The sequence below is a fragment of the Girardinichthys multiradiatus genome, chromosome X (genome assembly GCF_021462225.1).
Source record: "Girardinichthys multiradiatus isolate DD_20200921_A chromosome X, DD_fGirMul_XY1, whole genome shotgun sequence".
Lineage (NCBI taxonomy): Eukaryota > Metazoa > Chordata > Actinopteri > Cyprinodontiformes > Goodeidae > Girardinichthys > Girardinichthys multiradiatus.
In genome coordinates, this window is record NC_061817.1 from 22214552 (window position 1) to 22286640 (window position 72089).

Consider the following 72089-nt stretch of genomic DNA (forward strand, 5'->3'; position numbering starts at 1 on the left):
GCAAAGTTGGGGCTTACTAAGTAATTAACCCACAGACAAAGAAAGTGTCCTCTAAGACCAAGCACCAACAACAAAATAGCACTTTCAGCAAAAGCACATGCACACAGAGAGGTGCAGCACTTTATAATGGGTGTGCAAGATTCCCCAATATATATTTATATGTAGCATTAACTTACTGATACAACTGCTTTCTGAAACCATACCCAAGGGAGCACTGGGGAACAGACTCCCTACTAATTTAAACCATTTGGCAGTAAAAACAAATATGCTCTATGCACATGTGCTGAGAAAGGTGCAGTTTTGTCCACTGATACAATAAAATATTAAAATGGAGATAAAACTGGAAAGAATGGAAAGAAAATGTTACTGTTCTTCTTTTGAAACAGACATTACAGAGCATGTGTACAAGCTTTTACCTGAATAAGATTAAGAAATCAAAATTGGACAAGACTTTTGTCCAAAAAATCTCCTGTGAAGTGACCATTATCCTGAAAGGTTTGAAATAAGCTCATCCAAAACTGTGCACTTTGCTTGTGGAGGGTAGCCCAAAAGCCTTCTATACACTGGTTGGCTGTACTTCTTTCATAAATTAAACTTTTCTCCCCTGCAAAACTGTCTATGTGGGTCAATCAATTTGATTATGCATCCTTGCACCCTGAGGTGCAATGTTAAACGTGTACCAGTAGGAAAACACTGACTGTAAATAACATAAAGCTATCTACTGTATTATGGAGACATGCAATGATGGAAGAAAGAACTAAAGCATAGCCTTTCAGTAAATGGACCATCCTCTATTTATAAAAGGAAGGATTCGATTGATTATCATTTAGGTATAATAACTCCTATAATCTCCTCCCGATTCCCCTATCTCCTCAGACCTCCACTCCACCACCAGTCGGACGCCAAGGGGAAAATACATCTCTAATTTTAATCCTAAGATATTCATTCAAGCTCATGTCATTCTTAGCGTTCGTGTCTTCCTCCGGGGTCCAAGCGCCAAATAAATAAATATCTGCAAATAAACTTCTCTAATGTGTTTTCTCATTGTGAGTCTTTACAGGATGGACATTTCAGCAATCACAACTGTTAAACTCCTCAATTCATTGGGTGTGAGGCACATTTATTCCTGCAACGATGTAAACTCACAAACAAAGTATCAGGTAGCCGTAGTCGTTCTGTTTCAGACACTAAAATAACTCTTGTTTTACTCACCCTCTGCTTTCCCATTAATAAAATGGCATCTTCAGAGACCCCTTGGCCACTTAAAAACTCACTTAAATCGGACGTTACCAAGAACGTTTTTTTTCTTCCTGCACAACTCACATCTCAGGCAATGAAGCTGGTTGCACCCAGTTGCTTCCAGGTGCCCATCTGTATTAAAGTCCGAATTCTGAACTGTTTTTCACTGGTCCAAATACTTTTCTGTAAACCTTTTTGCAGGAATATTTAACCACAAATATTTAAATGAAAACTGTAGGAAGAGTCCTGTTGTCTACCAAAGGTATTTTTTCTTTAAACTGATTTCGTTGCTGGAGTTGTTTTCATAACTGCTTGTATTAATGGTCCTCAGGTCTTCTGGCTCAGATCTACTCTGCATACCCGGAACCAGAACCAAACATGGAGAAGCAGCTTTTAGTTCGTATGCTCCACTAATCTGGAATAGACTCCCAGAAAACTGTAAATGCACTGAAACCCTAAGTTGCTTTAAATCAAGATTAAATTTTTATTTGTTTAGAGTGGCCTTTGAATGTGTTATCTAAACATTATTAGTTAAGTTTTCAGTCCAACTTTCCTTTCATTTTCTTATCAATCATTTTATACCTTTTAATTTAATTTATTTTTATTATCATCTTTTTAATTATTCATTGTTTATGATCTCTTTAATTATTTTATTACCTTTATGCCACTGCGATGTACTTTTCCTATTATGTCTCATTTTCTTTTTTTTCATGTACAGCACTTTGAATTGTTTTGCTACTGAAATGTGCTACATAAATAAACTTGCCTTGCCTAATGAACCAAAACAAATAGACCTAGAATAATTAGCTGCCTCATATTTCGGTGAAATCATCTGAAGTGCCAGACCAGAGTAACATAATAAAGACCTAAAATGTCTTTTACTAAGTTGGATCCTCTCTCGGTTGTATTGTGAGTTTCTGCTGAGCTACAGCAGAAAAGACATGTCCTGTCATAAGACTTGACTCTGCGTCTATTACTGTTTTTTCCAGGCGTGGTGGAACTGGTAAACCACCCACTGAGTAACATGTTCGATTTCAACATTGGAGCTTCACATAGACCTCAGTTAGACATGAGTCAATGTTCCTGCATTCAGCCCACAGACAGAATTAACCTCATAATCCCCACCTCACAGTACTGGGTGAAGAAGTACACTTTTGTTTTTTTCATCTTTTATTATACTTGTTCTACAGATAACCAACATGTCTCCTGAAAGCAGAGATCTCACAGATTCCAACAATATATTATGTCACAATCCACCCAGAAATGTACTCAAGCAGCAGCAACGAAAGACCAGATTTATCACTTGCATTTAAAAAATCATAATTATAACATAATGATTTTTCAAATAGACTTTGTAATTTCTGAGAAAAACTCAATTAGACTTGGGGGTGTTATTTTGAGCATAAACTTCACAAAAACCCCTTGGAGCCTAAGAGATTAAGAGGTTTAACAGCAGGATGCTCCTTTAAGTAAAATATATATCATGATCCCTAAAGTTTGTTCACTGTAGTACCCAGAAGGTCAAGATTTTAAGCCCTCTGTCAGACACACTGCAAACTGCTCCAGGGGGAATCCGAAACAGATGCCAGGGCCACCTCAGCTGACTCCTCTTGATGTTGAAGAGTAGTGGCTCTACTGTGAGCTCCTCTTGGATGGCCAAAATCCTCACCTTATCTCTAAGGGAGTACCCGGTCACCCTGCAGAGAAAGTGTATTTCATTCGCTTGTATCTGGGATCTTGTTCTATGGGTTATGACCCACGGCTCTTGCCCAGATGTGAGGGTAGGAACGCAGACCCTACCCTGAGCCTTTCGGCTCAGCTCTCTCTTCACCACAACTGACCACCAGCAGCACCTGCATTACTGCGGTAGCCACACCAATCTGTCTGTCGATCTGCTGCTACATTCTCCCCTTACTCGTGAACAACACCCCTAGATACTTGAACACCTCCACTTCAGACAGGAACTCCCCTCCAAGTCGAAGAGGGCAAGTCACCCTTTTCCAGCAGAGAACCATAGCCTCAGACTGCTGGAGGGCCATTATATCAGGGTTGGTGCCAGTCACAGAAAAATTTAGCCCAGTAAAGCAGCTGACCCAAAATATTTTCCTGCATGGATCCTCAAGGTGTTTTCACATAAATTTTTAACTTGTCCCTCACACAACTTACAGTTGAACCTGCTTTAAATTCACCAGAATTATTTCTGTCCTGAAGACTCAGAGACTTCTCTGAATGACTACAGAGCATCACACCAGTCATAATGAAGTTATTAGGGTTTGTGGTGCTGGCCTATAGCCAGAAGAATATATCTGTGTCACTGGACCCCCTTCAGTCAGCATATTGCTCAAACAGGACTACAGAAGATGGAAATTCTTCAGCCTAAAAAACAATTAGTGTTATGTTCTTTGTCAACTACAGTTCAAGTTTTAACATGATTCCTTCCTCAAAAAACTCACCAACAAAGAGGATGGACGTAATCACACTCTCTGCAAATTGTTGTACGTTCTGCCTGGCAGATGACATCTTGTGAGGATGGGATGCAAGATATCAAACACAGTGGCGACCCACACTGGTACCCCTCAAGGCTGTGCCCTCAGCCACGATGAGAAGCTGAATATTCATTTCTAACCAGTAATAAGTTTAGCATCTACTGCAGCATTTCTGTACCTTTGAAGTTAAAACACCACATTTGCACTTGTAGCACAGAGATAGCAGGATGTCCGTAAGGCAGATGAGAAACTGATCTAAATTTTTTATTTGACATGACATGACAACATTTGTAAAGTAGTGTAGCTTAACGGTGTGCCTGTTGTGGTACAGTTAGATAACATTGCATGTCACTGTTTTTATGCTTTTAGTTGTTGACTAATACAAATCCCAAATTTGGTCTGGAGGTCTAGTGGTTGTACTATTTTTCTGCTATTCTACATGAAATATCTCAAATTTAATAACAGAGTTGTAATATTTCATTTATAGTTTACAGAGTAAATTGAATCTGCCTGGAAAAAGGATTTGAATAACTAAAGCGGAACAATTACACAGAAAACTTTGTATTTTGCCTTTTTTTCGTTTTGATTTTGTTCTTGTCCCTGTTTTGCCTGTCGACTCTTAGTAAATACCATAGATTAGGACCTTGATCACACCAAAATAACTAAGCAGCTAAGTGGTAGATGTTGTTTATTGCAGTCACATAATCACATGAGACAAATACAAAACAAAAATATATTAATTCATTAGTTATTAGAGGACCTAACAAATTTAGCAAAAAACGCAACATCTCGTAGCAGATGACTCCATTTTGCACTCAAAAAAAGTTGACCAAAACTGCAAATGCAAGCAATGGCGAATGTGAGAAATAAGCAGCACCTATCATAAACTATGATGTCTCAATATCATACTTTAGTCTATCAGACAACCCAATAACTCAAAATAATCACTGTTACTGATCCGCGCAGGGACTCCTTGCTAATTACTACATCCACAAAATACATGGTGTAAATGGTAGCTTTACAGCTTGGCTGTATGTATATAAACTTTGTGTGAATGGAAAGGCAATTGTGAGTGGCCTACATTTTTTTGCTGTTCATCTTCATTTTATGCAAGTTGTGTCTTACCTTTTTCTTCTTAAGAGTAATAAAAAAAGGGTAAAGCATGACAACAAAGAGAATGAATCTGTCTATCTACAGGTCCTTCTCAAAAAATTAGCATATTGTGATAAAGTTCATTATTTTCTATAATGTAATGATGAAAATTTAACATTCATATATTTTAGATTCATTGCACACTAACTGAAATATTTCAGGTCTTTTATTGTCTTAATACGGATGATTTTGGCATACAGCTCATGAAAACCCAAAATTCCTATCTCACAAAATTAGCATATTTCATCCGACCAATAAAAGAAGAGTGTTTTTAATACAAACAACGTCAACCTTCAAATAATCATGTACAGTTATGCACTCAATACTTGGTCGGGAATCCTTTTGCAGAAATTACTGCTTCAATGCGGCGTGGCATGGAGGCAATCAGCCTGTGGCACTGCTGAGGTCTTATGGAGGCCCAGGATGCTTCGATAGCGGCCTTTAGCTCATCCAGAGTGTTGGGTCTTGAGTCTCTCAACGTTCTCTTCACAATATCCCACAGATTCTCTATGGGGTTCAGGTCAGGAGAGTTGGCAGGCCAATTGAGCACAGTGATACCATGGTCAGTAAACCATTTACCAGTGGTTTTGGCACTGTGAGCAGGTGCCAGGTCGTGCTGAAAAAGGAAATCTTCATCTCCATAAAGCTTTTCAGCAGATGGAAGCATGAAGTGCTCCAAAATCTCCTGATAGCTAGCTGCATTGACCCTGCCCTTGATAAAACACAGTGGACCAACACCAGCAGCTGACACGACACCCAGACCATCACTGACTGTGGGTACTTGACACTGGACTTCTGGCATTTTGGCATTTCCTTCTCCCCAGTCTTCCTCCAGACTCTGGCACATTGATTTCCGAATGACATGCAGAATTTGCTTTCATCCGAAAAAAGTACTTTGGACCACTGAGCAACAGTCCAGTGCTGCTTCTCTGTAGCCCAGGTCTGGGGAATGCGGCACCTGTAGCCCATTTCCTGCACACGCCTGTGCACGGTGGCTTTGGATGTTTCTACTCCAGACTCAGTCCACTGCTTCCGCAGGTCCCCCAAGGTCTGGAATCGGCCCTTCTCCACAATCTTCCTCAGGGTCCGGTCACCTCTTCTCGTTGTGCAGCATTTTCTGCCACACTTTTTCCTTCCCACAGACTTCCCACTGAGGTGCCTTGATACAGCACTCTGGGAACAGCCTATTCGTTCAGAAATTTCTTTCTGTGTCTTACCCTCTTGCTTGAGGGTGTCAATAGTGGCCTTCTGGACAACAGTCAGGTCGGCAGTCTTACCCATGATTGGGGTTTTGAGTGATGAACCAGGCTGGGAGTTTTAAAGGCCTCAGGAATCTTTTGCAGGTGTTTAGAGTTAACTCGTTGATTCAGATGATTAGATTCATAGCTCGTTTAGAGACCCTTTTAATAATATGCTAATTTTGTGAGATAGGAATTTTGGGTTTTCATGAGCTGTATGCCAAAATCATCCGTATTAAGACAATAAAAGACCTGAAATATTTCAGTTAGTGTGCAATGAATCTAAAATATATGAATGTTAAATTTTCATCATGACATTATAGAAAATAATGAACTTTATCACAATATGCTAATTTTTTGAGAAGGACCTGTATGTGTGTTTCAAAATTAACTATAACGTTTACTGATATTCAGGTGTCTGTGAATTTCTGTTTCCTAAAATACAAAAAAATGGAACTTAGCAAATAAATGCTAGAATTTGCTCAAGGTTATAATTAAAACTTTAGTTTTGAGAAGACATGACATGAGCAGAATTTAGAGAAGTGTTTTTTTTTTAGCTAAATCTGGGATATTTTGTACTGCAATATGTCTTGTGTACTATATAGTATGCCATATATTTCTGTAGTATCATCATCTGTGTAAGCCCAGAGTTACTGATGTTTTAAAAGGAGATGAAACTAGAGCTTGGTTAGTGGGAAAGTGACATTAAATGAAATTAGTTTATGGTCACAGTTAGGCAAGTCTGATGCTGTACAGTTTGAAAGATCTACAGCAGAGCAGCAGACAAGATCCAAAATGTGTCCTTTCCTGTGTGTTGGAAATTCAACATGTTGCTGCATTTCAAAACTATCCAACAAAGAAGAGAATTCCCGTGTCAGAGTGTTACCGAATTTGTCCATGTGAATATTGAAATCACCCACTAGAACAATACTTGGAGATAAGGTACGCAAAAATGTTAAAAGAGAAGAAAAGTCTTTTAAAAAATCCCTATTGGGTTTAGGTGGGCGATAGATGGTGGCTAAAATAATGGGTACTGATAGATGGATTTTTAGTACTACAGATTCAAAAGAGTTGTAGGTGGGGACATTGGAGACAGGAGACACAAGCCATTTGTCCCTGTAGAACATTGCGACACCGCCACCCCGTCCTTCAGAGCGTGGTTGACCGGTATGATGGTACCCATCTGGGGCAGCCTTGTTGAGATGTGTAAAATCATTTTCCTTCTGCCAGGTTTCTGTCAGGCACAAGAAGTCAAACTGTTTGTCCTCCAAAAGCTTGTATACAAAAAAGTCTTTTTTGGTGAGGGAGCAGATGTTTAACAACCCAACGGAGATGCTGATGGTCCTGAGATGTTCGGCTGGCCTGGCAGAGATGTGACACTGTAGGAGACGTATTCCTTATGTTAGGCAACATTTAAGCAAACATTTAATAGAATATCACATTTAACCACTATGAACACATTTTTAAATCAATTTGACTTGAAAACAACCTATTACATGATTTGCCTTTTGCACATTTTTTTTTAACCAGATGACAAAAAATTGTCAGTGGCAAAATCATAATAGTGCAATTATGATCTCTTCCTATCTCAGGTAAAAGATAAGTCCCAGGGCAAAGGTCTCAAGAACACACCATTAAGAATTGCAATACCACAGTTTTCTCAGTGAACAATAAATATAATGTATGTAATGTAATATTTCTTTATCCAAGTAGCAGCGTCTCAGAAAACTTTAATTCTTTAAAGCAGATCTATGGCTATTCCTTCTTACCGCAGTCATTTCAGTTCCTACTTCCATCTTCTGTTGACCCTGCAAAAAAAATACTCCTGGTAAAGCCTTCTAAATAAACATTACAGCTAAGGAGCCATATCATAGATCATAAGATATATTACTTCATTTTAAACCAATTTAGTAACATACTTGACCTAGTTGAGTTGGAAAGCCATCTATCCACTGATTTGGGTTTTGTTTCTGCTAGTGAAAAAACATTTTTGCTAACGCAAAATTGTGAAAAAAATCAGTTCAATGCTGAATGTCAGTGAAATATTTTATCTATAATAATAATAATTATAGTAATAGGTATAATAATCTGTAAAAACATTTATCAACACAAATAAAAGTTATTACAGCAAATACATGTTTTCACAGGACAGGACATTACCTTCAACTGATTGAGTTTGTTTTTGAATTTCAACCTTCGTCCCATTTTTGGAATCAACTTATCAATGTCTCCATCCTCAAGATCATAAAGAGTTTCTGAGTCAATACCTTCATCCGTAATCAAACGATGCATCATTAAACCTCAGTCTCTCAAATATAAATATTGAAATCTGCTTTATAAAGGTGTTAAAGGTTTTTGGTGCTGATATTCTCTCAAGTGATAAGAGGTGTGGCAGTAAGTGGCTTTATCGGAAAAACTCACATTAAGTGACTGAAATGTGAAATTGTTAAGCTCATGAATTTCCCATACAATATTAATAATAGTAACTGTTTGCCATTTTGTCCTCTGGGAGGCGCTACAGAGGCTTAAGAAGCAGAACAAGGCTGCTTTTTTTCAATAAGTCATCAGAACATTTAACATTAATGCAATGCAGGAGCAAGTCTTGACTTGATTACCTTAATAAACACCTTAATCATGGTCACCCTTTATCTGTGTGCTCTAAATGTGAACATTGTAATATATTTGGGAAACATTCAATAATTATTACAGGTTCTCTTTTACTGCAGTTTGTGAATCCATGTCTCTTTAAAGCTGTAAAAGTTGAAAACACTTTTAACTTCCTTGTCCTTTTGTTCTATGACAACAAATACAGAACTCATTCAAATTTAGACGCATAGGAACAGCAGCACATAATTTTTTATGCTAAATTTATACAAAATTGTGTATGAATCAATATTTCCATGCAGCTTAGGTCACATTATATTGTGTTTATAAATATAGCCGAGGATATATATCTGTGAAAGCAGGACATATAACTTGCCTCTATTGCTTTTTGTGCAGTGGCAGTCATACAGTATTCTACTTTACCTCTAAATATTTCGATCAATTCAGCCAGACCCCACTCCTTTAGTTTGTCACAAACAAAATCCTCCATGACCACGAGCAGAGACTGAAAGATAAACCATGTTTGAATCTGTCATTAGTGATGTAATTTTAAATGTGTATTGGTTCAATAAATACGTTTTTAGATTTTTGATTAAATTAGAATGCTCACCTTGCAATGAAGAAAATTATGGCAGAAATAGTTCAGTCAGCAGGAAGAGAAGAGAAAAAATGTCCAACACTAATGAGTCAACGAGCTCTTTGACAAAGGTAAAGTAGATTCAGACACTTGCATAGAAAATGGCAGAAAGTGAAACAAGGAAATAATGAACAGGAGGGTGTGGCATATGAGGACTCAGGGAGAGAGAACGGGAAAGGTGAAAAGAGGAGTGGCAGGATATCAAACATCAGGACACTTCTAATAAAATGTTAGCGTTTAACCAATTAAATCAGTTTGAGAAATTGCATATATTTTATTAGGGTTGATTAATGTCTTTTTTGTAAAAAAAAATATTTAAGTTTAAAAACTTAAAGATGCACCAATAAAAGTTAGATAGTTAAATTCTACCTAATTCTAACTATTAAGGTGATTTGCTCATCTCATTTACCCTTGAATGTTGAAACATAAGAACTGGTTTGTAATTAAGCCATAAAATGTAAGTGAAATAGTAATTAAGTTTTATTAATTTATGTAATATAGGCAATATTAAAACCTTCCCCTGACAACCAGAGCTAAGAGGAGCTATTGATTGGCAATGACTTTCTCAGAGTTAAGGTCGGTTCGCTACCAAGATTTTGCTGTTGCTAAACGATTTAAAACTAAATGACTGACTGAACCAGGATCTTCAGTTACATTCTAATGAAAATGTTTGATGATTTCTCACCAAAATAAAGTAGTTACTACAGAGATTTGACTTTCTGGGATTGTCCTTAAGAGGTTCAGGTGACATCTCAGCTATAGAAAATCCAAGAGACTATGTAGTCTGGCTTCCAGTTAACATTATTTGTTTTTTTTTATTTCATCACAAATATCTTGAAATTTGTTTATTTATAGTTTATGTTTTCAAGTTTTATTTATTTTATGTATTTATGTTCTCTAGTGTTTCTCACCTTTTTACTTGGACACGTTGCAGTTTGTTCTCTTCTCGTTCTCATCACCTTCATTAAATTGATATAGCTATCTTTTTAATTTCTTCATATGCTTATTAATAATGTTTTTTATAAGCCAGTATAAAAACTTCTCTATGACAAGCAAAGTGACCACATGAAAATCAAGCAACTTAAAAAAATTAGAGGCAGTGGTAATAAGACGACTAAAAAAATTAAAGATGCTCTAAAAAGGAAAACACCTTTTAGTTTTGTCTCAATAAATGCTTTGAGACAAGCATGAAGAGAAACCACTACCGTCTCTGTTTGGCACGCTACGGGAACCATTCCCATACGTTATATCTGTATCCTGTTGGGACTTGTCTAGATTAATAATGATGAACTACTTCAACCTGCATTATCATCAGTCTTTCTGAATACTTTAAATAAAAACAAAACTATGAATAGTAAATTAAAAACTCATTAAGTAAATATCAAATGGAAAATGTTAAGCAAATTTCATCACAGAAGATGAGACCACAAAGATTTAAATAAAGACTGAAGGAAGAGTACTGTGGTGTGCCAAAGTGGTTTTTCTTTTGAAGTGATTTCACTGCTGGGGCTGTTTCATAACTGCTTGTAAGAACAACAAAGTTAGTTAGTTAGATCCTTGTCATTCAGACATTTCTGTTATACCTTCAAAGTGCAAGACCACAGCAACATCATACAGACCCAAAATGTCTTCTATTATGTTGGATCCTTATCTTGTGTTGTGAGTTTTGGATAAGCTGCAGCAGAAAGGAAATTTCCTGCCATGAGTCTTGTCTCTACGGTGGGCCACTGTGTCTCTGCCTCTATTACTTGTTTTTTCAGTTGAAAGAGAAACTTAAAGCTAGAAAAGTTTCTGATCATAGTGCCATCTTTCAGAAGTGTGCTGGCTCCCCTGCATTGCTTTTGGTGAATTTCTTTTGTGACTTTAGGCTTTCTTGTTGGCCCTCCAAAAAGGCCAGATTCATGGAGTGAACAACTAATAGTTTACCTGTTGCCAGATTCTCCCACCTGAGCTGTGGATCTCTGCGACACCTCCAGAGTCACCGTGGGCCTCTTGGCTGCTCCTCTAGCCTGATATGTCAGTTTAGGTGGACAGCCATCTTGGTAGGTTTGTTGTTCAGCCTTACTCTCTATTTTTAAATCAGGGACTCAACAGTTTCCGGTGATTTATTCAAAGCATGAAATATTGTTTTCTAACCAAATTATTCTTTTACTTCTCCACAACATTATCCCTGACCTATCTGCTGTGTTCCTTGCTCTTTTTAATGTTTTTTTATTTATTTTTATTTTTATTAAAGTCATTAATATAACTCTGAGGCGTTAAAAGAACAGCTGTATTTGTACTAAGATTAAATTACACACAGGATGACTCAACCAATTAAGAAACCTTTGAAGGCAATTGGTTGCACGATATTTTTTATGGGGGTTTCAAAGTAAAGAGGGGTAAATACACATGTAATACCACACTTTTCAGTTCTATTTTTAAATAACCATGTATAATTTATCTTCCACCTCACAACTGTGATTTGTGTTGATGTATCACAAAGATCCCAATAATATTCTGAACATTAAAATTTGTATTTATAAAGTGACTAAATGTGAATACCGTTAAGGGGTATGAATATTTTAGTATTTCACAGTATTTGTTATGCTTTGCGTTTACTTAACAATGAAAAGGTCGGATGTTGAGTATTTGATTACTAAGCAGGATAGTTCAGGACGTACCTAACAGTAGGAGAAACAGACCCACGCTTTTCTCTCTAACACTTATTTGTTCCCTGCAGTGAACGTAATATTATATCATCATTTCAGCAAAAAAAGACGACCAAAAAGTCAATAACCTAATGTGTTATATATAACTTTATTTGTTGATGTATATTTTAGATCTCTAGGGTGGAAAGTATATTAACTACAAGTACAGTTCAGAATTTTACGAGGACACCACATCTAATAAAATTCAGAAAATTGCCAACACCAAGTTAAAAACACGATTTGACATGAACATTTACATTTATTCGATTATCTTATTAAGATAGATTACAGAATACCAAATCACGCAGATGTATCAGGTTTGCAATTGCACAAATAAAATGAAGAATTATTATAATATGAGTGATTTTCTATAGAAGTAAGGAAAATAAACTACTAACTTTACACATTCCTTTACATTTTGAATGTAAGCTCCAATTTCCGATAAAAAGGTACTCCCCTCTGTTGAAAATTTCCTTTGATTGCACCAAATATTCAAATATAAGTTTTCTCTATTAAATGCAAAGCTTTTGTAAAATCAACTTGTAGAAAAACATTAGATATTTCACCTACATTTGCATAAAATCAATAATATTTGCTAACATTTAATAACACAAAAAGGAAGAATACAAAAAATAACAAAGTCTTTTTAATATTTTTTTCTGTAATTCTGTCTACAGTACTGAGTAAACAAACCTTGGTTTGTATTCAACCAGACAGATTTGCTTTTTTACTTTCTCTTTCAAAATTTCTAATTAACAAAAAGCAAAATAGTTGTAAATAATATTCCAAAACAAAACCGATTTAAAATAGCTATAATCCAGAAACCAAGAAATAACACAGTAACAAACTAGGATTACATCATTTAATAGTTTTTTTTCTTCCTACTGATGTTTTTCATCTTAAAGGTCTATAGATGCAGCACGTTATGATGATGAATCCCTCCAACAAGTGCAGCTGTTGAACAGAAACCCACACATAGAACTGAAGGTTTGGTAGCAATAAGCAGCAAAAAAGCCATTTATAGATTATGTTCTTTACCTTAGAAATGTTTCCTGTTTTAGCTGCTTTCCTGCAGCTTATTGTAAAATTCATGGACCATCTTGAGCTCTGCTGAAACATCTAAGAACACAGTATTAATTAGGTTTTCCTGTGGAAAAACTATTTAAAATTTTACTATAAGAGCTTTAAGACACTTTACCTGGGATTGAGTGTTCATCAGTCTTGAGTGAGAGCTCAATAGATTCCTTCATGGTATTCTCCAGCCTATACAATACTTCTATCTGATTTGGAATAAAAACCTTTATCACTTGATTCAAAGTGAAACGTTTTTTCATGATAAACTGACACATGGGATTGTCGTCGTAGTTTGCTGGAACCTTCTTTCCAAGCAGCTTAGTGAAGCGTAGGAGTATTTTTACTAAGATATCAAGATTTGTACATAACTATATTATCTCTATCATATGAAGAATTTATCTCCACTGATCAACTGATTGTATAAGCATGGGATGATTCCTCAAGACAAGTAAGAAGTGAGAAGAAACAGAAACAAGAAACAGAAGGAGTTTTTCACAGCATTATATGGATCAATGTATGGATATGGTAGCAGAGTGCAGAGTACTGATTTAATAATAATAATTTATGTTTCACTTTTAGTATATTAAAAGTAACAAACCATCAAGTCACCCAGTTGTTTCTTCATGGCATCTTTAGCACTTTCAAACATGTTGTTCTTTGATCCATGAACATGTTTCTCTATAGTTTCCCTCATGTTCTGCAGTGTACCTTCTCCTGTAAATACTGCAGCTTCTGGAAAACAGAACAATGAAGTGTTAGGTGTTAAGAAACAATAATAAAGAATATTTATGTGGCAGTTTGATGATTTTAATTAATTATAATTTTCTTACTTTTATAGCAGTCTTGCATAGTTTCCTCAACTGTCTTTGTTAGACTCCTATAGATATTTTTTTTCTGCTTGCGAATACTTTTCGTTAGGTCTGTCTTAAGACGATCTTCCTATGAGAAATATAAAAACAATATGATACTTAAGAATGTAATTTCAAAACATGTCGGACTAGTTTTACTTCAACACTAATAAATGATCCTACGTCTACATCATTACCATAAAATGTTAGCCCATCAGAAGTTACACTTATATATTCATTTACCTATAAGATCTTTTGTTTAGAAATCTCAGTTTTAGCCATTATAAGTGCAGTTATTATGCAACCCCCAGTTGATCGTGGCAGATGGCCGCTCACACTGAGCCTGGTCCTGCTGGAGGTTTGTCCTGTTAAAAGGGAGTTTTTCCTCTCTACTTTCGCTACATGCATCTCAGTATGAGGGATTGCTGCAAAGTCAACGACAGTGAGTGTCCACTGTTGCTACATGGTCATCCAGGAGGAGTGACTGCTACAAATATCTGATTCGATGCAATCTGCTGGGTTTCCTTAGATAGAAAAACATTTTATCCAATTTGAATAAATAACTGAATCTGACTGCACTGTTCGATAGTTAGGATTAATTGGAATGTATGTACCTGACTTGAAATCTATATGATTCGGTTGAATTGACTTTGCCCATTTTAAAGTTACCCACCTTTCACACAATGCAACAGGAAACAGCACTCTCCAATTATTTTTACCTCTGCCTTCCTCCCTCCCTGTTGGATGGAGTAAGGTGGAGTCAGGTTTAGCCTAAACCGGCTCAGTTATGGTTGAGGTGCAAACACATCTTCCATTTCTGCAACCTGTATGACTCCTTTTGTTTTCCAATGGTTATAATCAGTCTGACAGAGAGAGGTACCCCCAATCCTTGCGGTTTTTGGTATAACAATGACCACCAGTGGGCTCTAGATGGACAAATTTTATCAGTTTATTATTTTACTTAGTACCCCTACACATAGCCCATTTTAAAATGTCCAAACTCTAACACTCAGTAGTTTATTCTAACCTCCCCAACAACCCTACACCATTCTAAACCCTTTGTGAAGTCCTTTGAGACGACGTGTTGTGAATTGGCGCTATATAAATAAAACTGAATTGAACTTCATTATTTTACAACATTCTACTTTCTCATTAATTACCTCTGACTTGAGAAAAACCAGCTGCAGTATAACATCTTTGTACGTCTGTTTCAGTCCTTCAGTGCCAAGTGAAAACATATTGATCACTCCATTGAATGGACCACATTGTCCTTCATTTCTGAAACAATTTAACATTTTAAAGTCATTCATGATGTCATTATTTAAAAATTTGAATACCCCTGGAAGTTGTTTTGCACTGTTCACTTTCTAGCAGGACAACACTGCTAAAATATACAGCCAGAGCAACACTGTGATGGTTTAGATCAAAGAATATTCATGTGTTAGAATGGTCCAGTCAAAGTCTAGAGCCAAATCCAACAAACAAATCTGTGTGAAGACTTGAAAACGAATGTTCACAGATGCTCTTCATCCAATCTAGCTGAGCTTGAGGTATTTGGCAGACAAACAGCTAAATATTCACTGGTTAGATGTGCAAAACTGATACATGAACTGCAACAGATTTACAACAGATTTTGTTTTCAATGGGGTGAATACAAATGAACACTAGACTTTTGGAATTTTATTAGTAAAAAAAGAATATCATGCTTTTTAAACACATGGATTATGTGTTCACAAAGCTCTTACGGAAAGGTTTTTCTGAATTCCTCGTCAATGCTGAGAGTCAGAGGGGAACTTAGTTCCATGTTGAGGTTCATTTCTTTCCCCCTTTTATATTTGCAAATGCCACCATTTTCTACAGCTTTTTTCAGTTGCCTATGAAAACCCCGACCGCTTTTTCTCTGTGGGAATCACATGAAAGAACAGGAATTAATATATTCTAATACAAAAAGCATTAAAAATAGAATACATTCACATACATTTTAGATGTACTTTCCTGCTACTACCTTAGGATACAGGGCGGTTTTCAAGATATTTTCACATGAGCTTTTGGATTTCTTAACTCCTTCTTGAAGGCGTTCTTCAAAAGCTGTTAGAATCTTCTGCATTTCATTTCTGACTGACTCAGTTTGACGGTGTAGATTTTCTTCAAGGGCTTCACACACTTTGCTATTTCTGCCATCCTAGGAAAACAATTTCAGCGGTCATTTTAAATAGTAAATAGACCGAACATATATAGAGCCACATTCACCCACAAATGCTCACACCTTCATTCACCGATACGCAGATTAGCAGGCAATTTGAGTTGAAGTGCCTTGCCCAGGGGAGCATTGACATGTGGCAGGAGGAAGCTAGAATCAAACCCACAACTTTCAGATTGCAAGACATCTACTCTTCCCACTGATCCGCAGTCATCCTTAGGCTATTTTCAGACATTCCCAAGGAATATATCATCATCCTGAGCATGTTTTCTGTGTCATTCTAGAATAGTGGAACAGATGGTGGTAGCTAATTGTTCTGTAATAATACAAAGCTAGTTTTTCCAATGGAAAAAATATATGATTTTCATTTTGGTTTGGATGTTTTGCTGCTTGATGGTTTTTTGCAATGTAACTTTTTCCCATTGTTGTGATCAGTAAGCATACCAACAACAGAGCTGACTGCAAGTGAGAGTGGATTGACATTTCAAAGGTTCAATGGTACTCAAATTGTGACCCCAAATTCCTACCTAGTCAGAGGGATTGTCTGTGTCGAACAGAAGCAAAGTATAGAGCAAGAGAGATGATGATGAATGATCATAATATGCAATGTAACATCTCTTTCAAATAAGATAAACAAGCTTGAAACGCTAATGAGCCCTATGGCTGAGGGGTGGGAAAAAAACACTATGTGGTTTATTTGAGAAGTGACGGCATGAGAATATCCCCAACTTCAACGTCCTTCTGACTGGCTTTCAGACTGAGTGGGCAGACAGAGATTTGTAGAGGAGCAGCAGAAGTAAAGGGGGTGGAATAGGAGTTCCTATCAACAGGTGGTGTAATACAGCACACGGTATTGTGAAATTATTGTGAAATTAGCAGCAAGATAAGACTGTTAGTAGTAGGTTCTTGTCGATATGATACAGAGGGAGTTGGTCAGTGTTATCTTGGCAACAGTATTAAATCAGCTCTTGCCTACTTTGAGAATGAGGTCATCAGCTCACTTGTAACTAAGCTGCTGACACAACATCCTATAGCTTTTGGATCAACAATAATCAACAATGCCAAACAAGATTTTAACCATGCCCTCTTTCTCTCTTCTACCTTTCCACAATTTCAACAGTTTGTGACCCAGAGAAAATCAAATGTCAGAATATTTCTTGCTGACAACTCGTGTGCCTGTCATGCTCTTGACAATGCTCATCATAATCTTTTTATAAACCCATTATTCTGAGTCAACCTGTGTCAAAAAGAACTGAGGAGGTGTTCACAGGATCTAGGAAAAAAGGAGATGGTTAAAAACACAAATGCACCCGTGAACCTCATGGAGATAAGATGAACATCATGACAGAGTGTGTGACTGACTATTTAATCTTCAGAGTAAATGGCACTTGTAAAACGCTGTAAAAACTTGTAAAAAAAAGTCTGTGGACAAAGTTATCGGCATCAGAAAGGTTAGGGGATTTAGTATATATATACCAGCTCCAATTCAAGATTAGAAACAACAATGAGACACACGGAACAAAGCTAGAAAGCAAGCTTTCTATCATTTTCTCTTGACATACTCAAATTAAAGTGACGTTCTTGAGTGTATTGGAGGTGGAAAAGAGAGTACAAAGATTAGTGGTTTGTACATATAAACGTGTTGGGGTTCAGTTGGACAATAGACAGAACTGCAAACTCAACACAGATGCTATCTAAGAGTGCATTTTCATCTGCAATCATCTGTTGGCAGCCAGTAACTTAAAACACTGAACAAGCTGATAAAGAATGTTTGCTCTAGAGCTTATTGTTCAAAGAAGAATGTTTCGTGAAGAATAAACCATAAACCCAGAGTATCTTGAAATTTACACAGTAATTTAATAACCAAGTTTCTTTAGTCAGAGGGTTCGTCAGATACATTGTAATACAGGCTTTTAAAGGAGGTGCTTAATACCAACATCCATAACCATCAACGATAACAGTTTGAAACATCATAGATGAGGAGCCACAACATTTGGTTTTCCTGTTGATTTAATACAGTTTTATTGTAAATGTTTCAACTTAATTGATTGTAATCCAATTCTGAAGAATAATTTCTATCTCAATCTTATACAGATCCTGTAGGGTCAGTGGTCACATTGGAAGAACACCTCCATTTTAAAGATATAATAACAATGTTGCTTTCCATAATATTCAACTAACTGACTTTAGCATGATTTCTCTGAATCCAAGTATAATTAAATAAAGGTTCTTTTTTTGATATGAATTATGGATTTCTTAAAAAAGTTGAAACATCTAAACATGATACAATCGTTTTAAATTCTTATTCTTACCTCATTTCTTAAGCTGGCCCCATGAATCAAAGAGAGGATGCCACAAGCTCCAGACACATAGTTTAACGTCTCTGAGTGACAGTCATTGAGATTTTGCAAAAATCCCTGAAGCCTGGGTATTTCTGTAAAAACATAATTAAGTCTATAATTATATTCCTACAATAATTTTCATAGGCTACAACATATTGACACAACCTACCAGTGTTTTCTGGACTGAGATGTCTCTTTGTGAAGAATTCTCTGGAGCTCACTGTGAACACTTTGAAACATTCATCACTGAAGTGTTTCTTGGCAAAATTAATAATATTTTGTTAATTCAGTCTGTTTCTAGTTGTAGACAAATGTTTTGCTACATATTCTGACAGTATTCAAAGCTCACCTTAATCTTGGTCAGTTTGTTTAATTCTTTGATCACACTTTCTTTGGCTTCCTTGTTTCTTGTAATTATCAAGGCCTGAGCATCAGCTTTGGAGCTAAAAGAAAAGATCAACTGGAGCTTAACTGACCTATGAGTCTGCATGCAATGAAATAGAACAAGAATGCAATGTAGATGGACCATCTTTGGCCCTTTGAGTTTTATTTAGCAATACACGTTTAGCATAGCAGTGAACTCACTGATCATCTATATCTTCAATATCATCAGACTTGGTGCAGATGAAGTGAATGTGCTGACATTCTCCACCGTTTCCAAGAAGACTGCTAACACTTTTCAGGATTTCCCATGATTCTCTTTCTGATGCCGCTCGGTTGATTTCAGTGACAACCCAGACTGCAGAACAGTCTCCAACGATCTGAAAAAAGTATTATATATGTATAGTTACACATAATTTATTTTTAATGTTTTTAAAAAAAACGTAAAAAATGTTGCAGGTTTAAATCAAAACCACAGTAATCAAGAATAAATTACCCCTTTCCACATTGTATCTCTGCTCTTGTTACGGTCTCCGTTTCCAGGAAGGTCCACAAGTGTGACATGCTGGAGAAGATTATTGTTTGGGACCTTGATAGTCACACACTTCACAAGCGGCCAATACCACCGCTTTACTGCTTTGTATTTGTCATCTTTTGTGCCATTTCTGGTGTACTTAACAATATCTGCAGATAGGTCTTTAGCCTGCAAAACATAATACTAATTATAATAATAGTAAGAATTTTACTTTTTTATGACAGCTGTAAGTGTCTAGAGAACGGCACATTGGGGTGGTTCTCTATCTATCTATCTATCTATCTATCTATCTATCTATCTATCTATCTATCTATCTATCTATCTATCTATCTATCTATCTATCTATCTATCTATCTATCTATCTATCTATCTATCTATCTATCTATCTATCTATCTATCTATCTATCTATCTATCTATCTATCTATCTATCTATCTATCTATCTATCTATCTATCTATCTATCTATCTATCTATCTATCTATCTATCTATCTATCTATCTATCTATCTATCTATCTATCTATCTATCTATCTATCTATCTATCTATCTATCTATCTATCTATCTATCTATCTATCTATCTATCTATCTATCTATCTATCTATCTATCTATCTATCTATCTATCTATCTATCTATCTATCTATCTATCTATCTATCTATCTATCTATCTATCTATCTATCTATCTATCTATCTATCTATCTATCTATCTATCTATCTATCCCCTGTGTTTCCTTGTTTGAAGTGATCCAAACGCCTTCAAAAGAAATGGGAATTTACTTATAATTACCCCATAAACCTAAATACAAATGTTTTATATTTGGTTCTGTTGCTATTGTTTCATAAGCTAACATGTCTTGAAAGGAGACCAGATAATTGCACCATAAACCTATGATGAACATGACAAATTAAACATAAACATCCTTATATTTTCACTCACATTATCAGAAAAAAACTTTAAATAATCTTTGTATCTTACTGATTTAAATGCCAAGGTTTTTTGTTTTGAATGAAGAAATTCTGGAATGGCTTTGAAGCACTTGGGCTCCATGAGTTGTTCACAGGATCTTTCTTTCCATTCTTCGTCGTACAGAGCTGACAGCTTATCAACGGCTTCATGATAGTCATCTTTATCATCATTATCGTTGTTATCCATTGCTTGATCTCCTTTTTCAATAGTACGAAACAGTGATCCCATCTCATCTTCCCATTCCTAAAAAAAATAAATAAAATAAGAGTTGTTTTTCAAGTGATGTCTAAAGTTGCATTTCTTAAATTTTTATCAGATTCGTATGACTATGTTTTTGGGTTACCTCTGGTGAAATGAATTCGACCACTGCCTCATATATCTCATTGTGCCTGTTAGCCTCAACTTTAATCATGACTGAAGTACAAGCTTCAATACTTCCAGAGGGCAAGAGCCCCTTCTCTTCAATGACAGCATTTATCAAAGACGTCTTCCCAGCTCCAGTTTTACCAAAGACACCAACCAACTCCTTCTTTTCTGTCTCCAGATTCCTGATTTTGGTCCTGATGAGAATTTAGTCATTGTTGATTAATTCAACTTTAACATATATGTTAAAGTTGTATTTAATTATTTGAACATCTGAGTTTGAAGAGCAGAAGTAGTTTAACAATAGATTTATTCCACTGAATATGTAAATGCCTTTAACTTCATTCACAGTTACAATACATTATCAATTATTTATAAGAACATGCAAACCTTACAATATTTAGAGAAATGCAAATCTAGATTTTTCGAGATCCATTTTCCAGTTAGGAATAAACCAAGAACAAAACTCTCAAATTCAAAATGTACTTACTTCAAGAACGTATTGAGATTTGTGTCATTTTGATTGTTTAGTATGGCAAGGATTTTGCCCATCTTGTTTTTCACGTCATTTAAAATCTTTGCTTCTGTTTCTAGAATTCAACAAATAAAAAAATATTTTCTACTATGGATCACATGACATACATGCTGTTAATTATAACACAAAAAACATTATGGTAGACAAAAATTCCTTTTGGCTAAAATTTGTCCTGGCTTTTTTCGATTATAAGTAGATTTAACTGAAAAACAACAAAATGTCATTATTTACAGAAAATACTTTTGAAATCTACGTTTGGATGCCAGTGGAATACAAATGTGTAAATATGTCTTTATATTCACCAGCTTGCTTTGAGCTGAATTTCAATATTAAATCTCAATGAGATTATGAATAAATATATTAAACTCAGTTTTAGCTAAGGCTTGTGCTTTCTGATATTTTTGCATAATTGTGTTATGATTTGGGTTTGTTTGGTTTTTTGGTTTCGGTTTTTTTTTAAATGTTTTTCACAGTTCAAGTTTTGAATCATGTTTCTGTTTGATTTTCTGGTCATGCTTTAGTCTTGTTCATGTTTTGTCAAGTTTGCTTTTTGGTTCTGGTCATGCTTTAGTTTTTGTTTGTTTGTCTTGAAGAGTCTCTGTTTTTTGCTCCAGCCACGTTTTGTTCTGTCTGTTAATTAACTTTATCCGGTTCACCTGCACCTAGTTAATCTGTCTTCTTGTTTCACCTGGTCACACTCCATATATACACACCTGTCCTGTTTATTCCTGGCGGAAACATTCTCAAATCATGTCTTGTTCTCAGATCATGCTCCTTTCTTGTTTTGTGGATCATGCCAATCCTGTCCTGCCTGTCCGTTTATTGTTTTGTTCTTGCCTCTTCTGAGAGTGAGTTTTTTGTTTTTTTTTATTAAATCTTTTTGCACTTACCGTAATGCTGCCTACTAGTCTGCATTCTGGGGTCCTATTTCGCAAGCCCTAACAAATTGATGTATTTTAGTTGTGCTTTTTAGGGATTTTTAGGCTCAGGGCTTTTGTCTAAACAAAAGCGATCTTTACGCTTTACATTTAACTGCATCTCTTGCTCTGTGGGTGACTGCCAGAGCATCTGGGGATTTGTAAATTGAGTCAGAATTTCAATCAAATGTGAAAATGCAGATGCATCAGAATGATCAATATCATGTATGAATTAAAATTTGATCCATCCTCCAACAGCCAGATAATAAACAGATAGAAAATGTTGAGGAAACGTTGGACTAAAATTTTAATATCCCAATAATAGTATTTATGTTGCCCCAATATTTATAAAAAAGAAATACCTGCAGAAGAATTTGTCTCACGCTGCTTTTTTACTGCTGGTGTTTCTTTACTAGACTCACACCTTGGGTCACGTCTTCGCTTTCCTGGTTTTAAAATATGAAAACAGGTAGTTTCCTGGGTTTCTCATTTGCTTTTACTTTATAAGAGAAATGCACATGAACAGGTTTAAACTAGGATTTTGTATTTCTCACCTGTATCACTTGTAGATGGCAAAACCTAAAGATGGACAAAAAAAGTTTAACCATATTTATAAATGTTTTTCCATTATAAAGTAAAAAAAATTGAATTTATTGCACTTGTGTTTTCATTATAACAAATAATTTTTTTAACCAGATGACAAAAGAAATGTTCGGCAAGATCATAATAATGCACTTATGATCGCATCCTATCTCAGGAAAATGTTCCAGGGTAAAGGAGTCAAAAACACACCATCAAGAATTGCATTACTACTGTTTTTATCAATAAACAATATTAAATGTAATATTTCTTCATCCAAGTAGCAGTGGAAATTTTAATTCCTTAAAGCAGATATCTATGAGTATTCTTTCTCACCTCAGTCATTTCATGTGCAACTTCCTCCTTCTGTTGAGCCTGCAAATAAAATATTCCTGGTAAAGCCGTCTAAATAAACGCTACAACTAAGGAGCCATATCATATATCATTGGATATATCACTTAATTTTAAACCTATGTAAGGATATGCTTGACATGTGTTGGAAAACCATCTATCTATTGATTTGGGTTTTGTTTCTTCTAGTGAAAAAACATATTTGCAAATGGAAAATAGGAAAAAAAAAACACAAATCAGTTCAACCCTGATTGTTAGTGGAATATTTAATTTATAATAATAATAATAGTAAAAGGTATAATAATCTGTAAACACATTTATCCACACCATAAATGTTTATAGACCAACACAAATAAAGTTATTACAGCAAATACATGTTTTCACAGCACAGGACATTACCTTCAACTGATTGAGTTTGTTTTTGAATTTCAACCTTGGTCCCATTATTGGAATCAACTTATCAATGTTTCCATCCTCAAGCAAATAAAAAGATTCTGAGTCAATGCGTTGACCTGTAATCAAATGATGCATCATTAAATCACTCATGCAGATATAGTGTTGAAATCTGTTTTATAAAAGGTGTTAGAAGTTTTTGGTTCTAAAATTCTCTCAGGTAAGAAGTGGTTGCAGTCCTAAGTGGCTTTATTGGAAAAGGTTTAACATTAAAATTAAACTGTGTGAAATTGTGAAGCTCCCAAATTTCCTATACAATAATATTAATAATATTAATAATAGTAAACCATTTTGTCCTCTGAGAGGCACTACAGAGGCTTAAGAAGTAGAACAAAGCTGCTTTTTTTCAACAATATATCAGAACATGCAATGCAGGAGCAAGTCTTGACTTGATTACCGTAATAAACACCTTAATCATGGTCACCTTTAACTTTGTGCTCTAAATGTGAACATTGGAATGCAATATATCTGGGAAACATTCAATAATTATCACTGGTTCTCTTTTACTTAAGTTTGTGAATCCATGTCTCTTTATAGCTGTCAATACAAAAAAATTGAAGCACTTTTAACTTCCTTGTCCTTTTGTTCTATGACAACAAATACAGAACTCATTCAAATTCACACGCATAGGAACAGCAGCACATAATTTTTATTGCTAAATTTATACAAAATTTTGTATGAATCAATATTTCCATGCAGCTTAGGTCACATTATAATCTGTTTATAAATATAGCCGAGGATATATATCTGTGAAAGCAGGACATATAACTTGCCTCTATTGCTTTTTTGTGCTGTGGCAGTCATACAGTATTCTAATTTACCTCTAAATATTTCGATCAACTCAGGTTCTTCAGGCAGCCACTTCTTTAGTTTGTCACGAACAAAATCATCCATGACCACGAGCAGAGACTGAAAGATAAACCATGTTTGAATGTGTCATTAGTGATGTCATTTTAAATGTGTATTGGTTCAATAAATAAGTTTTTAGATTTTTGATTAAATTAGAATGCTCACCTTGCAATGAAAAAAATTATGGCAGAAATAGTTCAGTCAGCAGGAAGAGAAGAGAAAAAATGTCCAACACTAATGAGTCAACGAGCTCTTTGACAAAGGTAAAGTAGATTCAGACACTTGCATAGAAAATGGCAGAAAGTGAAACAAGGAAATAATGAACAGGAGGGTGTGGCATATGAGGACTCAGGGAGAGAGAACGGGAAAGGTGAAAAGAGGAGTGGCAGGATATCAAACATCAGGACACTTCTAATAAAATGTTAGCGTTTAACCAATTAAATCAGTTTGAGAAAATGCATATATTTTATAATAGTTGATTAATCAGTATATTTTGTAAAAAAATAAAAATAAAACATAAAAAAAAAATGTAAGTTTAAAAACTTAAAGATGCACCAATAAAAGTTAGATAGTTAAATTCTACCTAATTCTAACTATTAAGGTGATTTGCTCATCTCATTTACCCTTGAATGTTGAAACCTAAGAACTCCGTTGTAATTAAGCCATAAAATGTAAGTGAAATAGTAATTAAGTTTTATTAATTTATGTCATATAGGCAATATTAAAACCTTCCCCTGACAACCAGAGCTAAGAGGAGCTATTGATTGGCAATGACTTTCTCAGAGTTAAGGTCGGTTCGCTACCAAGATTTTGCTGTTGCTAAACGATTTAAAACTAAAATACAAAAACATCTAGAACTACTGACTGAACCAGGATCTTCAGTTACGTTCTAATGAAAATGTTTGATGATTTCTCACCAAAATAAAGTAGTTGCATTTGATCATTATTGTATATTCAGAAACTAACATGTTTGATTAAAAATTAAATAATTTTGACAGCTGATTTCAGCTGATTAATCACCTCCAAAATTCCTTTTAATAGTCCAATGATCAACTATATAAGAAAAACTAATTTTTCTAAGAAGACAAGAGGTTTTAACTTTTAACATTTTTAACACTTTTAACAAAACTTTTAACATTTTAACACAAATAAAAGAGATTAAAGATACTGCAGAGGGCTTTATGAAATTCCTCATTTTAGATAAACAATCTAAAACAGATCAACAAATAGAACAGATCAATATAATATAAAATTATTATAGTTAATAAATTATTCTCGTTAGATCTGATTTTTCCTATTGCCAACAGAAATACTGTTACATTAGAGTCATTGTTGGCTGTTGGTGAAACAATTTAGAGCTGTTGTCTATTGGTAATTCAATGCTCGGAGCAGTATTTTTTGTCATTTAAAGCAGAAAACCTGCCTTTTAGACACAATATCCATTTAATCTGTTCAACATAAATTCAGTTATTTTCTAAATTATTTTCTTAATATTAAGATCTATTCTCTTCAGATGGGTGTGTTCCCTGCTGCTTTCATATCCGCCGTTCTTAAGCCCCAACTCAAGAGAAGTAACCTTGAGACCTCCATGCTTATTAATTAAAGTCCAATTTCTAACTTGCCTTTTTCAGGTAAAGCTTTAGAGAAGCTTGTTCTTTATCAATAAGAGTCTCATTTAAACTCTAACAGCATTCCAGAAAAATACTTTCCTGGATTCATATCCAATCATACTACAAGAAATGTGCTACTAAAAATTTACATGACCTCAGACATAATAGGGATCAAAATAAACATTTAGTATGTTTGTCTCAATAAATGCTTTGAGACCTGCATGAAGAGAAACCACTACCCTCTCTGTTTGGCACGCTATGGGAACCATTCAACAAAGCTATGAATAAACACACATGGAATTATGTAGTAGACAAAGTGTGAAATAACTCTAAACATTTTTATATTTTAGATTCTTCAAATAGTCTAAAATGGATTACTGCTTTGCTCTATTAGCATTCTCTCCATGAGCTTTATAAGGGGGTCACCTTCAAGAGTCTTGAAAAAACTTCCCAGAGGTTGATTGAGAGACGGCCATAGGTTAATATTTCAGTCATCACAGCAACGGGATCTACTTTAAGGACATTAAAATTTAATTCATATTTAAAGTTATGTTACAATTTTTTGTTTGCTACATAATTCAATATTTGGTTTGATGCATTCTGTGAGAATCTACGTACAATGTAAATTGTCATAACATAAAGAAAACCTTTAATTGAGAAGCTGTTTCTAAAACCTTTGACCGGTAGTATATTTGTAGTATATAGTATATTATGTTTAAATTTACATGGACATGCTGCTGTTCTTTCTCTTCTCATTCTCATCACCTTCATTTAATTGATGTAGCTATCTTTCTCATTTCTTCATCTGCTTATTATTAAGGTTAATTATAAGCCAGTATAAAATGTACTCTAAAAAGGAGTTTGAGTGACCACATGAACATCAAGCAGCTTTACAAAATTAGAGGCAGTGGTAATAAGACAACTAAAAAAACTAAAGATGCTCCAAAAAGGAAAACACCTTTTACTTTTGTCTCAATAAATGCTTTGAAACAAGCATGAAGAGAAACCACTACCGTCTCTGTTTGGCACGCTACGGGAACCATTCCCATACGTTATATCTGTATCCTGTTGGGACTTGTCTAGATTAATAATGATGAACTACTTCAACCTGCATTATCATCAGTCTTTCTGAATACTTTAAATAAAAACAAAACCATGAATAGTAAATGAAAAACTCATTAAGTAAATATCAAATGGAAAACGTTACGCAAATTTCATCGCAGAAGATGAGACCACAAAGATTTAAATAAAGACTGAAGGAAGAGTACTGTGGTGTGCCAAAGTGGTTTTTCTTTTGAAGTGATTTCACTGCTGGGGCTGTTTCATAACTGCTTGTAAGAACAAAAAAGTTAGTTAGTTAGATCCTTGTCATTCAGATATCTTCTGTTATACCTTCAAAGTGCAAGAACACAGCAACATCATATAAACCCAAAATGTCTTCTATTATGTTGGATCCTTATCTTGTGTTGTGAGTTTTGGATAAGCTGCAACAGAAAGGTAATTTCCTGTTATGAGTCTTGTCTCTGCCTCTAATACTTGTTTTTTCATTTGAAACAGAAACTTAAAGCTAGAAAAGTTTCTGATCATAGTGCCATCTTTCAGAAGTGTGCTGGCTCCCCTGCATTGCTTTTGGTGAATACCGTTGGCGACTGCAGGCTTCTTATTGCCCCTCAAAAAAGGGCAGATTCATGGAGTGAACAACTAATAGTTTACCTGTTGCCAGATTCTCCCACCTGAGCTGCGGATCTCTGTGGCACCTCCAGAGTCAACATGGGCCACTTGGCTGCTCCTCTAGCCTGATATGTCACATTAGGTGTACAGCCATGTCTTGGTAGGTTTGTTGTTTAGGCTTAGAGATTTTTCCTTTGAAGTGATTTCACTGCTGGGGCTGTTTCATAACTGCTTGTAAAAACAAAAAAGACTGCCTAGAATAGTTAGATCCTTGTCATTCATATTTCTTTTATCAGGGGTGAAAGTAGATTTAAATTCTTGCCGATACTCATGGGCAGAGCTAGAGGGGGAGCTGGGGAGGTACTGGGGGCATATATGCATGCATATATATATAATATGTGTGTGTCCAAGTCCAAGCTCAAACTAATTAAAATGTATCAATATTTTACTTTACTGTAGGCTGTCTGTATAAGGCAGAAAGCTGCCATGTATGAAACAATGATGAACCATTTTCTGATACTTAACTTTTCTTCTTCAGTTTCCGTCTTTTGTTTGAGCAAAGAAGTTATTGTTCTCTGCATTGTGGTCAAGTTTTGATTTCATTTAAATTACAAATTTGACAGTTTTTATTTAAAAGTCTGTAGATGGTAAGTGATTTATTGTTCGTCCTGTCCTAATGCAAGGGGCGTTTTTGCATGTCTGTGCACCACCTGTGTAAAATTTCCCAGGCTATTAAATCAAACGCACCAATCTCCTTGGCAACAGTTCTGTTTTGGAGGTAAGCGCGCATGCGCTCTCGTGTAGTGTATGTCAAATCTCTGGTCATACGCGCTGTTTTCGAGCTGTACTGTGTTGTAATTCAACAAAATAACATGAAGCACAACAAGTTTCTCTCCCTTTGTTTTTAACTGGGGTATTTAGCAGCGAGCAGACGGACATTAAACGTAGCGGTGCTCGTTTTAAACGCTGGCCGTTCACAAAAGCCTCGAGCTCCGAGGGGAGAGAAGGAAAGCAAGAGCACTGAGACACCAGCATAGCTGAACATTTCAGAAACTATTTGAAATGAGGGGAAAAAAGCTATATTTATGTTTTAGACTGGCTTTTGGTAGCGGATCTAATCTTCTTTGTGTGCTTGTGAATTTTTGCAGCCATAACTGGTTCTGGATGACGGCTTCATAGCAGACAGCCGTTCTTCCCTCTTCCCGGTACTGTGTACCGGACCGTACCGGCTCACTTTCACCCCTGTCTTTTATACCTTCTAAGTGGAAGACCACAGCAACAACATAAAGACCAAACATTGCTTTTACTATGTTGGATCCTTATCTTGTATTGTGAAATTAGAAATTTCTGATCAGTGTTAGAGTTAGACACACTGATAAACTCAGAAAAGGTATGAAGACAAGAGAATCAAAGTTGTCTTTGGCTAGCCAGGGAGAGAAAGTCCGCCCCTAATCAATGATTTACTGTCCTCTCTGAGGAGCTGCACACCGAACCAGCCTTTTATTGATTAAAGGAAGAAAACACTCATGTTACAGCATCGTGGGTGTGACAACACAAAGTTTCACAAATACAAGTTCTACTTATTAAAACTGGTTCTATCCAGATACTGATACAGCTCACACGTCCACACCTGGCACTCAAGGACGCGAAGATTGGCTGGGGTGCGAACAGCCCTCTTCCCAGAACACCCACGCACACACACAAGTTCCTGCTCAGCCTGCTTAGCAATCACCCAAATGCAACTCTAAGACAAGATGACAATTCTGTTAATAGTTCATAAAATACTCAAATGTGAAAAGTATTCAAACCACTTTTATCAAAGTTCACCAAACTACATAAATGAAAATGTCTTTTAATGATAAATCATAAGGATAAAGAACCTTTTTAAACTAAGCAATGATAATTTATGAACAGATCTTCTAACACAGTGCCATCTTTCACAAGTGTGCTGGCTCCCCTGCATTTCATTTAGTGAATCTCAAATGTGACTTTAGGCTTTCTTGTTGCCCCTCCAAAAAGCCCAGATTCATGGAGTGAACAACTAATAGTTCACCTGTTGCCAGATTCTCCCACCTGAGCTGTGGATCTCTGTGGCACCTCCAGAGTTACCATGTGCCTCTTGGCTGCTCCCCTTGCTCAGTCTGCCAGTTTAGGTGGACGGCCATGTCATGGTAGGTTTGTTGTTTTGCCCAACTCTCTCCATTTTTAAATAATGGACTAAACAGCTCCCAGTGAGTTAATCAAAGCATGAAATATTGTTTTCTAACAAATTTCAGCTTTAAACGTTTCCACAACATTATCCCTGCTGTGTTCCTTGCTCTTTATGATGTTTTTTTGTTATTAAAAATTATCTACCAAAACTCTGAGGCCTCCACAGAACAGCTGTATTTGTACTAAGAATACATTACATAGGTGGACTCAACCAATTTAGAAACCTTTGAAGGCAACTGGTTGCCCTATATTTTTTAGGGGTGTCAGAGTATAAAGGGGTGAATACACATGTAATACCACACTTTCACTTTTATTTTTAAATAACCATGTATAATTTACCTTCCACCTCACAACTGTGCTTTGTGTTGATGTATCACAAAGATCCCAATAATATTCTGAGGATTAAAAATTTTACTTCTAAAGTGACAAAATGTGAATACCTTTAAGGTGTGAATATTTTAGTACTTTACAGTATTTGTTATGTTTTGCGATTGATTAACAATGTAAATTTGGGTGAGGAATAGTTGATTACTTCATTCAGAACAGATTTAAAATGGCTATAATCCAAAGATCAAGAAATAACAAAGTAACAAACTAGGATTACATCATTTAATAGTTTTTTTTCTTCCTACTGACGTTTTTAATCTTAAAGGTCTATAGATGCAGCACGTTATGATGATGAATCCCTCCAACAAGTGCAGCTGTTGAACAGAAACCCACACATAGAACTGAAGGTTTGGTAGCAATAAGCAGCAAAAAAGCCATTTATTGATTATGTTCTTTACCTTAGAAATGTTTCCTGTTTTAGCTGCTTTCCTGCAGCTTATTGTAAAGTTCCTGGACCATCTTGAGCTCTGCTGAAACATCTAAGAACACAGTATTAATTAGGTTTTCCTGTGGAAAAACTATTTAAAATTTTATTATAAGATCTGACACTTTACCTGGGATTGAGTGTTCATCAGTCTTGAGTGAGAGCTCAATAGATTCCTTCATGGTATTCTCCAGCCTATACAATACTTCTATCTGATTTGGGATAAAAACCTTTATCACTTGATTCAAAGTGAAACGTTTTTTCATGATAAACTGACACATGGGATTGTCGTCGTAGTTTGCTGGAACCTTCTTTCCAAGCAGCTTAGTGAAGCGTAGGAGTATTTTTACTAAGAGATCAAGATTTGTACATAACTATATTATCTCTATCATATGAAGAATTTATCTCCACTGATCAACTGATTGTATAAGCATGGGATGATTCCTCAAGACAAGTAAGAAGTGAGAAGAAACAGAAACAAGAAACAGAAGGAGTTTTTCACAGCATTATATGGATCAATGTATGGATATGGTAGCAGAGTGCAGAGTACTGATATAATAATAATAATTTATGTTTCACTTTTAGTATATTAAAAGTAACAAACCATCAAGTTGCCCAGTTGTTTCTTCATGGCATCTTTAGCACTTTCAAACATGTTGTTCTTTGATCCATGAACATGTTTCTCTATAGTTACCCTCATGTTCTGCAGTGTACCTTCTCCTGTAAATACTGCAGCTTCTGGAAAACAGAACAATGAAGTGTTAGGTGTTAAGAAACAATAATAAAGAATATTTGTGTGCCAGTTTAATGATTTTAATTCATTATAATTGTCTTACTTTTATACCAGTCTTGCATAGTTTCCTCAGCTGTCTTTGTTAGACACTTGTAGATATTTGTATATACTTTTCCCCAGGTTTGCATGAGAAATATAAAAACAATCTTATACTTAACACCAATGAATGATTCATAAAATGTTAGCCCATCAGAAGTTACATTTATATATGTATTTACCTATTAGATCTTTTGTTTTGAAATCTCAGTTTTAGCCATTCAAATTATTTTTTCATTATTTTACAATGTTGTACTTTCTCATTAATTACTTCTGACTTGAGAAAAACCAGCTGCAGTTTAACATTTTTGTACGTCTGCTTCAGTCCTTCAGTGCCAAGTGAAAACATATTGATCACTCCATTGAATGGACCACATTGTCCTTCATTTCTGAAACATTTTAACATTTTAAAGTCATTCATGATGTCAGAATACCCCCGACGTTGTTGTGCACTGGTCAAAGAATTTTCATGTGTTAGAATGGTCCAGTCAAAGTCTGGAGCCAAATCTAACTAAAGAATCTGTGTCAAGTCCTGAAAACTGTTCTTCATAGATGCTCTTCATCAAATCTAGCTGAGCTTGAGGTGTTTTGCAAACAAAGAGCTAAATATTCACTGTCTAGATGTTCAAAACTGATAGATGAACTGGAACAGATTTGCTGCTATATTTGCAGTGAAAGGTGGTTCTACAAAATATTGCCTCAAGGGGGGTGAACACAAATGCACACTACACTTTCAGATTTTTAATTTAAAAAAAAAAATATATATAATGCTTCTATTCATTTAACCTCAGAAAAAATGTGTTTTCCTTTATTGTCTTAGTTTGTCTCTTTAAAATTTGCAGTCGTAACACACAAAAAAAATAAAGAAAAGTTCAAGGAGTAGAAATACTTTTCAATTCAATTCAGTTCAATTCAATTCAATTTTAAATTATATAGCTCCAACACATGTCATCTCAAAGCACTTTACAAAGTTAGTTCAATTGAATCTTACAGATTTCAAGTCAGGTAAATACATTCCAATTAATCCTAACCATCAAACAGTGCAATCTGATTAACTTTATTATTCAAATTGATTAAAAGGTTTTCCATCTATGGAAACCCAGCAGATTGCATCGAGAGAACAGAGCAGAGACAGAAAAAGAACACAGAAGCACTGATCCAGGAGTACTTTCTATGGTAAGGAAAAGTAAAATGTTAATGGATGTAGCTCCTTTAGTGGTTTCTTCTTGGGAGAAAGAAAAACAGATAAAAGTTTTCAAGTTTAGAGAATGAAAGAGAGCACATAGAGTTAGTCGCAGTAACAGCTTAGTCAGTAGCTATCTCTAGGAGAAAAATAGGGTTAAACATTAAAAGATAGAGCCAAGTGTATCATCAATAGATGGTGAGCATTAAACGTTGTTGGCAGCAGAGGTTTGGATGATGAAGGGGAAAGAAACACAATTATTTCCCTCCACTGTGTTTTTCTGTGATAATGAGGAAATTAACAGTGGAACAGATTGTTTAAAGGTTGTTACAGCATTGTCTGATAATGATCTAATATAATGATCTACTTTTGCAAAGCATTGTTTTAAAAAGGTCTTTTGTGTTTTTTAAAAGCTCTTATGGAAAGGTTTTTCTGAATTCCTCATCAATGCTGTTATTCAAAGAGGAAGTGACATGTTGAGGTTAATTTCTTTCCCATTTTTGGGTTTGCAAATGTTGCCATTTTCTACTGCGTTTTTCAGTTGCCTATGATAACCCCGGCCATTCTTTCTCTAAGGAAGTCACATAAAAAACAAGAATTAATATAATCTAATACAAAAAGCAACAAAAAAAAAATAGAATACATTCACATGCCGCTCTGGAATTCACACTTTTTCACAAGACTGTGAAACAAATTAACTCATCTGTGTGATGAGTCCTCGATCTGGGCTAGGTGCATTAATACACACACACACACACACACATACACATATATATATATCAGAATCAGAATCAGAATCAGAAAAGCTTTATTGCCAAGTACGTTTTTGGACATACAAGGAATTTGTTTTGGCGTAGTCAGTGCAATACAATACAAATTAAACAGTATAAACATATCTACAATATAATATAAATATATGTGCACAGTTTTAAGTGAGTGATATATATATATATATATATATACACTGCTCAAAAAAATAAAGGGAACACTTAAACAACACAATATAACTCCAAGTAAATCAAACTTCTGTAAAATCAAACTGTCCACTTAGGAAGCAACACTGATTGACAATCAATTTCACAGATGTTGTGCAAATGGAATAGACAACAGGAGGAAATCTTTGGTGATTAGCAAGAAACACTCAATAAAGGAGTGGTTCTGCAGGTGGGGACCACAGACCACTTCTCAGTACCTATGCTTTCTGGCTGATGTTTTGGTCACTTTTGAATGTTGGTGGTGCTTTCACACTCGTGGTAACATGAGACGGACTCTACAACCCACACAAGTGGCTCAGGTAGTGCAGTTCATCCAGGATGGCACATCAATGCAAGCTGTGGCAAGAAGGTTTGCTGTGTCTGTCAGCGTAGTGTCCAGAGCCTGGAGGCGCTACCAGGAGACAGGCCAGTACACCAGGAGACGTGGACGAGGCCGTAGGAGGGCAACAACCCAGCAGCAGGACCGCTATTTCTGCCTTTGTGCAAGGAGGAACAGGAGGAGCACTGCCAGAGCCCTGCAAAACGACCTCTAGCAGGCCACAAGTGTGCATATGTCTGCACAAACGGTTAGAAACCGACTCCATGAGGATGGTATGAGGGGCTGACGTCCACAAATGGGGGTTGTGCTCACAGCCCAACAATGTACAGGACGCTTGGCATTTGCCAGAGAACAAAGGATTGGCAAATTCACCACTGGCGCCCTGTGCTCTTCACAGATGAAAGCAGGTTCACACTGAGTACATGTGACAGACGTGACAGTCTGGAGACACCGTAGAGAGTGATCTGCTCCCTGCAACATCCTTTAGCATGACCGTTTTGGCAGTGGGTCAGTAATGGTGTGGGGTGGCATTTCTTTGGAGGGCCGCACAGCCCTCGATGTGCTCGCCAGAGGTAGCCTGACTGCCATTAGGTACCGAGATGAGATTCTCAGACCCCTTGTGGGACCATATGCTGGTGTGGTTGGCCCTGGGTTCCTCCTAATGCAGGACAATGCTAGACCTCATGTGGCTGGAGTGTCAGCAGTTCCTGCAAGATGAAGACATTGAAGCTATGGACTGGCCCGCCCCTTCCCCAGATCTGAATCCGATTGAGCACATCTTGGACATCATGTCTCGCTCCATCCACCAACGTCACGTTGCACCACAGACTGTCCAGGAGTTGGTGGATGCTTTAGTCCAGGTCTGGGAGAAGATCCCTCAGGAGACCATCCAGCGTCTCATCAGGAGCATGCCCAGGCGTTGTAGGGAGGTCATACAGACACGTGGAGGCCACACACAATACTGAGCCTCATTTTGACTTGTTTTAAGGACATTACATCAAAGTTGGATCAGCCTGTAGTGTGTTTTTCCACTTTAATTTTGTGTGTGACTCCAAATCCAGGCCTCCATTGGTTAATAAATTTGATTTCCATTGATGATTTTTGTGTGTTTTTGTTGTCAGGACATCCAACTTTGTGGAGAACAAAGTATTCAATGAGAATATTTCATTCAGTCTCAATAAATGCTTCAAGATTTGCATGCAGAGACACCACTAGTCTCTCTGGGAACAATTCACATAAGTTATATTTGTTTCCTAGTGAGTCTTGTCTAGCTTAGTAAAGGTAAGTTGCTACAACTGGTATTATCATTATTCTGTCTGAATACTAAGCACAATTTTCTTAGCAAAAAAATGAAACCACAAAGATTCAAATGAAAAACATACGAACAGTCCTGTTGTCTGTCAAAGGGGCTTTTCCTTTAAGGTGATTTCATTGCAGGAGCTGTTTTATAACTCATTGTATTAAAAAACAAAACACCTTCAAATTGCCAGACCAGCACCATTATGAAGACCTAAAATGTCTTTTACTATGTTGGATCCTCTCTTGGTTGTATTGTGAGTTTCTTTTAAGCTGCAGCAGAAAGGAAATTTGAGTCTGGTCTCTACCTCTATTACTTGTTTTTCCAGGTGTGGTGAAACTGTTAAACAACCCACTGAGCACCAGATTTCATTTCAACAATGGAACAACACATAGACTCCAATAGACACAAATTAATGTTTCTGTATCCAGCTGACAGACAGAGTTAAGAAATTTAACAGCAGATGGCTCCTGTACATAAAAATATCATATCATTTCATATCATGATCCCTAAAGCTTGCTGACTGTATTACCCAGAAGGTCAAGATTTTAAGCCCTGTGTCAGACACACTCTGCAAGCTCACTCTCATGCATTCAGAACAGCAAGTTACCAGGAGTATGAAGCAGCCAAGTACAGTTTTTGTAGAACTGTCAAAGATGCAAAATTGGCATAAAGGCAATGGATGGAGGACCATTAATATACGGTTGGTGCCGGTCACAGGAACATTTTGCCCAGTAAAGCAACTGACACAAAATACTTTTCTGCATGGATCTTCAAGGTGTTTTCACATCAGTTTTTAACCTGTTCCTCTCACAACTTACAGTTCAACCTGCTTTAAACTCACCAGCATCATTTCTGTCCCGAGAATGACTACAGACCAGTGGGAATCACACCAGTCATAATGAAGTTATTAGGGTTTGTGGTGCTGGCCTATAGCCAGAAGAATATATCTGTGTCACTCGATTCCCTTCAGTCAGAATATTGCTCACACAGGAGTACAGAAAATGCAAATTCTTCAGCCAAAAAGACAATTAGTGACAAGTTATTTTTAAACTACAGTTCAGATTTTCACACTCACCAACAAAGCGGATGGACGTAATCATACTCTCCGCAAATTGTTGTACGTTCTGCCTGACTGATGACATCTTGTGAGGATGGGATGCAAGATATCAAACACTGTGACCCACACTGGTAACCCTCAAGGCTGTGCCCTCAGCCAAGATGACAAGCTGAATCTTAATTTCTAACCAGCAATAATTCTAGCATCTACCGCACCATTTTTGTACCTTTGAAGTTAAGATACCACATTTGCACTTGTAGTACAGAAATAGCAGGATGTCCGTAAGGGAGATGAGGAACTGAGTTCAATTTTTTATTTGTTAGAGAAGTGCTTCTATAGGTGATGACAATTGTAAAGTAGTGTAGCTTAACAGTGTGCCTGTTGTGGTACAGTTAGATAACATTGCATGTCACTGTTTTTATTCCTTTGGTTGTAGACCACTATATATCCCAATTTTAGTCTGGAGGTCTAAGGGATAATGCAGACTTTGTTCAGACATTTGTTTCAGCCACAAACTGTTCAATAGAAGCTCCTGAGCAAAGTGTTCTCAGTAGGTGGAATATCATGGCAACTGATACAGCAGGAAATCCCATCATTTTGGGGCTTCTTAAGGATTTTAGTTTTGTTTGCATCACACAACCCTGCCCTAGGTATGAAAGTCATACTATAGTCTATCAAACAACAAAAAACCTGAAAATAATAACTGTTACTGATCCCCGTAGGGACTCCTAGGTTACGACTATAACAACAGAATACATGGTGTAAATGGTAGCTTTACAGTTTGGACTATGCATATACAGGTCCTTCTCAAAAAATTTAAATCACAAAATTTTAACGGTAATAAAATATGCCTATGTGAGCGAAAAGAAATGTATGCTATTCCTGATAATTGCCTGTTTCTAGCAGTAAGTTAAAGACAAATGTGAAATGAAATGTACAATTAAAATAAAATGTATTATCTAATTAAGCTTTGGTCCTTAAAAATCTTAGATTCAGTTAAACACTTTAAATTTATGTTAAAGCTGTGAAATAAGGATGAAAAAAAATACCAGTTCTATATTAGAGTGCAGTCTTTCAAATTTTATTGTTTAGTATGCCATATCAAGCATGTATATTCAGTTAAAATGTACACAGTGAAAAATAAATGGAAGATTACTAAAATATTAACTGTATGACACTGATGTAACACAAGAAAATATGTTCCCTAAAAAAACCTACCCGCATTTATTTATTTCTTTGATTGTTCCACATTTTTAATGAAAAGCTTCTGTTGAATAAATGCACTTTTAACGAAAGTCAAACTTGAAGAAATAAATTCATAAATTTATACATTAAAGTTTAATATATAAACGTAACACAGTGTATATCAACTCAGTTCAATGTTTTCATTACATGAACTAAATAAAAAACAAAAGTTAAAATTAAATATTCACTTAATCATTTCTCTATTATTCTGACTACAGAACAGAGAAAAGAAAGCAGAGTGATTGTCATTGTTTCCGTCTCACTTTCATCACATTTACATTCTACAATAAGTGTCTGACATGAAAATTACTACTGTAATCAGTAAAAAGGATATAAAGCTAAAATATTTATTTTAAACATTTTCTGTGTCTTAAACAAATTTTACACACAGCATAGTGGCAAATAATATTCTAGGAAACTTGGTTTGAAATGAGTGTGAACCACACATCTAGAAATAAATTGTGGCAAAGAACCAGCTGCAGATGCAGCATGCTCCATGATGATGAAACCCTGGATATAGAAAAGCTGTTGAATTGAAAGGTAATATATTTAAAAGATGTGGTAACAATGACCAAACAAGTTTACAAAAACATCATTTACAGATTATGTGCTCAAAAGACTTACCTATTTTAGCTGCTTTTTAGCAACTCATCATGGAGATTTTGGACCATTGTGAGTTCTGTTGAAACATCTAAAAACACAGTTTTAATTAGGTATTTCTGAGACTAGTATTTACAATTTTGACTTTTTTTGAAGGGCTGAAACTTTACCTGGAATTGAGGTGCCATCAGTCTTGAGTGAGAGCTCAATGGATTCCTTTATGGTATTCTCCAGTTTCTCCAAGATATCCATCTAATTTGGCAATAAATGCTTTATCACTTATCAGAGTAAAAAGCTGATTTAAAATTAACTCATGCATGTAAATGTAGTTATGGTTTCTAGAAAAATGTTTCCACATGGTTTAGCAAAGAAGCTTACTTAAAGGCTTATCTAACCATATCTTCTCTATCACAGCAAGACTTTATCTTGAATGTTTGTATTTGCCTGTTAATGAAAATGTTGTGCCTTCGTTTATGACCTGATACTCTGTTTGACCAGATAAAGGTAGTCAAACCCTCTTCTTGTTTTCCTATTGCAGGTTTAATTTATGGCATGGTTCAGGGCAGATGGCTCTGAGAAATGGCTCCTCAGGGCTGAAGTATAAAATGAGATTTATGCCACACTGTGCAGTGGGTGATCTCTACACACTGTTGCATTCTCCTTGCTGGAGCTGAGACTGGGGTACTGTTCCTTTGTTCCTTTAAAAAGGAACTGGCTCATAATAAATTCTTCGGGTTTGATTTATATGGCATGCTTTGGTATTCAGTTGTACAGGATACATGAAAAAATAAAGCTGCCCTCCATGATGTTGAGCCATTTTGTTGAAAGCTTGAGCCGTTCTAACTGCGCATGTGCTTTAAAAAGGGGACTGACAGAATAAACTGGTGTGACTTAAAGAACAACCGATGCACTCAGAAGTAGGATCATTCCTTGTATATGCTGATATAGTAACAGAGTTGAGAGTTGGATATGAGAGAAAAACATTTTTATATTCATTTTAATGTATTAAATGTAACACACCATCAAGCTGAGAAGCTGGCCTAACAAGACATATTTAGCCCTTTCAAACATGGTGTCCTTTGATTCATGGACGTGTCTCTCTATAGTTTTCCTCATGTTTTGCAATAAACCAGTTCCTGAAAATCCTGCTGCTTCTGCAAAATAGAATATTAAAGTGTGTTTTAAAACAAAATAACAAGGAATGTATGTGTGTAGTATTTTAATGACTTTATATCATATTAGCCAGTCTCACTGTCATAGCACGCTTGCATGATTTCCTCAACTTTCGTTGTTAGACTCTTTGTTAGGTATTATTTAGTCAACTCAGAGGTAAGAACGATACAGTCATAGTTACTTGCAGCAAGGGTAGCCCACTTTGCAGTGAAACTACAAAGTTTTTGACACCCTATCTCTTTATTTGTATGCACAGTTCAACAGACAGTTCAGACAGGGTGTGTATGTGTGTGAGACGGAAAGGAGGCTGGTTCTCACAGAGATAACAATGATCTCACACACACAGGGAGGAAGGCATAATGCAGGTGCCTTGCAACACAAAGTTTTTACATGAGTGATAACAAGTTTTTGCACCCATCCAACAGTCCCTCCTTTTATCACAAGTAAAAACATTTAATATAAAAACGAATAAAAAAATACTTTGTATGAGCAAAAACCCACGGACAGTAAACAGATTATATTTTGTGGGAAATACTCATACGGCCCCGCCGCCCTCGGCAACCATTAAAAGTTAAATGTTGATTAATACTTGAAATCATAAAAATAAAAGAATAATACTTGAAATCATAAAAATAAAAGAATAATATTTGAAAACATAAAAATAAAAGAATAATATTTGAAAACATAAAAATAAAAGAATAATATTTGAAAACATAAAAATAAAAGAATTTAAAAATCTGCCCTGTTTATGTCATCATTGTACTTTTTCTCATTTCACTTAAGCAACAACTTCTTTCAATTTTCTGCTGTAAGGTCATTTTATGAAATACAATGTATGAGTACACTCAGGCTTTTGATGTGATTTATTTACAACATGTCATCATAATCGTCCCCTTCATTTTCGTGCATTTCTACCTGGTTCAGTGTTGCATATGCCACCGTGACTGACTGAGTTACTATTCTTTGTACCATGCATTTGCAACATGGGATAATACATATTGACAGGAGACACAGAAGGCCCATGCACGCTATTACTGCAACTAAGAGAACCTTAAACAGATTTATCCATCCCCCTGTGAGCATCCAATCTAACCAAGAAGAGTTAGGATCTGGGTGGTCATGTGTCATGACATTTTGCAGATTCCGTAGGTTGTTTAATGCTCCCGTTATGTTTGCAGAGTGTATATTATCTGGGATATATGTGCAACAGGTGTTATTCAATAGAACACAAACACCCCCCGTTGATGCTGTTAGAATATCCAAAGCCATGCGGTTCTGAATTATCATGGCTCGCATAGCGCTCATTTCTGTGTTTTGACCCTCTTCTACTATTATGGAGTTATTTAGAAACAATCCAAATCGATAACTTAAAGTTTCCACGCGCAGCATTAATTTGCCCACACCTAACCAGGGTAAGAGAGATAATAATGTTTTATCATCTTTAGACCAAAGTTTAAATTCATCTGGGACATTTGTTCCCCAAATGAGGTCATGTGGTTTAACATCTATTTCCCTTTTTGATCTCCTATGTGGTATAACTATAGTCTGCTTACTAAGTACCACAGTGTGATCTGATGTGAAAACTGGGGCACATACACCATACCAACTGGGTGGAAGTACATAAGCGTTATTATCACATAACCATGCCACCCCTTCTATCCAGTATGTGCCGTTTCCGGGATTATCCCTGTAAGTGTAGAAGTAGTTACATTTCGTAGTATTCCCTACAAAATGAGTATAATTCCTTGTAATATTTTGTCTTATGCAGTGTCTATGGTTTCCGGGGTCTGTTACATATGCTTTGAATGGTTCTGATTTCCCTGTAATGTTGAGAGGTTGCCATTGTTTTCTGTCGCAAGTGCAGTTTTCTGGGTCACAACTGTAATTTAATCTCTGGTTACTGAAAGATTGGTCTGGCATAAGAAAGAACTTTTTATTTGTATATCCTATCAGGCCCATTGATATGAGATACTTGTCTCGGTGAGGTTCATAGCTTTGACATATATGGTGGGGCCTCGGGAATGCACGGGCATTATAGAACACACATAACAATCAGTTTTATTTTGAGTTTTAACTGTGTCATTCACATAACGATACCAGTAATTTTGCAGAAATGGGTTTGCGTCATGTCCTTCCGTCAGTGGTCTGAGATGGGTCCCGTCTGATGTCCATCTCTTCTGGTTCGGTATCACCTCCTGTGGATCCTGCTTTAGATAGAGAAAGAGTCCTGCTACCAGAATTAAGCTCAGGCTTATCAGTCCTGTCCACATGTTACAGAGAGCCATTTTATAATTGGGCGCAGATCAGCTGTTTTCTTCACCGGTTTGAGACGCTGGGCCATATGGGTCCTCCAACTCCTTTGAACCCGGACTTCCTTCTGCTACCCCGTCGGTTGATCTGGCTCCTGTAACGGCAAAACTGGCTTACAGTGGCTTTTATGGATCCAGGAAGGCCTCTCTGCTATTTTCAGAGCTGTGGGCGTTGTCAGGAGTATTTGAAACAGCCCTTTCCACCAAGGAGTGCTCCAATTCTTCCGGTGGAGTGTCTTAATCAGGACCAGGTCTCCAGGCCTCAGGTCATTCTGTGGGATAGGAGCAGAGATTATCGGCAGACCACTGGACATTTGTGTTTCTTTTGTCTGCAACATTTTATTCATCCACTCAGCTAATGAAGTTTCCTGTTGTGCTTTCTATATTTCATTCATGTCAGAGGGCAGAGAAAACGGTCTGCCATGTACTATTTCTTTGAGAATACAAATTCACATCAGCAACTTGGTGTCACGTGATCTCAGACTCAGAATATAGTGGGTGGAGTTATACAATGATGTACAGTAGGTGGCAAATGGAGTAAGACCAATTTGATTTGGAGTTATTCTCATCCATAATTAACCAGGGATAGGCATTCGGGCCATGGCCTCCCTGTTTCTTCCATTGTTTTCCTTAATCTTTAACTGAACCCCTAATGCTTTAGAACTTAGTTCTATTAATTTATTTACAAAATGAGTTCCATTATCTGACCTTATAATCTGTGGGATACCATATGTGGGGAAAAAATGTGTCACTAGGTTCATCTATCACAACTAAGCAATATTTCTTCCCCCGTGTTTGCAACAAATTATGCATGATCTGCAAAAATTCTTTGCATAGTCAGAAAAATTGATAGTGTAGCATTAATGCTTTACCAGATGTGACATATTCCCCCCTTGACACGTGGGTCTTCCCAATGTGTCACTGTAGCCGCTGTGTTGTATACATTTTTTGGGAGGATTGGTTTATCTTCTATCTGATAGATGTCATCTTTTTTCTGTGCTCCTCTCTTTAGCCAGGCCTTTATTTCTGTCTCGGGTGCTGACTGTTGGGCGTCTTTCAGCACGTTTGTGTCTATAAATAGCAGATCTGACATTTTCTCTTTAATAGGTTGAAATGAGTTAGTTCTGTCCCTGATGATGTTTTAAAACCTCTATTTTGCCAAATCTTAGCATGGTGATGTACTGATCCGAAAACGTATTGGCTGTCTGTGTATATAGTAAGTATTTGTCCCTCATGTAATTCACATGCTCTTACTACAGCATATAATTCTGCTGTTTGGGCTGAGCATGTATTGGGTAGAGATTTAGCTTCTATTATCCTATCGATGGTTGTTATTGCATAACCAACTCTATTCTTTCCATATTCATCTTTAGATGCTGAGCCATCTACAAACACAACACATGAATCTGGTATAAGGGTTTGAGAAATGTCTTGTCTGGGTTTGGTGTCTTCTTCAACTTTTGCTTTATAAGAATGTGGTTTTCCATCTTCTGCAGTAGGTATTAGAGTACTTGGATTTAAAGGGCACATCTTTTTAGAGTTATGTTTGGTTGTGATAATAATAGCGATGTCAGTGTGATATGCCTTGCATGTAGCGTCAGGTGCTTCTCTTAATATTCCTGACTTCAACATATCTTCTATTACTGGCTTAGTATCTTCTTCAGCTTCTGGCTTTAAGGGGTATTGGTGGACTGATAGCCTTTTTTCAGATATTAGTTTTAACCTTGTATGGTGGGAACCCCTTTATAAGCCCTACATCAGTTGATGATTGGGACCACAGTTCAGGTGGGACAGTAGCTAGGGCAGGATGCATGTTGCTCTCTTTGCTCTCAGCTAAGCCCTGTATTTGTCCCTCTGCCTCATCTAAATGTGTCCTTGGATGGACTTTGACTGTCCACGCCAGAATGAGCTTCCAGATTCCTGTATTAGGATCTACCTTTGACAGTGTCAGTGCTGTTCCTGCAGAGGTTTAAAGCCTCTGTTTTTCCAAATTCTTATTATTCTTTTTTATCATATTTTATAAAGTAAGTCCTTATTACATTTAAAAATGAGATCAATATTTTTGGTAGTTGCTATTATTATAAATAATGCTTGGTTTAGTTCTTATTAAAAATAAAAAATAAAAACTCACTCACTGATGAACACAAAAAATGAAGGGCATATTATATCTTATAATCTTAGTTTGTTTTACCCAGTTTTATAGATACAACATATAGTTTCAGTCAGCTTTGTATTTAGTTCAAGTAACTAAAGTTTGTTTCAATTAACTCAAGTTTTCTCTATTTCAGTCCAGTCCAGTAATTCTGTTAAGGTTCATTTCATCTTATGTTAAGTTTGAGTCTAATTCAATCATTTTGAACCTGACTGGAAAAAGTCTAAATGTCTGTTAAAATCTTTTTGTTTTACCATAGAGAACTGACCTAATATTATTATGGTAATGTTGAGGACTCTAATTTTTACATAACATGAAAAAGACATTTATTTCACAAAAACAGAAAGTCAAATACAGACATTTGGCCACATGAAAGTTTAAATAACCTGTTTGTAAAAGAATTAGGAAAAATTGAAGATGGATCTATGAACTTTCTTATGGTTATCAGTATTTTCAATAGAGGTAGAACCTTTTGCCATCTTTATAAGATTTTTCGAAAAAGATTCTGGAAACCTTATTAAGATATAAATTTGGCAAAGATCATCAGAACATCAGACCTTTATTAGCGCTTTTAAGGTCCCTCAAAGATGCATTACAATGAAATCAGTCATTCCCATTCACACACATTCACACACTACTTACTTATTTCTCTGTCAGAGTCATTTTATTTGCAAAAATTTGAACATAATTTGACTTCTATTATTCTTAAAATGCACATTGTTTCCTCATAACCCCTTTTGTTTCCACTAGGTCTGTTTTGAACGCTTCAATTTTTTTTTATTCACCAAGAATCAATAAGGTGGTCTTAGTGGGTCCACCTTAAAGGTGTTGTCTGTTGGGTGTCATGTTATCATTGTCAGGTCAGTGAGGTTCATAAGTCAGTCAGAACCTTGGTCATTTGTTCTGTGCTCATAATGTTTCATAGATCCAGCCTATGATTAGTTAGCAAAACTTCCACCTATAGGAGAAAAATTGATTGTTAATAAATGAGCTGCATTTCCTAGGAACACTGTCTTCCTCCTGGATGAGCATCATCTGTTGAAAAACTTTCATCATTGTTTGTTTCACATATTCAATCAGATCTTTATATTATACCAGTAGGTGAAGTTGTTAGTATCTCATGTAGACTGACATATACTGTTGCATTTGGAGAGGATCTCAGATTAAATAAACTTAGTTAGAGCTTCAATCCAGGTTCATTTTGTGTCTGCAGACTTTAGCCAATTTCTCTTTTCTTTTTTTTTTTTTTTATACATAAAGAGCAAGATTCAAAACATTTTCAAAAGGCAGATTGTGGCAGAATGTAAACAAAACTGTTTATTGATTGACAAAATAACATTCAAGCACACAATCACCATATTAAAAGGCTCTACTTCTAGAGAATCACTAAACTTCTGGGGTCCGGTTTTGGCCCGCGGACCTTGAGTTTGACACATGCAGGGTAGAGTTACCATTTTTTTCAGACCTTTCAGCAGAGACAGGCTTCTGCTGTTTGCAGAAGTTTTATCTTTGTTTTCAGGCAGCTGCATCTCTTTGTCAAGGTCGTTTCACAGAGCTGAAATTTAACTTCTCTCAAAGAGGAAAAATCAAGAATGCACACAATCTGAGCCAAATATGGAATTATTTCCCTGTAAAATGAATCTTTTGCATTTTATCATGATATTGTTGGTAGTATAACACCATAGAATGATTTTTAAAGCACTTGTTTCTCACTAATGCTTGCCTACAAAATCTTTTACTCTCAGATTACTTCTTTAACAACATTCTGTTCTCTCTTCTCTAGTCATTGTTCACTGGGTTGTCCAGTTGGACAGTTTCCATGTTGTCCACATTGTCACCTCCTCTTTTAACTTCTTTTACCACGTCCTCTAAAACCACCTCTTAGTCTTTATAATTTGGGGCTACCTTGGTATTCTAACCTGGGATGGGTGGCAGTCCGCCCCCCTTTATTTGTTTTTAGTTAAGCTGAAAGTTTTTTCCTGTGCTTTTCTTAAGGCCTCAGTATTATGTCTATGTCAGTTAAAAGCTGCTCTTATTATTGTTTTTTTAATTCATCTTTTTGTTTTAATCTGTTTATCAACTGTGAGCACTCAGGGACTGAAAAGTCCCCTTTGAAATTATAATCTGGCAAGGTTTTTTATTATTTCTTGAATCGTTTGAATGCATAATCTCCAGTTTAAGATCCCCGTGTAGTTTTAAACTAACATAAAACATAATGGGGAAGAAACAAAGCAAACCAATCGACCCAGAAGGGGAGGCAAAGCCCATGGAGAACCACGCAAAAGGAGCAGGCACGATCCGTCACAGATGGAACAAAAAACAAAAAACATGGGTCCTTGGGCATTTCAGTGATAATTAAGTTACCTGAAAATCTGTATTTTTATGCAATCGTGTACATATTTCTGTTAAATCAGAGATTTTTCTCTGTTCTTTCCCCATTGTTCTTTGTTATTTTTCTCTTTTTGGTTTTCATTATTTCTAATTTTAGATCCCCTTGTAATTTTAAGACATCCTTTGTATCTAATTTGCCCAAAAACCCATGTTTTCTATTTTCCACTCCATCCACGACAGACCACACCCGCTCCCTCCACACAGCCCTCCACAAACTCCACCTCCCCCTCCAAGTCAACCAGTCCACCCCGCTTCTTCCCCACCATGCTTCGCGTTAGCCCAATTGTAATATAAATGTCCCAGATAAAAGGTCACTGGCATGAGACTTTAAGGAGAGGACGACTAATTCGCAGCGGTGTTAATTTTCTGGAATGAAATCCGACCTGAATCTCCAAAGTCACCAGTGCGTAGTTTTAATCTGGGCAAAAGAAAACACAGGACTAGCAGAATCCTGCTATGATTCTATTAAAATGCTTAGTCCTCCATACACACACAACACAGTCACACAGTTAGTTTCAGGTACCTTGTAATTTTTCTAAGTTAACTGGGTGTTATTTTATGAGCTCAATTTACTCCGTTCTTTTTACTTTTATAGCGCTTATTCTATTCCCACGCAGGGGAATAACCCTTAGTCGTTTTATTTGGCCCCCTTCTTGGCGGGGCCCTACCTTAATTTGTCACTATTCCTTTCACGGTGGAATAAAACCATACCAATGCAGCGTCCTTACCGGCGACGCACTACCAACGACTTTTAAGTACTTTTCTTCTTTTATTTATATAGCGCTTACTCTATTCCCTCGCAGGGGAATAATCCTCAGTCGTTTTCTTTAATCCCCTTCACGGCGGGATTGTACCAAATTTGTCACTATTCCTTTCACGGTGGAATAAAACCATCCGAATGCAGCGTCCTTACCGGCGACGCACTACCAACGACTGTTAAGTACTTTTCTTCTTTTATTTATATAGCGCTTACTCTATTCCCTCGCAGGGGAATATTCCTCAGTCGTTTTCTTTAATCCCCTTCACGGCGGGATTGTACCAAATTTGTCACTATTCCTTTCACGGTGGAATAAAACCATCCGAATGCAGCGTCCTTACCGGCGACGCACTACCAACAACTGTTAAGTACTTTTCTTCTTTTATTTATATAGCGCTTACTCTATTCCCTCGCAGGGGAATATTCCTCAGTCGTTTTCTTTAATCCCCTTCACGGCGGGATTGTACCAAATTTGTCACTCTTCCTTTCACGGTGGAATAAAACCATCCGAATGCAGCGTCCTTACCGGCGACGCACTACCAACGACTGTTAAGTACTTTTCTTCTTTTATTTATATAGCGCTTACTCTATTCCCTCGCAGGGGAATATTCCTCAGTCGTTTTCTTTAATCCCCTTCACGGCGGGATTGTACCAAATTTGTCACTATTCCTTTCACGGTGGAATAAAACCATCCGAATGCAGCGTCCTTACCGGCGACGCACTACCAACGACTGTTAAGTACTTTTCTTCTTTTATTTATATAGCGCTTACTCTATTCCCTCGCAGGGGAATAATCCTCAGTCGTTTTCTTTAATCCCCTTCACGGCGGGATTGTACCAAATTTGTCACTATTCCTTTCACGGTGGAATAAAACCATCCGAATGCAGCGTCCTTACCGGCGACGCACTACCAACGACTGTTAAGTACTTTTCCTATGAACTGTATTTTAAAACTGTCTCACCTCGGAGTTGACTTCTTGGTGACTCTCTGGACCCTGTGAGAGTCACCCCGCGCCGAGGAAGGCGATAACCCACTGGCCAGGTGTGAATTCACACACACCGGGACTTTCAGTCACTCTGGCTAATGGAGGCTGTGCAGCGGTGCTTCGCTCGACGTCAGGCTTCCCCCACGGATCCCAGAGTCACTGTTAAAGCAAAGAGAAATAAGGTTATTGAATGAATCCGGCTACGAAGGACCAATAAATGTTAGGTATTATTTAGTCAACTCAGAGGTAAGAACGATACAGTCATAGTTACTTGCAGCAAGGGTAGCCCACTTTGCAGTGAAACTACAAAGTTTTTGACACCCTATCTCTTTATTTGTATGCACAGTTCAACAGACAGTTCAGACAGGGTGTGTGTGTGTGAGACGGAAAGGAGGCTGGTTCTCACAAAGATAACAATGATCTCACACACACAGGGAGGAAGGCATAATGCAGGTGCCTTGCAACACAAAGTTTTTACATGAGTGATAACAAGTTTTTGCACCCATCCAACACTCTTGTAGATGTTTTTTTTGCGGTTACGAATCAGTTGGGTCAGTTTTGTCTTAATTTGCTCTTCCTAAGGCAAATGTAAGAAACAGATATTAAACAGACGTTAAATATATTAATTTCAAAAACTACAGTGGCTTTTAAAAATATTCATACCCCATGAACTTTTCCACATTTTGTCACATTACAACCACAAACATAAATATCTTATATTGTAATTTTATGTGAAAGACCAACACAAAGTGATATGCAATCAACTCTGCTACATAGGCAAAATTTTAGATGTTTTGACTCAGTCTGGTTTCTTCTGTGTAAGCAATAACTTCAGTTAACCTCACTGTCTAGACAGTTGCTGCATATCTGTATCCAGAGGCTGTGTTTTGTGTACGACCACAATTTGAAACTGAACTAATTTTGCAGTTAAGTTTAGTATCCAACTTAAGATTTTTGATGCATGTATCCATTCAGGGACTTTATAGTTTGTTTTATGTTTTGAAAGAACAGGATTTATTGCCAGATTAAATCCCAAATTTTATCTAATCCACCCTGCCATAAAGTGGGGTGTATCAAAAGCCAAATTGCAATTATTACCCTTAGGAGGTGTAGCAATTGTTCTTTCTTTTTCCTTTGCATTTTAAATCATAATCCATCCTGCCATATAGGGGGTGAAGAATAACTACATCAAAAAAAGGTTAAGAATAGTGTCTAATCACTAGTTCCTCCGACGTGTTCGGAGTTTTCCGCTCCCGCCGTATTAACTCCCGGCATGCCTCGCCAGCCTCCCCGGCGGTGAGGCATGCTAGCCCAGGAAATATCTGACCGGACTATCGGCACTGAGCTCCCGCTGGCAGTCATCACAGTGAACGTTAAACACAAGTGATTTCTAACAGTTTGTGTTAGTATTATTTTAATGTATTGTGTCATTTGTTCATGTAAGTCGATTTGACATTACAGGTGATATTAAAGTTAACCTGAATAAATGGACAATTTTATGTAATTCTACCGTATCGCTGGAGAGTGTGATTGAGAACAAATAAGCTTTTAAATATTCATTTTTGATGAAGAAATGTGATATATGTGTTTTTAAAAGTGTATTTATAATTCAGGTAGCATTATAATTCGTGATTCCAGGTACAGCTGAAATACACTTTCAAATGCAAGCAAATCTCAGTAAAGAAGTGAAACGTTTGAAAGAGCTTGTTTTAGGCATTTGCATAGAAATATTTTAATATGTTCTGCAAATTAAGACAAATGTAAAATGAAAAAAGGCTTTTTTTTTACACTGATATTAAGCAAGATGGTTTTTTTTGTTGTTTTTGTTTTTTAGGTACAAAGGAGCAGACGGGCCAGATTATTAAGCTCAGGGGTGAGAACGACCACCTTTTTACTGGAGCTAAAAACTCAGCCACCGTGGCTTGGAGGTACAATAACAACATTCTTTGCAGTCAGTTTATGTCCAGTTTCAAAAACTCCTATCTTTCTAACTTTCATAAATATCCACCCAGTGATTAACATACTTCTTTTGGTTTTCCCTCTTTCCTTTTGCTTGTTTAGGACAATTCTGGAGAAGATGGACCAACAGGGGAAGGTCAACCCCTTGCAGGCCCCCTAAAAAGTGGGACAATATAAAAAGGAAACATAAAGTATGTTCAGAAGTTCTCATGTCACACACAAATAAAAATATTTCTAAAAGTCTTAATGGTTTCTCTGTTTAGTCAACTCTTTTTTTCTTCCTTCTAACTTTAGGATTGTAAGTATCCAGGGTCGTATCCAGGGTCAGGAGTCAGTGAAAAGCCCACTGCTGCTACTTGGCCCTGGTTTGTCCTTATGGATGAGGTGTTGGGTCAGAGGTCTTCCACAACACCTCCTGTCCTAAATGCCTCCATCCCTGAGGACACTCCAGGACCAAGCGGAGCGGTGGGCAACCAGACGGAGAAGGAAGACAGTGAGCCAGCAGGAAGGGATCAGAAAAGAAAGAGGGACAGAGATTAGAAGATGATGGATTTGATCAGGGAGGACATGAGGGCACAGAGAATGGACATACTGTTTTCCAAAGAATGGCACCAAAATAAGGTGCTACATAAGAAATAAATAAATAAGTTTTATTCAGATAGTTCCTTAAAGTTTTAAGCTGTTCTAATAAATTTCAAAATTGTTTTTTTCACCAATGTATTTTATTTCCATTTGACCTAACAATACATCAACTTCATTTAAATTTCTAAACACAGTTTATTTTGAAAATTACAAACAGCATTTTAAACAGAATGTGGAAAAAAAGAACATTCAAACAGATCAATATTACAAGACAAAAGGCATAAAATAAAACTATGTACAAATATTTACAATGGCAGCAGCAGGATCACCTTGAGTGACTGGTTCCTAGAAAAACCTCTTCAACAGAACAAAAAGGCAGATGTCTTTCTGAACAGAAAGTCTCTGGCGGTGTGGCTAAATCTCTCCCAAGGTCAGAGACTTGGATTGGATGCTACAACTGAGACCTGTGGTTTGTCTTTCTGGATGGTGAGCTGAGCATCACACAGGTGGTCTGCAGATGTTTGTGATGCTTCTTTCCGCTGTCCACTTCGATAGCGGCCTTTAGCTCATCCAGAGTGTTGGGTCTTGAGTCTCTCAACGTTCTCTTCACAATATCCCACAGATTCTCTATGGGGTTCAGGTCAGGAGAGTTAGCAGGCCAATTGAGCACAGTGATACCATGGTCAGTAAACCATTTACCAGTGGTTTTGGCACTGTGAGCAGGTGCCAGGTCGTGCTGAAAAATGAAATCTTCATCTCCATAAAGCTTTTCAGCAGATGGAAGCATGAAGTGCTCCAAAATCTCCTGATAGCTAGCTGCATTGACCCTGCCCTTGATAAAACACAGTGGACCAACACCAGCAGCTGACATCGCTTAATTTCAAATGTGCTCCGACGTGTTCGGAGTTTTCCGTTCCCGGCGTAGTAACCGGCTCGCCTCGCCAGCCCTACCGGCGGTAAGGTGAGCTAGCCCAGTAAAGATCTGACCGGACTATCGGCACCAAGCTCCCGCTGGCAGTCATCACAGTGAACGTTTAACACAAGTGATTTCTAACAGTATATGTTATTATTTTAATTGTTACTGAAAATCGATTTAATATTTCAGGTGATATTAAGGTTAACCAGAATAAATGGACAGTTTTATGTAATCCAACTGTATCGCTGGAGAGTGGGATTGAGAATAAATAAGCTTTACAATATGAATTTTTAATGAAGAAAAGTGCTATATGTTTTAAAAGTTTATTTATACTTCAGTTAGCATTATAATTTCTGATTCCAGGTAAACCCGACGAGGAATACACCTCCAAATGTAAGTGAATCTCAGTAAAGAAGTGAAAAGTTTGAACGAGCTTGTTTTAGACATTTGCATAGAAATATTTTCTTCAAATTAAGACAAATGTGAAATTAAAAAAGGCTTTATTTTTGCTCTGATATTTTTGGTATTTTCATATATTTTTTTTTTTAGGTACAAAGGAGCAGACAGGCCAGTTTATGAAGCTCAGGGGTGAGAACCACCACCTTTTTACTGGAGCTAAAAACTCAGCCACCGTGGCTTGGAGGTACAATAACAACATTCTTTGCAGTCAGTTTCAATAACTCCTATCTTTCTAACTTTCATAAATATCCATCCAGTGATTAACATACTTCTTTCGGTTTAGGACAATTCTGGAGAAGATGGACCAACAGGCGAAGGTCACTCCCTTTGCAGGACAAAACAATGTGGGACAATTTGAAAAAAAAAAAAAAGAATTTAGATTATGTTCAGAAGTTCTCATATCACATACAAATAAAAAAATATTTCTAAAAGTCTTGTTGGTTTCTCTGTTTAGTCAACTCTTTTTTTTTTTCTTCTTCCTTCTAACTTTAGGATTGTAAGTATCCAGGGTCAGGAGAGGGAGTCAGTGAAAAGCCCACTGCTGCTACTTGGCCCTGGTTTGTCTTTATGGATGAGGTGTTGGGACAGAGGCCTTCCACAACACCTCCTGTCCTGATTGCCTCCATCCCTGAGGACACTCCAGGGCCAAGCAGAGCAGTGGGCAACCAGATGGAGAAGGAAGACAGTGAGCCAGCAGGAAGGGATCAGAAAAGAAAGAGGGACAGAGATGATGGAGTTGATCAGGGAGGATATGAGGGCACAGAGAGAAGCAGAGGAGAAGAGGGCACAAAGAATGGACAGACTGTTTTCCAAAGAATGGCACCAAAATAAGGTGCTATAAAAGAAATAAATAAATGTGTTTTGTTCATATTGTTTCTTAAAATTTTAAGGTGTTCTAATAAATTTCAAAATTGTTTTTGTCACTAGTTATTTCCATTTGATCTAACAATACATCAACTTCATTTAAAGTTATAAACAGAATTTATTATGAAAAATACAAACAGCACTTTAAACAGAATGGGGGAAGAAAAAATTCAAACAGATCAAGATTACAAGACAAAAGGCATAAAATAAAACTATGTACAAATATTTACAATGGCGACAGCAGGATCAACCTGAGTGACCGGTTCCTGGAAAAACCTCTTCAACAGAACAAAGAGGCAGATGTCTTTCTGAACAGAAAGTCTCTGGCGGTGTGGCTAAATCTTTCACAAGGTCAGAGACTTGGATGGGATGCTGTAACTGAGACCTATGGTTAGTCTTTCTGGATGGTGAGCAAAGCATCACACAGGTGGTCTGCAGATGTTTGTGATGCCTCTCTCTGCTGTCCACGTCATCGTCCATCAAGTGGGTTTAAAGGGCTGGCTGAATTGACGGCTGCCACATCACTAAGAGGTAATCGGAAAAATGCAGAATTAGAAGATGGTGCTCACAAAATATTACAATTAGTTATACCCCTCAAACATTAATCACATCTATAATATTATACTTGGCTGCACACATTAGTCATGTTCTGGTGGTACCTCCTCCAGGGCGGACACCTCAGCTGAAAGCTGGTCCTGCCAGAGAGCAACGCTGACTGCCTCAGTCCAAACCTTACCCTCATCCTCTTCTACAGCCTCCTCTGGGGCCATGACATCCCCAGCACCAAGGCAGATGTTGTGGAGGATGGCGCATGCTGTTATGACCTGAAAACTATTTAAAAGAGGGTGCATATATGTGTATATATTATGTATAATGTATATATAAAATGGATCTAGGTCAAGACTTACGTGAGGTACAAAGGTGTCATGCACCTCCAGCGCTTGCAGGAAGATGGCCCTGAATCTGGTTTTCATCATTCCAAAAACAGGCTCTATTATAGAGCGTGTTTTTGGAATGATGGCTGTTAAAGCGCTGGGCTCCCACACCTTGTCTTGTCCTCTTGTAGGGAGTGATGAGGGGGAGTGGATATTGGAGGCATGGGTACCCTCCATCAGCAAGGATAAAATGCCCTGGAGGAGGATAAACTGTACAGTGGGCTGTGGCGGAGCACCCTAGAGTCATGCACTGACCCAGGCCAGCCCACATACGTGTCAATAAAATGGCTCTCAGAAATTGCCAGCAGGATTATGGAAGGGAAGAGTTTCCTGTTCCTGTAGCACTGACCATCAAGGCTGCTTGGACACCTGAAGTGGATATGGCAGCCGTCAATTGCACCCACAGCTTTAAGAAAAACTCTGTGGCGTGCCAGCCCTGCAAACTCACGGGACACTGCCTCCAAGTCCTCAGGGGTCTTTAGAAGGTAGATGACCTGGTGACGAATAGCCACGATCTCCTCTGTAACTCTGTGGACGATGCGATGGACAGTAGAGCGAGGCATCCCAAACACTCTGCAGACCACTCTGTAGGATGTGCCACTTGCCACCAAGAAAAGAAAAACCAAGGTCTCAATAGTAGCACCCATCCATGTCGCCTATCCTGGTGCAAAAGATTAAGCCAGAGACTCCCTGCTCAGCCGAAAATCTGGCCTGGTGTCCTCCTGGTTGAAGAAGCGTTTCAGGACTGGGACACTCAGGTTGATCCTGCAGTAAAGGGGTCTGGTCTAGAAAAGGGAAGAATGGAGATGGAAAAACACATTATTTTTAAGGCATGCTTCTGGATATTTTAAGTGATCAAAGCAAGAAGATACTAATACACCAAAAACACTGCATTATTATATAATTATCTAAGAACAGTCAGAGGGGATCAAATACTTTATAATTCCCATCTATCTTAAAATTTAAAGTTGTTGTTTATAATATATATATACAGGTCCTTCTCAAAATATTAGCATATTGTGATAAAGTTCATTATTTTCTATAATGTAATGATGAAAATTTAACATTCATATATTTTAGATTCATTGCACACTAACTGAAATATTTCAGTTCTTTTATTGTCTTAATACGGATGATTTTGGCATACAGGTCAAGAAAACCCAAAATTCCTATCTCACAAAATTAGCATATTTCATCCGACCAATAAAAGAAAAGTGTTTTTAATACAAAAAACGTCAACCTTCAAATAATCATGTACAGTTATGCACTCAATACTTGGTCGGGAATCCTTTTGCAGAAATGACTGCTTCAATGCGGCGTGGCATGGAGGCAATCAGCCTGTGGCACTGCTGAGGTCTTATGGAGGCCCAGGATGCTTCGATAGCGGCCTTTAGCTCATCCAGAGTGTTGGGTCTTGAGTCTCTCAATGTTCTCTTCACAATATCCCACAGATTCTCTATGGGGTTCAGGTCAGGAGAGTTGGCAGGCCAATTGAGCACAGTGATACCATGGTCAGTAAACCATTTACCAGTGGTTTTGGCACTGTGAGCAGGTGCCAGGTCGTGCTGAAAAATGACATCTTCATCTCCATAAAGCTTTTCAGCAGATGGAAGCATGAAGTGATCCAAAATCTCCTGATAGCTAGCTGCATTGACCCTGCCCTTGATAAAACACAGTGGACCAACACCAGCAGCTGACACGGCACCCCAGACCATCACTGACTGTGGGTACTTGACACTGGACTTCTGGCATTTTGGAATTTCCTTCTCCCCAGTCTTCCTCCAGACTCTGGCACCTTGATTTCCGAATGGCATGCAGAATTTGCTTTCATCCGAAAAAAGTACTTTGGACCACTGAGAAACAGTCCAGTGCTGCTTCTCTGTAGCCCAGGTCAGGCGCTTCTGCCGCTGTTTCTGGTTCAAAAGTGGCTTGACCTGGGGAATGCGGCACCTGTAGCCCATTTCCTGCACACGCCTGTGCACGGTGGCTCTGGATGTGTCTACTCCAGACTCAGTCCACTGCTTCCGCAGGTCCCCCAAGGTCTGGAATCGGCCCTTCTCCACAATCTTCCTCAGGGTCCGGTCACCTCTTCTCGTTGTGCAGCATTTTCTGCCACACTTTTTCCTTCCCACAGACTTCCCACTGAGGTGCCTTGATACAGCACTCTGGGAACAGCCTATTTGTTCAGAAATGTCTTTCTGTGTCTTACCTTCTTGCTTGAGGGTGTCAATAGTGGCCTTCTGGACAGCAGTCAGGTCGGCAGTCTTACCCATGATTGGGGTTTTGAGTGATGAACCAGGCTGGGAGTTTTAAAGGTCTCAGGAATCTTTTGCAGGTGTTTAGAGTTAACTCGTTGATTCAGATGATTAGGTTCATAGCTCGTTTAGAGACCCTTTTAATGATATGCTAATTTTGTGAGATAGGAATTTTAGGTTTTCATGAGCTGTATGCCAAAATCATCCGTATTAAGACAATAAAAGACCTGAAATATTTCAGTTAGTGTGCAATGAATCTAAAATATATGAATGTTAAATTTTCATCATGACATTATGGAAAATAATGAACTTTATCACAATATGCTAATATTTTGAGAAGGACCTGTATATATATAAAATATGTCAACATACATTAGCCATAAAGTTGCTATCTCTTTGTTTATTGGCTAGTTAAATCAAACATCTTTTTTACCTGAACATGATTGTCTCTGGATTGTACCTGGAATCAGAAATTATAATGCTAACTGAATTATAAATAAACTTTTAAAACATATAGCACATTTCTTCATTAAAAATTCATATTATAAAGCTTATTTATTCTCAATCACACTCTCCAGCGATACAGTTGGATTACATAAAACTGACCATTTATTCTGGTTAACCTTAATATCACCTGAAATGTTAAATTGATTTTCAGTAACAATTAAAATAATAACATAAACTGTTAGAAATCACTTGTGTTAAACGTTCACTGTGATGACTGCCAGCGGGAGCTTGGTGCCGATAGTCCGGTCAGATCTCTACCGGGCTAGCTCACCTCACCGCCGGTAGGGCTGGCGAGGCAAGCCGGTTACTACGCTGGGAACGGAAAACTCCGAACATGTCGGAGCACATTTGAAGTTAAGCGATGTCTAGATAAATCAAGCAGATATTTCACGTCTACATAGTTATATTCCCGCACTAAAAACATTGTAGAACTTAATTTGTGTCACAGAAAGTGTAATTTTCCACAATTTACTCACAGCTTTTGCTGCTATGGTCCGCCATGGCTTCCCCTGCTTGACCAATCCGCTTCGACCCGCAATGAATGATGGGAAATGATGGGCCGCGAAGGATACTCACAACGCATCCTTCAAATCGGGCAAAATAAGGACACATTTGTCGGCAGCATTTGCTCGGAATGATTCATGAATTGGGACAGCCTTCGTCGCCGCGCTGTAACGTAATCGGCCTACAAATACGGCCTTCGAAGGATGCAGCCCCTGAGGCTGACTTCCGGGTCAGCCTCGGCGTTGGTACATTCCCTTTCCGGTTGATTTTCTGAAATGTAAATTTGTTTTCTGAAATGTAAAAGTGTTTTCTGAAATGTAAATTTGTTTTCTGAAATGTAAATTTGTTTTCTCAAATGTAAAAGTGTTTTCTGAAATGTAAATTTGTTTCGCATCTTGTTAAATTGTTTTCTGAAATGTAAATTTGTTTTCTGAAATGTAAATTTGTTTTCCGAAATGTAAATTTGTTTTCTGAAATGTAAAAGTGTTTTCTGAAATGTAAATTTGTTTTCTGAAATGTAAATTTGTTTTCTGAAATGTAAATTTGTTTTCTGAAATGTAAATTTGTTTCGCATCTTGTTAAATTGTTTTCTGAAATGTAAATTTGTTTTCTGAAATGTAAATTTGTTTTCCGAAATGTAAATTTGTTTTCTGAAATGTAAAAGTGTTTTCTGAAATGTAAATTTGTTTTCTGAAATGTAAATTTGTTTTCTGAAATGTAAATTTGTTTCGCATCTTGTTAAATTGTTTTCTGAAATGTAAATTTGTTTTCTGAAATGTAAATTTGTTTCGCATCTTGTTAAATTGTTTTCTGAAATGTAAATTTGTTTTCTGAAATGTAAAAGTGTTTTCTGAAATGTAAATTTGTTTTCTGAAATGTAAATTTGTTTCGGTACTTGTAAAAGTGTTTTGCACCCCACGGCCACCGTACACACTCCATATATACACATCTGTTCAGTTATTCATTGCGGAAACATTTTTCAGATCATGCTCTTGTCCTGTTATTCACGCCAAGTCTGTCTTGCCAGCCTGCCCATGCCTGTTTTTGCCTGTCTTGCCTGTCCGTTTGTTGTTTTGGTTTCTGCCTCCTCTGAGTGAGTTTTTGTTATTAAATCTTTTTTCACCTACCGTCATGCTGCCTGCTAGTCTGCATTCTGGGTCCATCCATTGCTCAAGTCCTGACATGAAGTGATGGTTTTGTAACTGTGTTTTAAAGTAAATGCAGAAAGCTGAGAATGGAATGTGTAATACTGTGTAAAGTTTAAGACTGAGCAGATTAGGGAGAGAACTGCAGGATGACTAGGGGTGACGAGAGCCAGCTGCATGCTGACAGCGAATCCTTTGAAGGCCAGCGCAAGGAAGGGAGGATGAGTCTACAGCCAGCTGCGTGGCTATTACAGGCATCTCCAAGGCCGAAAAACTAGAACCAGAAGTATTGAGCAATAACTAAGAAGCTGAACAGAGTAGGTTGTGCAATAACTGAGAACCCTAACAAGGGGCTGACTGGTGAAAGCATCAGCACTATAAAGGTAATGCTGAAGGAGGGAACTGCGGTTGTTTTCTCGCAGAAGACCAGCGAACAAGATCGGACGGAGAAAAGAAGCTCAGATGGAAAAGGAACAGAAACACAGCCCAGCTGATCGACTGCATTAAAAAAGAGGATCAACCCATGAGCCCCAGAAGGACTGTGTCTCAAGATTAAGAATCTGATTACATCTAAAGCCTTTTTATCCAGACAACAGAAGTGAACTTGATCAGTGAACAGCTGATTGCTCTAAGTTTCAGGCTTCTGGAAGTCCTGAATCAACCTTATGTATGTCTCCGGGTTTCCTTCAACTCTTCAGCCTCTGGAAACTAACAAACTTTCTGTGTAACCATCTAAGCCTGGAGCATCAGTGCCTGCCACTTAAAGGAAGAAAACTGAAGATTAAGTCGTATTCCCTTCAAGAGACCGCTCGTTACCAGAAGAAACATCTCTATCAGGTGCATGGATAAACCTCCGTCTTCAAAGTGTAGAATATAAAATATCTATGTGTGTAATATTAACTATCTCTGTGTGTAACTGGCATGTGTACATAGAGCATAGGGGGGGTCATGCTTAGGGAGTGAAGCATAGAAAGTGCAAGGTCCTTGGGGAGGGAAGTAGAGAGTCCAAAGTCATAAATTAGTGAAGGACAAGGAATCACTGATGGGGGATAAGAAGACAGGGGAGAACAGCTCACAGAGAGGGCAAGGTCATAAATTGGGCCAGACACAATAAGTTTGTTATAAGAGAAGAACCAGAAGTACTCCTTATTTGGATATGAGGTTATATGGTTGCTGGGGAGATATCCACAGATAGAATGATTGTGTATGTGTACTGCATAGCAGCGAGGGTATATAAAGGTATTTGTGGCCCCTCCAAAACGGACAACACACAGACGTTTCTAGGTACCAGTGTAAGTGTGTGTCCCCTCTGTGAATTCAGATTGGTTTTTTATAAACTTGTGGAAGCGTACAACTGATCTCTGACTGAGGATTGTCCTTTGGGTGCCAAATAAAAGAGTCGGGGAGAGGTGAGGAGTAATGTAAGAGTTAACTGACGGCCAGTAAAGTTTTCCTACCTCAACAAAAGCCTCTCCAAACTCACTAGTTTCAGCATCAGGGAAAGACAGGTTGAGTTGATTGATTCATTTCTATTATTGAAATTATTATGTGTTGCCGAATTTAAGCTGTTACTGACCCCTGCAAAAGCGTTACTAATTAAAGAAAGCATATAAAATTCTAGTTAAATTGTGGACATTCAATTATTTGAGTCACCATATTTTTGGTTTTTCATTGGTGATAAAAAGTCTTGTTGCCTGGTTCCAAGATTTTTTAGGAGGTTTTTATAGGTTGCCTTAGCCAAGTTTGTTAAAACAGCGCCCTAAAATTAACCAGGATTGGCAAATTCGCCACTGGCGCCCTGTGCTCTTCACAGATGAAAGCAGGTTCACACTGAGTACATGTGACAGACGTGACAGAGTCTGGAGACACCGTAGAGAGTGATCTGCTCCCTGCAACATCCTTTAGCATGACCGTTTTGGCAGTGGGTCAGTAATGGTGTGGGGTGGCATTTCTTTGGAGGCCCGCACGGCCCTCCATGTGCTCGCCACAGGTAGCCTGACTGCCATTAGGTACCGAGATGAGATCCTCAGACCCCTTGTGAGAGCATATGCTGGTGCGGTTGGCCCTGGGTTCCTCCTAATGCAGGACGATGCTAGACCTCATGTGGCTGGAGTGTGTCAGCAGTTCCTGCAAGATGAAGACATTGAAGCTATGGACTGGCCCGCCCGTTCCGTCATGTCTCGCTCGATCCACCAACGTCACGTTGCACCACAGACTGTCCAGGAGTTGGCGGATGCTTTAGTCCAGGTCTGGGAGGAGATCCCTCAGGAGATCATCTGCCGTCTCATCAGGAGCATGCCCAGGCGTTGTAGGGAGGTCATACAGACACATGGAGGTCACACACAATACTGAGCCTCATTTTGACTTGTTTTAAGGACATTACATCAAAGTTGGATCAGCCTGTAGTGTGTTTTTCCACTTTAAGTTTGTGTGTGACTCAAAATCGAGGCCTCCAATGGTTAATAAATTTGATTTCCATTGATTATTTTTGTGTGATTTTATTGCCAGCACATTCAACTTTGTACAGAACAAAGTATTCAATGAGAATATTTCATTCATTCAGATCTAGGATGTGTTATTTAAGTGTTCCCCTTATTGTTTTGAGCAGTGTATATATATATATATATATATATATATATATATATATATACCTTCACACTGCTGTATATATATATATATACAGGTCCTTCTCAAAATATTAGCATATTGTGATAAAGTTAATTATTTTCCATGATGTCATGATGAAAATTTAATATTCATATATTTTAGATTCATTGCACACTAACTGAAATATTTCAGGTCTTTTATTGTCTTAATACGGATGATTTTGGCGTACAGCTCATGAAAACCCAAAATTCCTATCTCACAAAATTAGCATATTTCATCCGACCAATAAAAGAAAAGTGTTTTTAATACAAAAAACGTCAACCTTCAAATAATCATGTACAGTTATGCACTCAATACTTGGTCGGGAATCCTTTTGCAGAAATGACTGCTTCAATGCGGCGTGGCATGGAGGCAATCAGCCTGTGGCACTGCTGAGGTCTTATGGAGGCCCAGGATGCTTCGATAGCGGCCTTTAGCTCATCCAGAATGTTGGGTCTTGAGTCTCTCAACGTTCTCTTCACAATATCCCACAGATTCTCTATGGGGTTCAGGTCAGGAGAGTTGGCAGGCCAATTAAGCACAGTGATACCATGGTCAGTAAACCATTTACCAGTGGTTTTGGCACTGTGAGCAGGTGCCAGGTCGTGCTGAAAAATGAAATCTTCATCTCCATAAAGCTTTTCAGCAGATGGAAGCATGAAGTGCTCCAAAATCTTCTGATAGCTAGCTGCATTGACCCTGCCCTTGATAAAACACAGTGGACCAACACCAGCAGCTGACACGGCACCCCAGACCATCACTGACTCTGGGTACTTGACACTGGACTTCTGGCATTTTGGCATTTCCTTCTCCCCAGTCTTCCTCCAGACTCTGGCACCTAGATTTCCGAATGACATGCAGAATTTGCTTTCATCCGAAAAAAGTACTTTGGACCACTGAGCACAGTCCAGTGCTGCTTCTCTGTAGCCCAGGTCAGACGCTTCTGCCGCTGTTTCTGGTTCAAAAGTGGCTTGACCTGGGGAATGCGGCACCTGTAGCCCATTTCCTGCACACGCCTGTGCACGGTGGCTCTGAATATTTCTACTCCAGACTCAGTCCACTGCTTCCGCAGGTCCCCCAAGGTCTGGAATCGGCCATTCTCCACAATCTTCCTCAGGGTCCGGTCACCTCTTCTCGTTGTGCAGCGTTTTCTGCCACACTTTTTCCTTCCCGCAGACTTCCCACTGAGGTGCCTTGATACAGCACTCTGGGAACAGCCTATTCGTTCAGAAATTTCTTTCTGTGTCTTACCCTCTTGCTTGAGGGTGTCAATAGTGGCCTTCTGGACAGCAGTCAGGTCGGCAGTCTTACCCATGATTGGGGTTTTGAGTGATGAACCAGGCTGGAGGGTTTTAAAGGCCTCAGGAATCTTTTGCAGGTGTTTAGAGTTAACTCGTTGATTCAGATGATTAGGTTCATAGCTCGTTTAGAGACCCTTTTAATGATATGCTAATTTTGTGAGATAGGAATTTTGGGTTTTCATGAGCTGTATGCCAAAATCATCCGTATTAAGACAATAAAAGACCTGAAATATTTCAGTTAGTGTGCAATGAATCTAAAATATATGAATGTTAAATTTTCATCATGACATTATGGAAAATAATGAACTTTATCACAATATGCTAATATTTTGAGAAGGACCTGTATATATACACACACAAACAGAACATGACTACTGTATGCAGGCAAGTATAATATTATAGATGTGATTAATATTTGAGGGGCATAACTAATTGTAATATTTTGTGAACACCATCTTCTAATTCTGCATATTTCTGATTACATCTAATTGATGTGGTCCAGCCAGCCATTTAAACCCACTTAATGGATGATGAAGTGGACAGCGGAAAGAAGCATCACAAACATCTGCAGACCACCTGTGTGATGCTCAGCTCACCATCCAGAAAGACAAACCACAGGTCTCAGTTGTAGCATCCAATCCAAGTCTCTGACCTTGGGAGAGATTTAGCCACACCGCCAGAGACTTTCTGTTCAGAAAGACATCTGCCTTTTTGTTCTGTTGAAGAGGTTTTTCTAGGAACCAGTCACTCAGGTTGATCCTGCTGCTGCCATTGTAAATATTTGTACATAGTTTTATTTTATGCCTTTTGTCTTGTAATATTGATCTGTTTGAATGTTCTTTTTTTCCACATTCTGTTTAAAATGCTGTTTGTAATTTTCAAAATAAACTGTGTTTAGAAATTTAAATGAAGTTGATGTATTGTTAGGTCAAATGGAAATAAAATACATTGGTGACAAAAACAATTTTGAAATTTATTAGAACAGCTTAAAACTTTAAGAAACTATCTGAATAAAACTTATTTATTTATTTCTTATGTAGCACCTTATTTTGGTGCCATTCTTTGGAAAACAGTATGTCCATTCTCTGTGCCCTCATGTCCTCCCTGATCAAATCCATCATCTTCTAATCTCTGTCCCTCTTTCTTTTCTGATCCCTTCCTGCTGGCTCACTGTCTTCCTTCTCCGTCTGGTTGCCCACCGCTCCGCTTGGTCCTGGAGTGTCCTCAGGGATGGAGGCAATTAGGACAGGAGGTGTTGTGGAAGACCTCTGACCCAACACCTCATCCATAAGGACAAACCAGGGCCAAGTAGCAGCAGTGGGCTTTTCACTGACTCCTGACCCTGGATACGACCCTGGATACTTACAATCCTAAAGTTAGAAGGAAGAAAAAAAGAGTTGACTAAACAGAGAAACCATTAAGACTTTTAGAAATATTTTTTATTTGTGTGTGACATGAGAACTTCTGAACATACTTTATGTTTCCTTTTCATATTGTCCCACTTTTTTGGGGGCCTGCAAGGGGTTGACCTTCCCCTGTTGGTCCATCTTCTCCAGAATTGTCCTAAACAAGCAAAATGAAAGAGGGAAAACCAAAAGAAGTATGTTAATCACTGGGTGGATATTTATGAAAGTTAGAAAGATAGGAGTTTTTGAAACTGGACATAAACTGACTGCAAAGAATGTTGTTATTGTACCTCCAAGCCACGGTGGATGAGTTTTTAGCTCCAGTAAAAAGGTGGTCGTTCTCACCCCTGAGCTTAATAATCTGGCCCGTCTGCTCCTTTGTACCTAAAAAAAAAAAACAAACAAAAAAAACATCTTGCATAATATTAATATTTTATAAAAGCCTTTTTTAATTTTACATTTGTCTTAATTTGCAGAACATATTAAAATATTTTTTTGCAAATGCCTAAAACAAGCTCTTTCAAACTTCTTTACTGAGATTTGCTTGCATTTGAAAGTGTATTTCAGCTGTACCTGGAATCACGAATTATAATGCTAGCTGAATTATAAATACACTTTTAAAAACACATATATCACATTTCTTCATCAAAAATGAATATTTAAAAGCTTATTTGTTCTCAATCACACTCTCCAGCGATACGGTAGGATTACATAAAATTGTCCATTTATTCAGGTTAACTTTAATATCACCTGTAATGTCAAATTGACTTACATGAACAAATGACACAATACATTAAAATAATACTAACACAAACTGTTAGAAATCACTTGGGTTTAACGTTCACTGTGATGACTGGCAGCAGGAGCTCAGTGCCGACTGTCCGGTCAGATCTCTACCGGGCTATCTCGCTCCACCGCCGGGGAGGCTGGCGAGGCAAGCCGGGAGTTAATACGGTGGGAACGGAAAACTCCGAACACGTCAGAGCACGTTTGAAATTAAGCGATGTCTTGATAAATCAAGCAGATTTTTCACATCTACACAGTTATATTCCCACGCTAAAAACATTGTAAAAGTTCATTTGTGTCACAGAAAGTGTAATTTTTCAATTTACTCACAGCTTTTGCCACTGTGGTCCGCCATGGCTGTCCTTGTTTGACCAAACTGCTTCGACCCACAAGGAATCATGGGAAAAGATGAACCGAGGAGGATACTGTCAGGTTTAACCAACCTAACAATACTTATAACAACACAAAAAGAAAAGAGAGACAAAGTATTAGTTCCTTTTACTCGCTTTGCGAGGAGAAACGGTCAAGATATGCTCAGTTACAGATCTCGCACCGCTCTGAACAGCATCTGTCCACCTCCTCTTTTTATTGTCTTTCGGGGGTCCCTAGTTTACAAAAACATTGTTTTCTAAAGGATGGGGGAAAACAACAACTGCATCATAAACAGGTCATAAACAGCTTTATACATTAACAACACATTTCCCACAGTCTCCTCCAACTTGTAGGGTCAGTTGTGCCTTTTGTTGAGTGTAATCAGCCTTCATCTTTATGACCTCCTCAACTGGACTGCTTCCTTCTCTGCTAGTTCAGCTCCTATTTATGATCTTTGCCTGCAGACAAACTCACACATCCTTTACTCACACATACATTATGAAAGGTTATGAGATCAAATAGTCAAGTTAAAGAATAGGAGAAAACATAAGATAAATCTATATTCAATTATTCCAACATTTCCCCCCTGTATATCTTATATCTGCTCATATTCTCATATCACTTAACAGCCACTTCTGTCAGATTTTTTAACTGTAAGTTTATCTTCATGAGTACAAAGACAAGAGGTACTTACTGACATTTAAATCACAGAATCATATAGAAATGGATCTGCATACAGGTCAGAAAAGTGGTCAGTCCCATCCTCGTCATCTTCATCATCCTGATGTTTAAATAACGGATAGAGTTGTGTAACTCTGGTTTCCATAGGAGAAATAGCTGTGTTGATGAGACGGTTAACAGAGTACAAAGCAGGGCATTCAACAATATCCACACAATGTCAAAATTGCAGCAAACACTGCAAAGGAAATTATTACTCATGATACTAAAATTTTATACTTCCCAAACACATCCAGCCAGGAGTCCCACATCGAGGCGTCTACTCCATAATGCTCTTTCATTTTGCCATTTAGAGATCTCAAACCTTCTATGGCTTTCATTTGGCTGCTATCAGCCAGCAGCAGTGTTGTTAGGTGTAAATGTGCAACATTTTTCTCCGACAATAGCACACACCTCTCCTTTTTCAGCTAACAACATGTCCAAAGCAATTCTATTCTGGAATGCCATCAGGGAAGTTGAAGCCAATTAGTCATGGACAGTTCCAACCCGCTTTGTCCAATTTCCTAGTTTTTGTACATTGTAATGAATATAGTTGATCCTGTCTACGTTTCTGTTCAACGTACACCACCAACAGATACTTGATTCAAATCTTGCAGCTACTTGATCAGTTAATTTATATTCATCTGTAGCATCTATGTATGTAGAGTCTCCCTCAGTCTGCCAAGCTACTTCTCTGCACTTTCTATCACACCAATTATGTGGATTTAACAGTAGATAGTCCATCTGTTACTTCATCTACTAACATAGGATATAACCATAAAGTAATTAAGCACAGAGTTCTGTTACTTTTGAAGGTGATCAATCAAACAACCTCCACCAAATATCTCCTCTAGAGATTAGTTTAAAACACTTATTTAATTTTACAATTGTAATACACCATACTGCAATGAGATTTCCCAATTTATTACCTCTCTCTGTCATATTTATACATGTATAGTGTCCAGTGGTGACTCACTTATGGAAAACTGATTTATTCTTATCTGCTCTAATTACAGGAAAAACAGAATCCTTGTGCTGACACATTTCATTAGGATTAGTTTGATTCATTACTTCCATCACACAGAGTTGTGGTATCACAGCTGGAATTATTTGTAATAAAAGCCTGGGACCCATACATACAACACAATCTCTTTTAGTCCTGTTAGCTGCTTGCTCTACCATCAATAACCAGTTATTATTTGTTCCTGATATTCCAGTAATAACCTGGAACCAGTCATCTGTGGTTAACTTTCCTAACATAATTTTCACTCTCTTCGCTCTGTTACCTGGATTACATTATCAGCTTTATGGAACTTAAACAACTTATTTTAATAACTAGCATAAGCAGTGGTGCACCACTCTGGTGTCCAATTATTTCCTTCATCAGCTACCATCATGGACCATGAGGTGTCTCTTCTATCATTAGTTAAGTACCATTTATAACTTCTATAATTCCGTCCTTTCCTTCCTGGTTTGGTCAAGCTAATGAGTGGGATCAGCACCACAGCTGTGGTATTAGATTTCACGCACACTTGAATACCATAAGTATAAGAAGTTTGTTTAGTGCACATAGTTAGGTTATCTTTCCTACCTTGATTTAGCGCTACTTGTTTCATATGACTCATAACAGATGTTGTTACATTCTAATTCATCTTGACTGGTTTCCAGAAATTCCAGAAAAATAAAAATCAATATAAGAAAAACAAATATATAAACACACAGCATCGGAAAGCATTGTTCATCCATCTAAAAGTCATTTTGGCTGACATTTTCACTCCTCTAAATGGTTCCAGTGTCTTAATTGTCTTCACTGACTTTCGGATCTCTCCAGCCTCTAAATGTCTGGGTCCACCCTATTATAAGTCTATAAATCACTTCCCCTGACGGAGCTTTCAACCGAAATTATCTTTTTACAATGTGTAAGGTGAATCCAGGTTGATCTCTCAGTTATTTTACTGCCCTTGCAGTGGTTAATAATACCTAATATGGATCCTCCCACTTAGGTGAATACCAATGCTTCTTCTTTACACTCCTTATTAACACCCAGTCTCCTGGTTTCACTAGTTAGTTTTCCTGCTGGGAAATAGAACATTCCTCATTAGTTTAAATTTATTTCTGTTATTTTCTAACATACTCCTCATATAATCAGCTAGGTTAGCTTCTTCATCTAACTCCCACTTATTTTTGAACTGTGGTAATCTGTATGGTCTTCCAAACAACATTTCATAGGGTGTTAGCCCTGAGGTGCTTGTAATGTTTAGTTGGAAATAGTTCTATCCGTTTAGAAAATGCATCTATAATGACTAAACAAAACTTTTTCCCTTCACTGTGATTTAACTCAATAAAATCCATATGAATTGTTTGAAAAGGGTATCTTAGTTTTGAAAATTGTCCCCTTCGTTGTCTTAAATTCCCTTGTGGATAATGTTTTACACATGCTAAACATGTTTTACAACATTTTTTTAATAAGAATTTTTAGAATTTAATCAATATGTTATATAATATTAATATATCTGTCCTACTATTCCCCCCTGTTGAGACATTATGAAACACGATGGCTCAAATATTGCTTCCATTTATAGGTTCTTTGGTAGGACAGGTTTATTATCTGGTCAAATATAGTTTTCATTTTTTAATTCAGCTCCATGTTTTTTCCACATTTCTATCTCCTGTAGTGAGCTTTGTAGTTGCATCTTTTCTAACACTATATCCATTGTCACCAATGCATATCCTGTTTGTGTCTTCTCCCTCTCATCTTTTTAGAGAAATCATTCACATAAACTATTTCGTGATCCTGCAAATCACTTCTAATTTTTTTTCTTATTTTTTTTTTCTAATTCTGCAGTATTAATGCTGAAACTGCATGGGAAACTCTTAAGGTTAAAAGGTGAAACAACACTATTGTAGCACTGCAACTGTCATTTTAGGCTGCAATTACAGCTCTCACACAATATGGTTGCACACACACAACACTGTCTAATTTTGAAAAGAAATAGGCTATTGTTTTCATTTTATCTCCATGTTGTTGAACCAGAACTGAAGTCATAAAATGTCCCTTGCAATCTACCATCTGAACAAACGGTTTACTATAATCTGGTAATGCTAAAGCAGTACTGGAAACTATAACTTGTTTTATGTTGGTAAATGCTTCTTCAGCTTCTACACTCCATTTCAATTTAGACGTCATTTTCAGCTCTTCCTCATACATTAATTTGTTTTAATGGAACTACTATTTCTGCATAATTTGGCACCTAGTTTCTACAATAATTAGTTAGTCCAAGGAAGGACATTATTTGCTTTTTTGTTACTGGTTTTGGAGCTTGTAATATTGCAGTCTTTCTTTCTTCTACAATTGTGCGTCCCCCTGCGCTAAGATTGTGACCTAAGTATTTAACCTCATTTTTACAACTGAAGTTTCTTTTTACTAACTTTGTGTCCTTCTTCTGCTAAATGTTTTAATAATGCTATTGTATCATTTTTACAAGTCTCCTCATCAGGAGAGGCTAATAGCACATCATCAACATATAATAAACTCTGACTACCTCCTGGAGGGTCAAACTTGGCCATACTTGCACTCATTTCCTGAAAGTATATAGTTGGACTTTCACAGTAACCTTGAGGTAGTCTGGTATAAGTATATCTTTGTCCCTCAAAGGTAAATGCAAACCAGAACTGACTATCTTTCCTGTTGATGGAGCTTGTTTTTTAACTGGAAAATGGGGGTGTTACATGGTGAATCCTCACATTTTATTATCACCCCTGCAGTTATTAAATCCTTTATTACTGGTTTTATTCCTTTACGAGCATCATATTTCAAAGGGTATTGTTTTACTCTGGGCCTGTATTCTGTTTTTGTTCTAATTTGAACAGGTAATGCTCCTTTACTAAACCCACATCAGTAGGGTCTGTTGACCATAATTTATCAGGGACTTCATTCAAACACTGTTCCTCCTGTTCAGTAAGGAATATTTCTCATTGTTGTTTTGTATGCAAATGTATCCCTTCCTGCACTGTCACTGTCCAAAATAATAATTTTCTAATTAATCCTGTGGATTCACTAGTTTCTGTATTCATTATTTTTACAAACCAGTCTGTGACATTTTTTCCCCTCTGCACTATTCTCCCTATATCATGCCACTTGAGTTCTTTATCCTTGAATAAAGATATGTGTGGAGGTGACCACATGTTGCAGAGCTTCCTAGTGTCTTCCTCTAACACTACTTCAGCAACTGAGGTACTCTTCCTTTCTGTATAAACATAAGTTACCATGACTTTTATAGGGGTTACTTTATTTAATACTTCTTCATAAATTTTATCTTGTCCAGGAGTATTTTTATACCACATGGTAATATGTAGATCATCTGGTGTCATCTGATCTTATAGTTGAGTAATGACATTTCTTCCTTCTGTTAGTAAAGCTTTCCCTACGTCTAGGGGTGGCTTATTCAGAACATCCAGTTAATAGTGGTAATAAGGTGGTCCTACTCCTTTTTTAACATCAACACCCTGATGTGTATTGTCTGTAATCTCCTCTTCTCACTCCTCTCTGACCCCTGCGGTTTTTGTCCTCTGCCTCTAAATTTTTTTCTACCTCTGTTTTTTTAATAATAAATCTGCTCTTCTTCTTCTTGCTGAAAAAGGGTGTTGCCTATTTATTTATTTCCTTTTTTTTTATCTCCTTCATAACTTTTTCTGCATGGAGGGCACGATTAACAGTCTTCTAGATTTGCTGTTGGGAACCCTATAAAATGTCTCCTTACCCAGGTATTAATTGCATCCCCGGAACCAGCATGTAGTGCATTTTTTTAACTGCTGTTAATAAGCTTCTTGCTTATTGTAGACCACTATGTATTTTAAACACTTTTGTCAGTCTAATCCTATATTCTTCAAAAGGTTATTCCTCTTTTTGTTTCACTCTGGCTATTAAAAAGAGAGAAATATTTTCTAAGGTTACACAGAAAAAAAACCATGTTATGCCATGAACCTCCGTGACACGCTGTATCAACAGCCTTCAGCATCTCAAAACAATAATAATAAAAAATAAACACAAATAAAACATACATGGTGGGGATGGATTTATTCACCAAAGGGACTCATTTTAGCCTATCTTATCCTGTCGAACCTCATCAGATCTTTGGTACAAAACAAAAACTTTCCACCTACTCTTTTACTCCCCTTCTTCTGTCCTGCTATTCCACTTTGCAAGTCTATCAAAAATTACTTCTTAGCCCTCTGACCTTTTCTGCTTTCCACAAAAACGTCCATTCTTGTCTCCTGCATCACATTTCTCTCTTTTTAGTTACTTTTAAGCAATAATCTACATCCTCATCTACATTACTGCTTTGTCCATTTTTCTTAAATCACGTTTACTTTTAATGTACTTTTAATTATTGCATCCTATAGATCACCTAATTTTTTAGAGTTTAAACGACCATCATAATGATATGTGGTTATCCATTTATCTAAATATTTAAATTTTAATATTTTAATTTGATCCTGTGCTTCCATAAATTTCCAATCTTTACATTATTATTCATTTTAGTGTATTTAAATCACCCTTTTTCCATTTTCTTTATTTAAATTTGGTCCAGCATATATATACCTAGGGTATTCTAAATACTGGATTTTTCTCTTCAGTAGGGTGACAGAAAAATCTCCTTTTGTGGTAATTCTCACTTCAACTCTTTCGAGTGGAGAATTCTTGCCTTTGCTTCCACAAAAGTTAGTCACTTACAATCCTACTGCTTTGGTATGAGGCAAAACCTAGTGGTTTAAATCCTCCATTCATTTCTCACATACACACATTTAAACGCTGATTTTTTCTTAGTATTTTTTGTTTTTTAAAATACTTAAACGCAGATTTTACTTAATATTTTTTTGTTGTTTAAAATACTTAAACGCAGACTCCGCCGTTCTGGAAACACGGAATTTTAGTATTACTTTCTTAATACTTAAGAGGACTCTGTCGTCCCCTATAACCTCGGAATTTTCAGTATATTTTACTAATACTTTAAGCAGAACTCCGGCGCACTGCTGTTAACCTGTCAGTGCCTAGGTTTACAGGGTTTGTTTACTTCACGCAATGACCCCCAGTCATTTGTCACACTTTTGTTTTAAATCCAGATTCAACTCACCACTTTGTCCTCTCCTCTCTCTCTCAGAGTTCCGTCAGCCATCAGACTCCAGCGGGCGGGCCGAAATCCAGTCCCGGAAAGGGTCTGTGTGTCTTCCTGATGAAAACAGCTGTGCGCACAGTCTTTTCCTGGAGTCTACCGACCCGCTGGAACCATCAGGCGTAGTTGGAATCCGGCTCTCGAAGGACCAAATTAATGTCAGGTTTAACCAACCTAACAATACTTATAACAACATAAAAAGAAAAGAGAGACAAAGTATTAGTTCCTTTTACTCGCTTTGCGAGGAGAAACAGTCAAGATATGCTCAGTTACAGATCTCGCACCGCTCTGAACAGCATCTGTCCGCCTCCTCTTTTTATTGTCTTTCGGGGGTCCCTAGTTTACAAAAACATTGTTCTCTAAAGGATGGGGGAAAACAACAACTGCATCGTAAACAGGTCATAAACAGCTTTATACATTAACAACACATTTCCCACAGTCTCCTCCAACTTGTAGGGTCAGTTGTGCCTTTTGTTGAGTGTAATCAGCCTTCATCTTTATGGCTTCCTCAACTGGACTGCTTCC

General features: G+C 37.3%; 2 protein-coding genes and 2 long non-coding RNA genes across 4 annotated transcripts; all 4 read right to left on the minus strand.

The window, feature by feature from the left end:
* Positions 1 to 6738: 6738 nt before the first annotated feature.
* On the minus strand, positions 6739 to 9427 carry LOC124862269. Its single transcript, XR_007036895.1, has 4 exons — positions 9330 to 9427; positions 9143 to 9224; positions 7885 to 7923; positions 6739 to 7494 (listed from the first exon to the last, which is right to left on the minus strand). It is a non-coding gene; the product is annotated as an uncharacterized LOC124862269 (long non-coding RNA).
* A 2709-nt stretch (positions 9428 to 12136) lies between these two features.
* LOC124863522 (nuclear GTPase SLIP-GC-like) lies at positions 12137 to 16141 on the minus strand. Its single transcript, XM_047357932.1, has 8 exons — positions 15974 to 16141; positions 15714 to 15868; positions 15129 to 15246; positions 13951 to 14059; positions 13719 to 13852; positions 13245 to 13326; positions 13085 to 13165; positions 12137 to 13000 (listed from the first exon to the last, which is right to left on the minus strand). Exons 1-7 carry the CDS (start codon positions 16073 to 16075, stop codon positions 13104 to 13106), a joined length of 762 nt encoding a protein of 253 aa, XP_047213888.1. The 5' UTR covers positions 16076 to 16141; the 3' UTR covers positions 12137 to 13000; positions 13085 to 13103.
* A 1291-nt stretch (positions 16142 to 17432) lies between these two features.
* LOC124863126 (nuclear GTPase SLIP-GC-like) lies at positions 17433 to 22641 on the minus strand. Its single transcript, XM_047357374.1, has 10 exons — positions 22570 to 22641; positions 21246 to 21345; positions 20736 to 20952; positions 20402 to 20635; positions 19388 to 19594; positions 19096 to 19271; positions 18860 to 18953; positions 18680 to 18767; positions 18481 to 18602; positions 17433 to 17441 (listed from the first exon to the last, which is right to left on the minus strand). The coding sequence occupies exons 2-10, from the start codon at positions 21305 to 21307 to the stop codon at positions 17433 to 17435; spliced, it is 1209 nt and encodes a 402-aa protein (XP_047213330.1). The 5' UTR covers positions 21308 to 21345; positions 22570 to 22641.
* Positions 22642 to 30713: 8072 nt separating this feature from the next.
* On the minus strand, positions 30714 to 31434 carry LOC124862593. The gene is made up of 3 exons (XR_007036952.1): positions 31347 to 31434; positions 30873 to 30954; positions 30714 to 30797 (listed from the first exon to the last, which is right to left on the minus strand). It is a non-coding gene; the product is annotated as an uncharacterized LOC124862593 (long non-coding RNA).
* Positions 31435 to 72089: the final 40655 nt, after the last annotated feature.

What these genes read in the sequence shown, in the direction of transcription:
- LOC124863522 (XM_047357932.1), bottom strand. Translation starts at nt 16,075, where the DNA reads ATGCAGAAGATTCTAACAGCTTTTGAAGAACGCCTTCAAGAAGGAGTT. An exon ending in AAACCGCCCTGTATCCTAAG is followed by an intron (nt 15,869 to 15,973) that starts GTAGTAGCAGGA and finishes TGATTCCCACAG; the next exon opens with AGAAAAAGCGGTCGGGGTTT. An exon ending in TATGCAAGACTGCTATAAAA is followed by an intron (nt 13,853 to 13,950) that starts GTAAGAAAATTA and finishes TCTGTTTTCCAG; the next exon opens with AAGCTGCAGTATTTACAGGA.
- LOC124863126 (XM_047357374.1), bottom strand. Translation starts at nt 21,307, where the DNA reads ATGGGCAAAATCCTTGCCATACTAAACAATCAAAATGACACAAATCTC. An exon ending in AATCTCAATACGTTCTTGAA is followed by an intron (nt 20,953 to 21,245) that starts GTAAGTACATTT and finishes AATTCTCATCAG; the next exon opens with GACCAAAATCAGGAATCTGG. An exon ending in AAACCTTGGCATTTAAATCA is followed by an intron (nt 19,595 to 20,401) that starts GTAAGATACAAA and finishes TATGTTTTGCAG; the next exon opens with GCTAAAGACCTATCTGCAGA.